The 72,089-nt window shown below is 39.6% G+C and overlaps 2 protein-coding genes and 2 long non-coding RNA genes across 9 annotated transcripts; 3 read left to right on the top strand and 1 right to left on the bottom strand.

The window, feature by feature from the left end:
* The first annotated feature begins 20,374 nt into the window (after window positions 1-20,374).
* LOC118479482 lies at window positions 20,375-30,921 on the top strand. Of its 6 annotated transcripts, none has more exons than XM_035974025.1 (5): window positions 20,375-20,688; window positions 21,709-21,762; window positions 21,975-29,644; window positions 30,277-30,353; window positions 30,533-30,921. In XM_035974025.1, the coding sequence occupies exon 3, from the start codon at window positions 22,798-22,800 to the stop codon at window positions 24,547-24,549; it is 1,752 nt and encodes a 583-aa protein (XP_035829918.1). In that variant the 5' UTR covers window positions 20,375-20,688; window positions 21,709-21,762; window positions 21,975-22,797; the 3' UTR covers window positions 24,550-29,644; window positions 30,277-30,353; window positions 30,533-30,921. The 6 variants fall into 6 exon arrangements, 5 of the variants coding, with proteins under 5 accessions (XP_035829918.1, XP_035829919.1, XP_035829917.1 ...); XM_035974024.1 differs by having other exon boundaries at window positions 20,379-21,762; window positions 21,975-22,331; window positions 22,441-29,644; XM_035974022.1 differs by having other exon boundaries at window positions 20,380-20,688; window positions 20,809-21,762.
* Window positions 30,922-34,066: 3,145 nt separating this feature from the next.
* On the bottom strand, window positions 34,067-35,606 carry LOC110865939 (F-box protein At2g34280). Its single transcript, XM_022115287.2, has one exon. The coding sequence runs from the start codon at window positions 35,556-35,558 to the stop codon at window positions 34,467-34,469; it is 1,092 nt and encodes a 363-aa protein (XP_021970979.1). The 5' UTR covers window positions 35,559-35,606; the 3' UTR covers window positions 34,067-34,466.
* A 9,692-nt stretch (window positions 35,607-45,298) lies between these two features.
* On the top strand, window positions 45,299-46,558 carry LOC118479481. The gene is made up of 3 exons (XR_004859671.1): window positions 45,299-45,435; window positions 45,979-46,032; window positions 46,336-46,558. It is a non-coding gene; the product is annotated as an uncharacterized LOC118479481 (long non-coding RNA).
* Window positions 46,559-52,012: 5,454 nt separating this feature from the next.
* Window positions 52,013-53,272, top strand: LOC110864194. The gene is made up of 3 exons (XR_002549710.2): window positions 52,013-52,148; window positions 52,693-52,746; window positions 53,050-53,272. It is a non-coding gene; the product is annotated as an uncharacterized LOC110864194 (long non-coding RNA).
* Window positions 53,273-72,089: the final 18,817 nt, after the last annotated feature.

Genomic DNA, 72,089 nt, shown 5'->3' with positions numbered 1-72,089 from the left:
GATGCCGTTTGGGCTCACTAACGCACCAGCCGCGTTCATGGATCTCATGAATCGCGTCTGCAAACCCTATTTAGATAAGTTCGTTATCGTCTTTATTGATGACATTCTTATCTACTCGAAGAGCCAAGCTGAACATGAGAATCACCTTCGTTGTATTCTCAAACTTCTGTATCAAGAGAAGCTTTATGCCAAATTCTCGAAGTGTGAATTTTGGCTTCGAGAAGTCCAATTCCTTGGACATGTTGTAAGTGAGCGTGGTATCCAAGTAGATCCCGCTAAAGTAGAAGCAGTCATGAACTGGCAGGAGCTCCTACCGAAATTCGCAGTTTCCTCGGATTGGCAGGATATTATAGGAGATTCATCGAGAACTTCTCAAGGATTGCTGCGCCCCTAACCTCATTAACCCGTAAGAAGATTAAGTTTGATTGGGGCCCTAAGCAGCAGGAATCCTTTGACATTCTGAAGCAGAAGTTGAGCAATGCGCCAGTGTTGACATTGCCTGATGGAATAGAGGAATTTGTGGTGTACTGTGACGCATCACATACGGGCATGGGTTGCGTACTCATGCAGAAAGGCAGAGTCATTGCCTACGCTTCTCGCCAGCTAAAGGTGCATGAGAAGAACTACACCACCCACGATTTGGAATTGGGTGCGGTTGTATTCGCATTGAAGCTATGGAGACATTACTTGTATGGAACCAAGTGTATCATTTATTCGGATCACAAGAGTCTTCAGCATCTGTTCAATCAGAAGGAATTGAACATGCGTCAAAGGCGATGGATGGAAACTCTAAATGATTATGATTGCGAGATACGATACCATCCAGGCAAGGCAAATGTGGTTGCCGACGCCTTAAGTAGAAAGGAAAGGGTTAAACCAATCAGAATCAATGCCAAGCGCATTGAAATAAGAAATAACTTGAATGAAAGGGTGTTAGCTGCACAGAAGGAAGCTGTGCTGGAAGCTAACTATCCTGCAGAAAAGTTGGGAGTAACTGAGGAACAGTTATCCCACGACAAAGATGGAATGCTACGACTAAACGGACGAATATGGGTTCCAGTATATGGAGGACTTCGGGATGTTATCCTCCAGGAGGCCCACAGCTCTAAATATTCCGTTCATCCTGGAGCTGATAAGATGTACCAGGATTTGAAATCAAACTACTGGTGGATTGGTTTGAAAAAGTCCGTGGCCGAGTATGTGGCCAAATGTTTGACTTGTGCGCAAGTCAAGGCTGAGCATCAGAAGCCGTCAGGTTTGCTTCAACAACCTGAAATTCCCAAATGGAAGTGGGAGATGGTGACAATGGATTTTATCACCAAGTTGCCGAAAACGAAAAAGGGAAATGATACCATATGGGTCATAGTTGACAGACTGACTAAGTCAGCTCATTTTCTACCCATCAAAGAGACGTATAGCTCAGATATGTTAGCTCAATTATACGTCGATAAGATAGTAGCGCTACATGGTATACCTATATCTATTATTTCTGATAGAGATACTAGATATACGTCACATTTTTGGAAGAGTTTCCAACAGTCGTTGGGCACTCGTTTGAATTTTAGTACGGCTTATCATCCTCAGACCGATGGTCAGAGTGAGCGTACTATTCAAACTTTGGAAGACATGCTTCGAGCATGTGCGATCGACTTAGGTGGTAGTTGGGATAAGAACTTACCACTGATTGAATTCTCCTACAACAATAGCTACCATTCCAGCATAAAGGCTGCGCCTTTTGAGGCCCTATACGGTAGAAAGTGTAGATCGCCCATTTGTTGGGCAGAAGTTGGAGATGTCCAGTTGTCTGGACCAGATATCGTCTTTGAGACGACAGACAAGATCGTTCAGATCCGTGATCGTTTGAAAGCTGCCAGTGTGTTGTGTTTTATAGAGACTTGTTAGAGACACAAGAGATAAGGCAGACACTTTTGAGAGTGTTTGAGAGCATTCTGTCCAGAAACACACACACACACTTTGAGAGTTTGCAATACAGATTTGTAAACATTGAGCTTGTAACCGAACCTTCATACGTATTAATACATTGGTGTTAATCGGTGAATCCTTGTGTGTTGTGCTTTATACTTGTCTCATCCCGGTTTGCTTGCTAGCTTGGATTCCGCACTCGCTAGTGGGTTAGTATAACAAGGTTTGAGGTTCGTCATCCTCCGACAAGGGACCTACAAGTGGTATCAGAGCTAAGGCTCTTAACCTTGTTTAAAACCGGGTTTTGTTCAAGTTTGTGGTGTGTTTGGACACTTGGTTTAGCACCCGTTTTTGGTGGTTTTCTTGTACTTTTAAACTGAAAAACGGTTTCTAAACCTTTGGGAGTGTTCAAGGTTGGTTTGGGTAAGTTGAAAACCTGTTTTTAAGTGACTTTGTGTTTTCCGGTCAAATTCCGATCAAAAATTCCGGTGAATGGTTTGAGGATAAGGTTGTTCATTTTTGGCAATTTTTTCAAAGTTGGTAAGAAGGTACAGCCTGCACATCCCTTTCTGCCGAAAGTTGACTTACCTACCCATCACCTTTTCACCAACCTATCACATCAGCGTCAGTGTGTCAGAATCTCTCGAAAGATATCTTTCGACATCGAAAGACCATCCTTCGATCAAGGAAGGCTCGAAAGATTGTCATCCTTCGACCCATCCTTCGAAGTCTGAAACATATCTTTCGATCAAGGAATCTATTCGAAAGACAGGTGTCCGAAAGATAAGGATTTAACTCGAAAGATAAGGATCTTTCAAAGTGTGAATCCTTCGAGTTCTTGAATCATTCGAAATCATTGTTCGAGATTCAACAGTGATCTTTCGAGCACTGTTGATCCTTCGAACAAGATTTGATCTTTCGATTGTGGTCTGTTTATTGTTAACAAGTTTCTGTGATTTCAGATCTTTCGAACAGGATCCTTCGGCTGTGTGTGATCTTTCGGAATATACACTTAGCATTTATTTTGCTTATCAATCATGAATCCGAATTGGTGGAATCCTGCCCCAGACAGTGGTAAATATACAAGTTCAGGTGTCACTCCCTCATGGTGGGGTACACCGGCGCCAGACAGTGGAAAATACACGTCTACAAGTATATCGCCTTCATGGGCTGTGTAACACCTCGAAAAATTTCGTCCAATAATGTCTTGACACGTGTCATAAGGTTCCGTTATGTGAAAACATACTTTAGAGGGACTAAAAGTGACAAACAGTGAAAACTATGGAACGTAAGGGTCCAAAGTGTCAACAATGGATAAATAGACTCTATGATAACCCCACATAATGTTTATAACCTTAAACGGATGGTTCATGGATCATACGACGCGGAAATTGCACAAAAGTGAAGTATTTCAAACTATAGGGGCCAAAAGTGTCAACATGTTTAATTTATACCTCTGAGTGAACTTTTGGCAGACCCGAAGCTTTGTATAGCTAAAATATACTCACTAGAATATGTGGTAAAAATTTCATGAAGTTTCGTCAACGTATGAGAAAGTTATGGCCAAAACCGTACTTAAGGGACTAAAAGCGTCAACGTCGAATTTCAGGGCTTTTCGGTTGAGCGCAAAGTTATCCAAGGACATTACCATGTTGGTAAAAGTCCTAAGGTTCTTAAAAACCAAGTTTGGGGGTTTACGGGTCGAGAAAAGTAGCCGAAACATCGCATACAAGCTCAGGGACCATTTCTGCCAAGTTTGGAAAGTTGTTGGCTGATCAGGAGGGTCAGGCGACCCGCCTGGGAAAGCCCAAGCGGGCCGCGTGGGTCTGCCAGCGAGCAGAAAATCGTTTTGGGTCGATTTGGGTCCGATTTCAAGTGTTATACAGCTCATTTGCACCTCCAATTGCACCAATAACAAGCCTTGCATGCCTACTACTACAGTGGCCTCGAATTTATGGGTTTAAATCAGGTTTTGATCTCATTTTGATCATTTACAATTGAAGAACAAGTGCTCTCAACATTCAAGAACTTCAAGCAAGCTTTCTGGAGGAAATCTGATCAACAAGGCCGACTCCTAGTGTTCATTAAACACCTATAGGACCTTTGTAAGCTTTCAATTCGTTCCTTAATCCATTCTTGTTGTGATTATTGATAAAAGTCAAACTGGGTGTTCATAACCTTTGACTTTCCGATTAAACGGATTTCTTTCAGTCATTTCTCGAATTGAAACTTGTTATAGATTGGTATTTATGTGGGAAACAAACCCTCTAAAGGGTACTAACTGATTCCCACTACATGCATGCTAAATGTCGAGTCAAACCTATTTCTAAAAAGTCAACAGAAACGATTTTTGTGAAAAATGACATGATTAATGATATAGATGACATGCAACCTGATTGATCATTAAAAATAACTTGTAATACATATAAGAATGTGTTTTAATCATCATCAACTCGACGATCTATAGTATAGCCACGGATCGGAACCGAAAGTCTTGTAAAACGATTATTTCGTAGACTATCGATTCGGATTCGTGCATGCATGTTTGAGATCTGTATTGGAAAGTATTTTTGACTATTTTTATTTTAGTTAAACTTTCTGGAATTTTCTTTGATTGAGTCTATGCTTAGCCTATTCGAATGCATGTTTCCGGTTTATGCATAAAGTTGACTATTTTGCCCTTTTTGATTTAAAACGGGATTTTTGGAAAAGTAAAAGAGTAGAGATCTTTATTTTTATTATATAAACTTGCACCGAAAATTTCGGATCAGTTGGTGGTCCAGATTGTGAGTTATGGCCATTAGCGTAAAACTATATTATAAATTTACATAAACGGTCCTTTTCGCGTAGAACCCGTTTCTGGCCACGTTTTGATACGAAACTTTTTACCAACTGATGTATTATAATATTCTGGGAATTTTGATGATTTTTAATTAATTTTTGGCTGAACGGATCCTAGATCGCCTAGTTATTTCGGGTTATGTCGGTTTTGACCGTTTAAGCCATAAAATGAGTTTTACACATCCTTTTGACTCGAAACCTTTTTCTACTGATTTTATATGATGAATAAATTATTCTAAGTATTCTGGAAATATAAAAATCTCAGATTTAATTTGAAAACCCGAAAACGCCCTTGAATCGCATATTTAGCGTTTTAAGCGCATAGTGAGCGTTATACTTGTTTTAAACATATAAGACCTATACCTACTGATGTGTTTAGCATATTTTCATATAAAAACAGTAAGTATAAGTATATAAACTCAGATTTCCAGTTTTGGCATTTTGAGCCCTTGTGAAATTACTAAATTGCCCCTACGGTGCATAGTTTGGTTTTAAATGATATATTTGATATATGAGTCATACCCTACTGATATAATATGTTAAATGGGGTATATTTACTGTATGAACCAGACCCGAAACTCAGATTTCTAATTTTACCCTTTTATTATCTTTTAAATGACCAAAATGCCCTCCTAAGGCATAAATTGAGTTTAAAATTATCCCGGGCAATATAGAACATAACTTACTGACATAATATCATATTTTAAGCATATTATCTCAGGGAACTTGCATTTGAATCATTTGGTCTACCCCTATCGCCCTTTTCGCGTTCGGTTCGGTTTACGTAACTAGTTTGCGTAAGTTGACCGAAACGGGTCAAACGATATCATTTTTATCTCAAAATCCAGAATGTATTTAGTATACCCATATTATACAAGTATTCTAACTTGTCGGGTCTAAATCACATTCTATCCGGTCTTTCGCTTAGTCGTGCGTAAACCGTATCATTCCTAAAACTAACCGGTCAAGCTTAAGCTTAAATAAAAGACCGTTAGGAATCTAATAGGTTAATTATAAACCTTTGTTCCAGATTAGGAGGCCCGGTAAAAGCTACCATCACTTAGCATTTGTGACTTATACTTGCTCAGGTAAATACATTTTGACTTATTTTCCCTATACGGGCTTGGGGTACGGTATTTAAAATACCGCTTGATCGGGCGCACAAGTCCTGCGCCTTATAGGTGTACAGTCTTGAATAGCTTGTGCGACTTCGTTTAAACAGTTTTGTCTTACTTAAAGGCTTTGGGGGGGGGGGGTTGTTGACCGTGTCCCGGATATCCTTGGCATTATCTTACGAGATGGCCACGACCAGAGCACGGGGTGTAGGCGTACACCCGACGTGTATAACTCTTTAATGTGGTGTGTCATTTAATCTCTAGCCCGGACAGTAGATCCCGGGCCACCAGAGATATAAGTGCATGTAATTCGTTCACAAGTTTATATTATATAATTATCCCAAGTTAATAAAAAAAATATTTATGCCTTGTGCATTTAAATAAATTTTAAATCATTTTCAAAATGAGTCGGTTGATTTGTATTTACCAGTGTAAACTGACGTATTTTCCCCAAAAGGTTAAGTGCAGGTACTATACGAAATAGGCTGGCTGTTTCCTAAAGAGCGTCCACAATAGTCTCGCAAACTCGGACGACAAATATCTGTTGAACTATTTTATCTTATTTTATTTGATCCGCCTGTGGATCCATTTCAACTACTGTGATAATTATTATTGCACTTTATTTAAAGTTGAAATGCTTCTATTCTGCTTCCGCTGTGCATTATTATATTGTGTTGATTGTCTATGACGATGCCAACTACGTCACTGTACCCCACACCGGGCCCACCGGTGACACGTGGAGATCGGGGTGTGACAGGCTGAGTCTCCGGTATCGACATCTTCTCAGGGCAATCAATGGGCATTGGTGTCGAATCAAACTCCGAGTATCCAAAGTATCTTACTGAGCGAAAGCGAAACAGGAAGTTTGAATCGACCTCCAAAGCTGATGCATTTAAACGAGTATCCGGGTTGGGCTGATAGATTCCGTACATATGTTCTGGGTCAAAATACAGAGCTGTGGATACGTTTCACCACAGACTTTGATCAAGCTATCGAGGTCGTTGCTTCAACAACTGCTAGTTTTGCTGATCTTCCAGAGGATCAGAAGAAAATATATGATCTGGAGAAGAAAGCATACGCCATTCTCACTCAGGCGTTAAGCAAAGACATTTATCTCCAGTTTGTCAGCTTCAAGACTACGAAGAAGCTGTGGGACGGTTTGAAAACCAGAGGAGTAGGGAATGAAGCAACACGTCAATTGCGTCATGATCTGCTCAAGAAAGAATTCGACTGTTTCACGTGCTTAGATAAGGAGTCTTTGGGAGACATGACAAGTCGGTTTTATCATTTGCTTACTGAGTTGAATAATTTTGGTGTGACAACGACTCAAGCGGAAGTGGTGAAAAAGTTTGCTGATGCTTTGCCTCCCCAATGGAGTAGTTTCTTGGAAATCCTGAAGTATAACGGAGTGTTGAAAACTACAAATATCAACGACTTCGTGCAGCTTTTGGAAAACAAGGATCAGGAGGAAACATTAAAGGCGAAGAGAGTTCCATTGCCACAAAATCCTGAAATGTATTGTGGAACTTCAAATACTTCGTCTGCAAGAACAGGTCCACATGCTCCTTGCAAACGGCGTTTGTCACTAGCACGGATATGTATGGCAATCCGGTGCAAGTTCCTGTAAAGCCACCTCCTACTACAGACATGTATGGAAATCCAATACAGCCACCTCCTCCTCCTCCTCCTCCTCCTCCTGCTCAAACACAACGTGCATGTTATGGAGGAACATCATCTGCTGGTCAACAATCAAAGCCAGGTACCGTACAGCTCGACACGTCAAGCTTCTCTAAAATCAGTGTAGAAGTAGCTAAGGAACACATGGAGCTGCTTAACACTGTGGTGAGCGCGTACTGTGGGTTGATAGAAGGTCAGATTGGCAACATTAATCTGACACAAGAAGATTATAGGCAGATTGATAAAGAAGAGATGGACTTGATGGATATCAAGTGGGCCTTTGCGAGTGCTGTGAGAAGAGCAAAGGATTGGATGGAAAGTACTGGAAGAACCAGCTTGGAAAGTAAGAGAGACACCAAGTATGGGTTCGATAAACAAGCTGTTAAGTGCTTCAACTGTGGTGAACGGGGTCACTTTAAAAGGGAGTGCACAAAGCCAGCTCAACACGGGAACCAAAACCCCTTCAGAAATCAAGGCAATCAGCAGAACAGAAACAATGAGCGTACATTGGTGCCTGTCAACAACCAAACCAACCGGGCTCTTGCAGTTCAGGTGGATGAAGGCTGTGACTGGTCAATCCAGTTGGGTGGTGATGCTCCCGATGGAACAGCATGTTTTGCTCAGATTGTGAAGGAGTTAGTTCACACCAGTGGTGGAGAATCTTCTGCCAGTGGTGGTGAATCGTCTGAAGATGAAGCCTCTTCTGGATACAGCAGAAGTGTTGATGAAGAATCATCCAATTCTGGTGATGATCATGTGGGTGAGACATCTAATGTTTCGGATGATGCTGACTTTGATGGGCTTTTGGAGGAAGCGGCAGCTGAAACTCAAAGAAGATCTATTTTGGTGGATCAAGCTGCTTATACTTCGTCTTCTCTCCATTCAGCCTTTATGGCTAATGTCGACGGTTCATCAAGTCAGGTATGTGTCGATGAACCCACTGCTGTTAATTGTGATGAATGTGCTAGGTTGCATGCTAGGTATGCTGACTTAGAAGGAAACATGTCTGAGTTGCAAGCCAAACATGATGCTTTACAAGCTAGTTTGTTTGACTTGCAAGACAAACATAGTTCCTTGAGTGCTGAGTGGTGTGACTTGCAAAGCAAGCATGAGGCTTTGCAAGAGAAATATGATGTGACATTCATCCACAATCAGAAGTTGACTGTGGATCTCTCAAAATGCACAGAAGCCAACATGTTTTATGAAAACCATGAAAAAGAATTTAAGTCAGTAATTGAGACCTTAAAGAAAGATAAAACTGAACTGACAAAAATGGTTTCAAGAAAACAAACTGATATTAATTTGTATATATCTCGCCTGGAGATTATGCAAAAAGAGATGGCTTGTGTGAAAACAGAAAGCGATGCGATCCAGCATAAGCTAGACAGTTATTTGAGCTCTAGCTATGTGTTGGACCACATCATTGATGTTCAGAAGGAAAAGAGGGATGTCACATGCATTGGCTACAAGAAATGTCCACCACCAGTTAGACACAATTATGATGCCATGCCTGATGAAGAGGACAGGGTATTCTTTGAACCATCTGTGCCTCTAGATGTGAAAGAGTTTGCTGCAGGACTCGGATACCAAAAGGAAGTATCCTCAGATTCAGATGTGTCAGCAGATACATTTGTAAGTGCTGAACAGAATCAAGATCCTCCAGTTGTGATTGAGGATGCTGATTCTTCTGATGATGAATCTGATGATACTGTCCCAGCAAAGTCTGATGCGGTAGCCAAGAATGAGGACATACCTCTCGAGAATCACATTCTATGTGATCCCCCTGTGAAGCCCGCTAAGACTGTTGCAACTGAGTCCTCATCTGCAGAAGAGCCGGAGAGTGTAAATTTGCTGTACACTCTAGTTGGTGATGATAAAATTTACTCAGACAAAGATTTTCCCATTAAGAATGTTAATCAATCCTTAATCTGTAAAGTCTTTGAAAATTCGACAAGTAAGTTTTTGGGAAAGGCAGGACCACGTGTTACAGTTACACAGTGTCCTCCTATTCCAAAGGCTGAAATTCGAAAACAATTTGGAAACAAGAAATTACCAACAGTGCCAAAACAGCAAAATCACACCAAGCCCAAAGGAAAATCACCGGCTCAAGCCCAAAAGAAGCCGAATCAAAAGAAGAAGAAAAACGTTAACTTTGTGAAATCGACGGGAACGGACAAAATTGAAACGTTTGAAAATAAATCCAACTTAGATTTTGTCAAAAAGGCTATTATTGAGAAAAGAAATGAACCAAGCAGTTCACAGCCTAGTACCTCGGGTTCACAAAGTTCAACATCATCGGTCAAACGATCACATGATTCTTCGGGGTTTGTAGAACGAAGATCATGTTTTGAGTGTGGAACCATTGGACATATTATTCGTAATTGTCCATATCTTCATAAGCAAAAACAAAAGGTTGATGATCTCCGTGGCAAGAATGACCGTAAGCGATCTGTTTCTGTAAAACAAGATCCCCGCCTTGCAAAAGAAAGGGAAAAGAAACAGAAACGCCAACAGGTCAAGAAGATTGAGAAAGCAATTAAAATCGATGTGGTTCAAAAACAATCTGTTGCTGTAAAACCAGAAAATTCCAAAACTTCAAACAATCAAGAAGTTAAAATTTTAAAGAAAGACACTGGTAAAACAAAACAGGCCTGGAAACCAAAATCGGTTACTGAATCAGGGGGACCATCACAATTCACCAACCATCAAAGACAAGAAGTTATTGTCATTGATGAAAATGGAAGACCCAAGACCACAATGGCTTGGGTCCCCATCTCCAACTAATTCATTTGAGTTCATGTGCAGGGTGTTCCAGGAGGAACTGTCAATAGTCATTGGATTGTTGATAGTGGGGCATCCAGGCACATGACAGGCGACATGAAGCTTCTCTACGACGTCAAATCTATTAGAGGAGGCTATGTTGCTTTTGCTGGAGATAAAGGTGGATATATAACGGGTGAAGGAATGATATCCAACGGGATTGTCAGCTTTGACAAGATCAACTTTGTGCAACAACTTGATCACAATCTTCTTAGTGTTTCTCAAATCTGTGACAAGCAGTTCTCAGTACACTTTGATGCTAATGGATGTTATGTGCTGAAGCCCGGCTTCAAAATTCCAAAAGAATGGATTCTCTTGTCGGCTCCAAGGATAAATGACTTGTACGTCCTTGACATGAGCCAAGCTATTACTACGTCTGCACAAGCAACTTGTTTCGTTTCCAAAGCCACAGAAAAAGACACTATCTCTTGGCACAGACGAATGGGTCACATTCACTTACGCAAAATGAATCATTTGGTTTCAAATGAATTGGTGAATGGTGTTCCCCTCAAAAATTTCCATCTTCAAGACGTCTGTGTTTCGTGCCAGAAAGGAAAGCAAACAAAGAAGAAGCACCCTACAAAGAAGATCAACACGGTGGCAGTTCCTCTTGAACGTTTGCACATGGATTTGTTCGGTCCTGTCAAGCACAAGAGTATTCGGGGTGATCAATACTGTCTCGTGATAACTGACGATTATTCAAGATTTTCTTGGGTAGCGTTCATGGCACACAAGAGTGAAACCTTTGGCATTATCAAAAACTTGATCATTCAGATTGAGAATTTGTATAAGTTGAAGGTTAGACGGATACGTAGCGACAATGGTACTGAATTTAAAAATCATTCCATGGCGGAGTTCTGCACTTCAAAGGGTATTCTACATGAGTTTAGTGCAGCTTATACTCCTCAACAGAATGGTGTCGCTGAACGTAAGAACCGCACATTGATCGAGACTGCTAGGACAATGTTGGTAGAGTCGCAGCTACCATTCCATTCTGGACTGAAGCTGTGGCCTCTGCATGTTATACATTGAACAGAGTCCTTACAGTCAAAAGGCACAACAAGACCTGCTTTGAGCTTCTTCAAAAACGGAAACCAGATTTGTCTTATCTAGAACCGTTTGGAGCTCCATGCACAATCATCGATCCTAATGGAAAGTTTGGGGCAAAAGCAATTGATGGATACTTTCTTGGGTATGCCACCCCTAACTTACGAGTCTGGAATCTAGAGACTAAAAGGGTCGAGGAATGGTCTGAGGTCAGAGTACAAAGACACACCTTGCCAGTCAAAAATCCGGGTCAACCTTGGATGTTTGAGTACGATGACTTCTTCAATTCGATCAATGTTGAAGCCGTTGAAGAAAATGCTGCGGCTAGGATGTTTTTCGAGAGTGACAATGCAACAGTTTCACCAGTGGTTCGTCCAATTCTTGTTAATCAAGAACCATCTTCTTCGGTGAACAATAATACTCTCAACAATGAGGATTTTCATGATGCAAACGAATTGAACGAATCTTCAGAGGATGATGAATTTCTAGATGCAGATCAGGAAGCTCCTACAACAGCAGTTCATGGTACTTCTGAGGGTACTCCTCCAGTGGATGCCCATAGAACAGCTGAGGCTACTGCATCATCCTCTTCGTCAATTCCGGGCCTTGATTTGGTTGTTGATCTTAATCTCAACAACCTGGGTATAAATGTTCCAGTTCCAGATAATCCAGAAACAAGGATTCATAATACCCATCCTCAACAAAACATCATTGGAAATGTGCAAAGTGGCGTTCAAACAAGAAACATGTTGCGAAATAACAACAATGCAGGCTTGTATGCGGCTATTCGAGAATCCGGGCAACAAAACGATTGGTCTTTCGCGTGTTATGTCTCACAGGAAGAACCAAGAACGTGGAAAGAAGCCTTGAAAGATAATGCTTGGGTTGAAGCAATGCAGGAAGAACTGCAACAATTCCAGAAGCTGGGTGTCTGGAAACTCGTAGAGAAAACTGCTGGATACAAGAAGATTGGTACCCGTTGGGTGTTTAAATGCAAAAAGGATGACCGCGGAGTTGTTATCCGAAACAAAGCACGTTTAGTCGTTCAAGGTTTTCGTCAGATTGAAGGGATCGACTACAACGAAGTCTATGCACCAGTGGCACGTCTCGAAGCAATTCGAATCTTTCTAGCCTATGCATCCTTCAAAGGATTCAAGGTTTATCAGATGGACGTGAAAAGTGCATTCTTACATGGTGTGGTTGAAGAAGAGGTATACGTCGAACAGCCTCCAGGTTTTGAAGATCCTATCCATCCCGATCGGGTTTGGTTGCTCAACAAAGCTCTTTATGGTCTTCATCAAGCACCGCGAGCTTGGTATGCAACCTTATCTCACTATCTGCTGGAGAACGGTTTTCGAAGAGGTCTTATCGACTGTACTCTTTTCATCAAAGAACAAGATGGAGATCTTCTTCTGGTACAGGTATACGTTGATGATATTATTTTTGGTTCTACTAATGATGTCTTGTGTAGGGAATTCGAGCGCATCATGCAGGATAAATTCGAGATGAGTGCTATGGGGGAAATGACCTTCTTCTTGGGCCTACAAGTACAACAAACTGAGTCTGGGATATTCATCCATCAGACTAAATATGTTGGTGACATCTTGAGCCGGTTCCAGATGTCTGATTCAACGCCCATTGGTACCCCATTGCCAACTAATCACGGAATTACTCCTGACTTGAAGGGAGAAGCTGTTAGCCCCTCAAACTATCGCGCAATGATCGGATCTCTTATGTACCTCACAGCATCAAGGCCAGACATAATGTACCCAACGTGCCTGCTTGCCAGATATCAAGTTAATCCGAAGGCCTCACATCTTGCAGCTGTTAAAAGGATTTTTCGTTATTTGAAGGCGTACCCTGACACCGGTCTGTGGTACCCTAGGGATAATAACTTTGAATTGGTAGTTTTCAGTGATTCTGATTTTGGCGGATGCAAAATCGACGGTAAATCCACAACGGCTGGATGTCAGTTCTTAGGAAATCGCCTAGTCACATGGCAGTGCAAGAAGCAGACGTGTGTCGCTACATCAACATGCGAAGCTGAATACATTGCTGCCTCAAGTTGTTGCTCCCAAGTTCTTTGGATCCAACAACAAATGCGGGACTACGGTTTTGAATTCCTAACTACTCCTATTTACGTTGATAATTCTGCTGCTTTAGATATCACTAGAAATCCTGTGCAGCACTCAAAGACCAAACACATCGAAATCAAATATCACTTCATACGTGATTGCTTTGAGAAAAGGCTAATCGATGTTGTTAAGGTCCACACCGATGACCAACGTGCCGACTTATTTACCAAAGCATTTGACAAATCAAGATTTGACTTTTTATTATTGGTAAATGGCATTAAGGTCAAGCAAGAGTAAAACCAACATCGGAAAATCATTTTTGTAAATACCTTTGTGTTTTTAAATTTGTCTTAGTTTATTGATTTTAGGGGGAGTAAATCCAAAAATCTGAAAATCCAAAAACATCGAAAAATTTCAAGAACACAAAAACAATAGAAAAACAAAAATGAGTTTCCTGGCGAGCAAAAGAGAAAATGATAGTACATCAGTGGTCTATCCAAACCTCTTAAAACCTTAAATGAAAAACGATAAGCAGCTCTATATAAGATGTATCGGTAGGCTCACAATCATTTTAAAGTGTGCAGGGGATATAAATCTTAAATCGACTGAAGACCAGGTGGGAACCATTCATTGGCATATGGTCTTAGTACCGAAATTTCGTTTGATAGATTGCCGAGGTTCTGAGATATTCGGTCTTTATGCTGCTTATCATCTGGGTATCATGGTTGTATCTTTTACCGAAAAATAACGGGGACGCAAGTCTAGATCTTCCATGATACTATACAAACGTGTACATATTACATACTGCATTCGACCTCAATAAGTGATAAACAATCACATGTCCAAATCAAATAAGTGATAAAACATCACATTATCCGGGTGTCAAGTTCGTCTCTCTGCTGTACGGAAGTACTGACCTGTTCACGGACTTGCACCTGTGCCCTCATGCATATGAATATCAAGTTCCTCATCAATAAGTGATTATATCACATAGGACTTGTTTTCAAATCAAAATAAGTGAGTATCTCACAATTTATACGGTCAAACAGATGATAATCGGTATACTCACTGGTAAGATGAACTCTCGTGCATACCTTGATACGGGAATGTGTCGTGATGTGGATGAACACCGGTCGGTAAGTATAAATCATACATTAACGTATCCTCTTGTCATGATTACATCTGATAAGTTGAGCTTAAGTGGACAACAATACCGATAGTTGTTATAGGATGCTTATCTTAATGTTAACTAACTGAACAACAAGAGTGTTTTGGCATGACCGTACTCTGATATGATTCTCTTACCCTCGAAACTCGCAAAAAGAATGTCTGTATATATTTATTTATTTACTGCTTAACTTTTATTGTTTTCTTTTAAACAGTTTCGTCGTTTGGTGCATATCAGCACGACATTAGCGGTGATGTCGTTTGATAACACTCAAAGGATTTTAAATTGTTGTCTTTTAATTTCAAAAATACCAAAAAGATTTTATGTGTGTTTTAATATAAACTTTGTAAAAGCCAAAAAGATTTTAGTTCTACTTTATTTTCGATCGTACGATGTTGGAGCTCAAGTCTTCGTTACCTGAAACCTGACTGAAAACCGAATTGACTAAATCTTCATAAACGGTCGAAATTTGCAAGTTTTGAAAGTTGAAAACTAAAATTGACAAATTTATTAAACTTTCAAACTGTCGGACGGTGTTTGATTATGACATGGTCATTCGTGTGTCATTTGGTTATACTAACTATTCTAAGCAGTTGTTCTCATTACGCGTTTAGATTTCTTGCATGTGCAGATTCTAAAGGCTAGGAGAACATGGTCGATGACAAGCTTTGGAATGAAGACACGACGAGAAGGCGCTCAAAAGATGAAGATGATCGAGTTGCCGCTGGCCATCATCAACACCACAAGGGTCTCACTTCATAAAGATCAAGTCATTCACGAGCATAACTCAAGGGGGAGCTTATGCCAAGGGGGAGTTTGTCAACACACTTCCTACATGATACGGGTAGTTTGTTGATACACTCTCTGCTTTCAATACGTGAAGACTTTGAAGATCCTCCGACATTGAAGACTTGAAAGGACATCAGAGTTTTTAAGAACTCGAAGACCAAAGACCATCGAAGTTCGAGACGAGTCTACAACTATAGAAGATAAAGACAAAGCTACAGCCAAGGGGAAGTTTGTTGGTGCACTTGTGTCTGTACTTTGTCTGTATTCGGTCACGATGTAAACGATGTCCTGATTAGTGTTGTAAGTTGACCAAGTCAACCATCCTCCGGTTTGACTTGGACAACAGTTTGTAAAATGTTGAAAGATGTTCTGTGTCGAAGGATAAGAGATCGAAGGATAATGTGGATCCTTCGATCTCATCGAAAGATATGTTTCGAATGATAGATCTCGAAAGGTGATCTTTCGAGATCCCTGCTGATCCTTCGAATGCTTTGTCATCGATAGATGATCCTTCGGACCATCTATCGGATCCTTCGGACCAGACATCATGGGCTGGGTATAAATACCCATGCAGTGTGTTGTGTTTTATAGAGACTTGTTAGAGACACAAGAGATAAGGCAGACACTTTTGAGAGTGTTTGAGAGCATTCTGTCCAGAAACACACACACACACTTTGAGAGTTTGCAATACAGATTTGTAAACATTGAGCTTGTAACCGAACCTTCATACGTATTAATACATTGGTGTTAATCGGTGAATCCTTGTGTGTTGTGCTTTATACTTGTCTCATCCCGGTTTGCTTGCTAGCTTGGATTCCGCACTCGCTAGTGGGTTAGTATAACAAGGTTTGAGGTTCGTCATCCTCCGACAAGGGACCTACACAATATCATAAACTTTATCATTCTTTCTATTGTTGATGGGCGCCTTTATTTCTTTGTTGGTTTTCTAATGCCAAGTATATTCTTTCATCAACCGTCGTCGTCGTCGTCGTCGTCGTTACAATTCCAGTTTAACGACATGTAAAAGAAAGTATAAACCCTACTAGACGATTGAGATCCGTTAAGAATAATTGAAAGTGTCAAGATTTGTGAAACAAATACATTATTCGGCATGAGTCAAATTAAAGCCCAGATGGCATGTTTGTTTACTAGAGAAAATATTAGTGCCCATGCTCAAACTTGCTAACACTAACCCTATGTGTGACTGTGTGAGCGCCTTAACAGCCATGCTAGGCTTTCTTCTTGTTCTGGTAAGTGCGTGTGATCAGTACCTCCACACTCTCCATTCCACTCCATCGTTTGAGGAGCGCATTCGTACCCTTGAGACTCACTCTGTTGCCGCCACTAGGCACATTTTCGGTCTCAAGGAGGAGGTTACGTACCTTCGCGGTCTATTTCTATGGCTTCATGTTGCGCGACCGCTTCAGCGATTTTTGGGTGCCCAATTTTGACGGATGTTACAGCCAGCAATGGAAGAAGGTTGTTGTGGAGAAAGGTGATCGAGGATTTGATATGCACGACAATTAATTACACATGTTATGTTTTGATAAAAATATACATAATAATGAGTGAATATGACACATGTTATGTTTACTTAAAATGTTATCTTTTTCTAAGTGAGGAAACATGCCCTCAGGTGTGTACTTTAAAAGCTGTTTTCTAATATCACATGCTTGTATTCTATTTGTTTTGTTTAGTTGTGACTTTCTAATTAATGGTTGAACCGTTTTATGTCATATAATAATGTAGCCATCAAAATCATTTTGTAATATAATCATGCACTACAATAAATATGTAAAGGCACATGTTAATTTAGGGGTCGTTTGGTTCGTGGATTTTTCTTTTTGAAATGAATTGAAATCTTGAAAGGAATTGAAATTTGGTGGAATTGGAATTAATTCCACTCAAATTTTGTATTGTGTTTGGTTGGTTACTTTGTAAATGAAAGTAGATGAATTAGATGAAAAATGTGGTATTTTTGGTAATTAACTAACATTCCATTGAAAAGTTGAAATTCCATTATGGATGTGAAGGATTCTTAAATTTTAATGAATGGTGGAATATATTCAAATTTCAATTCCATCATGTGCCAACCAAACATTAAATTTCAAGGGAATTAATTCCAATTCCGTCACAATTCCAAAGGATTATGCGAACCAAATAGACCCTTAGTCTTTTATCCCCACAATTAGAGTGTATGAAAAGAAAAGCATTTGTTAAGGGACCATCATTTTTTTTAGGATTCGCCATGATAAAATTCGACATGAGAGTTTGATTTACTTTGCTGAGTGCATCTTCAGTTTTATGAAGTTTTAGGGAAATTGGTGTTTTACTGATACTAGTGGAAGTTCACAAATCGTACTTTTAAACAGCCTGCATCCACAATTAGCCATTTTTCTTGTATTTAATCACACAGGTGTGTATGTGGCGAATTACTCACTGAATTGTAGTACCGGTATCATTTTTGTTGTGCATAGGTAAATAGCCAGGGGTGCAGCTTAGTGTGAAGTGGCAGTGCACCCGCCCCCCAATGTTTCGGTTAGAAGTGTAAAATTTTTCTATTTCCGTCCGAAAATTTTAAAATTGGCGAATTAATCACACAGGTGTGTATGTGGCGAATTACTCACTGAATTGTAGTCTTGGTATCATTTTTGTTGTGCATAGGTAAATAGCGCCAGAGGCGTAGCTTAGTGTGAAGCAGGGGGTGCACCCGCCCCTCCATGTTTCGATTAGAAGTGTAAAATTTTCTATTTTCGTCCGAAAATTTTAAAATTGTATAGAATCGTCCCCCCCCCCCCCCTAATTATTTGCCTGAATATTTATACAATATATAAATCGGGTCACATGACTTTCTGCCCTCTCAGAACTTTTGGTCAAGATCTGCCACTGAATAACGCCAAAAATCTTAGATTATGATCTTTAGGCTATTATTTTGCATAAAATCCAGGACTAGCCAGATTGATCTCTGTAAAATTCAAATGACCATTGTTGACTACCTCATATATTTTAGTGTTGACTTTATGACCTGGGTCAACTTTGACTTTGTTGACCCAGTTGCTTCCCTGAATTCTGCGAGTAGTCCACTCCATTATTCTATTCCCTTTTTTTGAGCCTACCAGTTTCATCCAAGCTGGTAGAATCGAATCAAAGTCCACTGATGGAGCCAAGTTGCACACCAGCGAAATACAACCCATACAGACCACTGACTTGTCCAAACACACTAGAACTCGGATAACTGACATGGCAGGCCCACTTGCTGCTATGATCTCCCAACCAACATCGGTATTCGAACAACTCATATATAGTTAATTTTTTATCATCACAAACCCAATATATAGCCAATGACCTCTAGCTCAAGTGGTAGGAGGACTTGAGTTCTTCTTTGAAGACTCAAGTTCAATTCTTATTTGTTGCAAGAAAAGAGTAAGGCACTGGTGGGCAGTAGGAGACACAGGGAAACATGGGTTCGATCCTAAAGCCAAACGCGTTTTACCGGTAATTCTATCGTCGTGCCTATGGGCGGGTGTGTTACCGAGTTTTCCCCGGAATTGGTGGTGGGCGACTCGGGTTACTCTCGGAGTACTCCGTTTGTCCAGTGGGTGCCCCGAGAGTGCTCGGGATTGATTTGTTGGCCGTTCAAAAAAAAAAAAAAAACAAACCCAATATATACGGACTAAAAACATCGGTATTCGAACGAGTAATATATAGTTGACCTTTTTATCATCAACAGTGGCGGACTCAGGATTTTTTTCCAATGGGGTCCATTTTTTCGGTGTTCAAAATTTTCATAACAAAACCTTAAAATTTTCGGTTTGGTCCTTGTTCAGGTCAGAGCGATGTTTGAATTAGAATAAAAAAAATAGAAAAAATGGGATATACAAGGATTAAACCCATGACCTTTTGTTGTTAAACAAAGGGATTTCCCACTACACCAGCTTTCCTTTTCTTTCTATGATGTCAACCTAATTGTATTTATGGGGTCCTTGTGAAATTTAGTATACCGGATCTACTAATTTTTAAAAGCAAATTGGATTTAAATAATCCCAACTTGCTCAATTTGGCCAATAATAATCCCAACTCAGTTATTGGCCGATAATAATCCGAACTGGTCCACTTTTGGCCCATAATAGTCCACCGTTAAAAATAGCTTAACGGAGTTAAGCTTTTTTCCGAATTACAAACCGAGGTTTTATGGATTTTGATCAGAACGAGGATACGATTCGATTTATGTAAAACTTACATCGAAACGGTGCTTCAAACGACTTGATTTTTGTTAATTGGAAGTTTAAACATACGAACTGAAGCACCGTTTTCGTCGTTTGGGGTTCGAGGTAAATTTTATATCAATCAACTCGTATCCTCGTTTTGATCAAAATCCATAAAACATCGGTTTGTAATTCGGAAAAAAGCTTAACTTCGTTAAGCTATTTTTAACGACGGACTATTATCGGCCAAAAGTAGACCAGTTCTGATTATTATCGGCCAATAACTGAGTTGGGATTATTATCGGCCAAATTGAGCAAATTGGGATTATTTAAATCCCATTTGCCATTTTTAAAAAAACATTAGGGTCTGGGGACCCCGACCCACTCTATGTGGGTCCGCCCTGATCACAAACCGAACATATACCGACCAAGCAACAATTGGTAACGGTACCGTATTTGTTTGTATAGAATTCTCAATGTGACTGTATAAAATTCATTGAACACAAAGTAATATTCGCAATAAAGTATCTTTTGGTATCATAAGCTATTTCCAGTGTTTGTACGATACCAGTATCGTAACTGACCGATACCGACCAAATAACACTGGCACGGGTACAGGTATTCGTTTTTATGGGTATCATACTGTTATTGTAATGAAACAGACTGATAATGATCAAAGGCGCGCAGCGAATCGCACCGAATCGCACTGGTAAGAGATTATTTTATACAACCCTGGGGAGTGGGGAGCAGTATTACATCGTTACACCTCCACCAAGTCTACTACCAAATTCATCTCACGTTGCAACCCTGGAAATTCATACCCTGATCAAAACCCTAGAAATTCATTCCGTAATCAAAATCAAGATGTCCAACAACATACCATTCGAAATCCAAGCCGAAATCTTCAAAAGGCTTCCGGTCATATCCTTGATCCAAATTCGATCGGTCTGCAAAGCATGGAAGTTTCTCATCGACAGCGACGATTTTATCAAGAATTACAGCGGCCAGATGCAATATCTACTTGCAAGGTATAAAGATAATGTAGATTTCCAAGAAAAATATGTTTTAATTGATGATAATCATACTTTCCCACAAAACAGAGTCTCCCTGAATACTCACCATTTGGTTAACATGCTTAAATATTCTAGGATAATCGGTTGTTCTCACGGATTGTTGTGTTTGTACGGTGGTTATCAAGAGGGCCATGATGGTCCCCTCTCTGGAACGTGCAGAGCTGTTCTTTGGAATCCTTCCATTAGAAAAGCTGTTGCTGTTGCTGTGCCGAATGTGGCGGATATGACGATTTACGAAACCGGCTTTGGTTTTGGGGTTTGTCGTGAGACTAATGACCCTAAGATAGTCAAGATTACACATATTAATATGAGGGGCCACAGGGAAAGTGTAACTTGCATTCCTTGGCAAGTTGAAGTTTTTCCGTTAAGCACAGGGGCTTGGAGAAGTCCATATACGAGCAATCTCCCTCGTAATTCAATTGAATTTGATTACGATAACACGGTGGTTATATATGGAATGCTTTATTGGCTTGCTACTGATAGGATTACTGCTGATGGTGGATTTCAGTCTTATAATAATCTGATTATTTCATTTGATATGACAAGTGAAGAATTCCGAGAAGTAAACCTTCCGGACAGTTTAGCACACCAGTCGATTGATGGTCTGTCAATTTTATAAGCTGAGAGAGTCTCTTGTTGTGCTTGAACGCGATGTAGAGGCCAATAACCTAGTTTTTCGTGTATGGACGATGACGGATGTTGTTCCAAAATTGTTTACAAAGTTATTCACTATTGATATACCAGATAATGTATCAGAAGTTTATGTAACGGGATTTAGGAAGACAGGCGAACCTATAATTGATAGTTTACCACGCCATCCTGAGTGGACTGGATCACTTGCTGTTTATGAACCATGCTCAAACTCTATCAATAGCCTTGGGATTGATGGAAGAGATTTTTCACATTATGTGTATTCCTACATCGAATCACTACTTCTGCTTTGATCAGTCTGTTTTTTTTACATTTATGAAAAAGGTAACGGCCAACTGAAGAGCTAAGGACAAAAGGATTTTGAAGCATACAAGCAAGGTATAGACACTCTCTTATTTCTGTTTGTTTATTAATAACATTCGCAAATTGAAAAGTTTGTATTTTTATTCTTCAAGTGGGTGAAAAGTTGGAGTTCAGTTATAGTTATACATCTGAGTGGATTCTGTCTATACTTTGCAGACCCCTGTATCATTTTTATGTTTTTTATTTTTATTTTTTTTATAATAACCAGCTTTCTATTTGTAATGTAGCCACTGAAGACCCCTGTATCATTTTTATTTATTTTTGTCAAGTGAGTTACTACTACAGTTGCAAAATATTTAAAACTGAGACTACCATTACCTGTTCTGCGATTTCCAAAGATCCAAGGAGCAGAGTTATTTAAAAGAGATCTCAAGCAAACATGGTGGATACAGAACACTGGATGGTCTTGAAGTTCTAAATCAAACAAGTCTCCAAAGGACCAAAACAAATATAATGCATGGGTCAATGGCAGACACTGATTTCTTTATTAGGACATTAACACAAGAGGGCTTGTCATGTTGGATTCTCTGTATTCTTTCATTTCATACATTAAAAGGACTTAAAATGTGCAAACATGTCCTCAGGTGTGTACTTTTCTATTATCACATGCTTGTATTCTATTTGTTTTGTTTAGTTGTGACTTTCTAATTAGTGGTTGATTGATACGATCCCGCTAAAAACATATTCACGAAGAGGAAAGAAGCGGGCCGTAGCAGATATGGCGGGGCAGTTCAATTCGGTATTTGGGCTGATACTGGACCCTCTCGGGTCTGGGCCACAAATGAGCTGGAAAATGAAGGAGTGGGGAGCAGTTTACAAGTTGAATTCCAGGAGCAGTTATTGAGCAGTTACTAGTTTTATTTTTCCAGTATTTTAGCAGGCTTATGTTAGACTTTGTTTTTTTTCTTGTTTTTGTTAATTCTCAAGTACGTTGTACTTTGTATCGGAGATTTGCCCATCTCGAATCGGGCCGTTTCCCTTTCAATTCAATCAAATTGCCTGCTCAATTTCGAGTTTCTATCATTTTTGGTTCCATTGCCGGGAAACGAAATGGTTCAGACCCGAGGCAGTACTAATGATGGTCCCGGTAACCCACCCGACCAAATTTCAACACAACTGGCTGCAATTGTTGCCAAACTCAAGTCGATGGAATCCTGGAAGGAGGACATCGAAACCCTGAAACTCCAGGAGGCCAAGCGGGAAAAAAATCATGGTGGTGGAATGAGATTTGATGATGGGGAACCTGGTTACTCGAATTCTAACCGGCGACCCTACCATAAAATTGACTTCCCTACTTTTAGCGGTGGAGACCCAAGAGGTTGGGTGGTGAAGGCAGAAAAATACTTCCGGTTCTATGATACTTCTGATGATGACAAAGTTGATGTAGCAGCCATGCATCTCGAAGGAGACGCCTTAGATCTCTACTCGTGGGTGTCGGCTGAGCAAGAAATCACATATTGGGAGGAACTGGTTAGTACTTTGCAGAAACACTTTGGCCCTCCGGAGTTTCAAAACCCGGATGAATATTTATGTAGTATCAAACAGACCGGTTCCGTGAATGAATATCGACAGGAATTTGCCCGTAGATCATCTCGTGTATCCCAGTGGCCTGACCATTGTTTACTTGGAGTCTTCCTCAACGAGTTAAAAGACGAGTTAAAATCAGATGTACGTATTCACAAACCGCGATCCGTTTACAAAGCCGTTAGCCTAGCCCTCGAATATGAATCCAAACTTAACCACTCTAAAACCGACAGGAGATCAACCTGGTCATCTCAGGTGAAATCTGAATCCAAACCCACAATTACCACTACTGTTCCAGCAACCACTAAATCAAAACCGCCTATTCGAATTTCAGAAACAGAAAAACAAACCAGGTTTCTTAAGGGCGAGTGCTTCAGATGTGGCGACAAGTACGGGCCGGGCCACCGCTGTAAAGCGGGCACGCTGAAGTTATTAGAGGCCGAGGAGGATCCCGATGATCAAGGCAATGCAGAAACGAACTCAGAGGAGAATCAAGGGGATGCAGCTGAGATCAGTCTTCATGCCATTTTTGGCAGACCGCATCCGACCACTATGAAGGTCCATGGTAAGCTAAATTCAACTGAAGTCTTAATATTGGTTGATGGGGGATCAACACACAATTTTATTTCTGATGTGCTTGTAAATGAGCTCAAAATGGCTACACAGCCGGTGGCGCCTTTCGGTGTCCAAATAGGGAATGGGGATGTGATACGGTGCGGCCAAATATGCAAAAATCTTTCTGTGCAGGTGAATGACCTCCAGATTGTTCAAGATTTTTACCCTTTTTCTATTGGAGGCGCCGATTTAGTTCTGGGGATTCAATGGCTTGCTACCCTCAACACGGTACAAGCAAATTGGAAGGAATTATTTATGGTGTTCACAATAGATGGGAAGCGCTATAAACTCCAAGGAATTTCATCAGGCCCACAGAAATCATCATCTTTCCAACATCTTGCCATCGAACCCGATACCGAAATCCCAATTCCTCCACCATTACAGCCTTTAATTAACCAGTACCAAACTGTTTTTGATGAACCCAAACACTTGCCACCCAACCGAACCCAAGTCCACTCCATACCCTTACTCCCAAATTCCGTTCCACCTAATATTCGCCCCTACAGATACCCCCACTCACAAAAAACTGAGATAGAAAAACAAGTTGACCAACTATTAGCTGTTGGGTTTATCCAGCCTAGTAACAGCCCTTTTTCGAGCCCGGTTTTATTGGTCAAAAAGAAAGACAGCTCGTGGCGGATGTGTGTAGATTACGGGCCCTAAACAAGCTTACCATAGCTGACAAATACCCTATACCCAATGTTGATGAATTGTTAGATGAGTTATACGGCGCCACGGTGTTTTCCAAGTTAGACCTTCGTTCGGGGTATTATCAGATTCGGGTAGCTACACAAGACATACCCAAAACAGCTTTTCGAACTCATTCGGGCCATTATGAGTTCAAGGTTATGCCGTTTGGGCTAACCAATGCACCATCCACCTTTCAAGCCATCATGAATGACCTATTTCGCCCTTACTTACGCCGTTTTATACTTGTTTTTTTCGATGACATTTTGGTTTACAGCCAAAGTATGGAGCAGCACAAATTGCACTTGGAACAGGCTTTAAAGCTACTGTATGACAATCTGTTCTTTGCCAAATCAACTAAATGTTGCTTTGGTCAAACGAAGGTGGTGTTTTCGGGCCATGTGGTAAATTCGGAAGGGGTCAAAGTGGAAGAGGAGAAGATTTCAGCTGTGCAATCTTGGCCAATCCCATCGAATGTCAAGGAAGTTCGGGGTTTTCTCGGGCTTACTGGGTATTACAGGAGGTTTGTTCGAAATTATGGTCTAATTGCACGACCCCTCACTGCTCTAACCAAGAAAGACGGGTTTATTTGGTCTGATGAAGCCCTCTTAGCTTTCAACCGTTTGAAGCAGGCTCTACTTTCCGCACCGGTATTGAGATTACCCGACTTCTCAAAACCGTTTGTAATCGAGTGTGATGCATCTTCAGATGGAGTAGGGGCTATTCTCTCTCAAGAAAATCATCCCCCGGCCTATTTTAGCAAAGGATTTTCACCTTCCAACCGCTTTAAATCCGCATATGACAGGGAGCTGCTTGCTTTAGTATTAGCGGTCCAAAAATGGAGTCATTATCTTCTAGGGCAGCACTTCTTGATCCGCACAGACCATTATACACTGAAGTATTTGCTGGAACAGCGGGTTACCACGCCAGAACAGCAGCGGCTTTTACTAAAGCTGATGCCATACAATTTTTCTATCATACATAAATAAAGCTGGAAAAGAGAACAGAGGTGCAGACGCGTTGTCTCGCAGACCTCAGACTGGTGAGTTGTTGACAATTGTCGTTCCGTATTGTGTTGAAATTGCTGATCTAAAAGCCGGACTTCAAACTGATCCAGCGACCAGTGCAATTATTCAGAAATTACAGAATGACCCCTCATCTGTTGCTGATTACTCATTGTCAGATCAATTTCTGTTTTTTAAAAGGCGAATTGTTGTTCCAGACGTGCCTTCTCTTAAATTAAAGCTGTTACAGGAAGCCCACGACACTCCCACAGGTGGTCATGGGGGATTTCTTAAAACTTTTAAGCGTCTCTCTGACAAGTATTATTGGCCAAAAATGAAACAGGAGATACGGGTTTTTGTGCAGAATTGTGTGGTGTGTCAGCAAAATAAATATCAGACGTTGTCCCCTGCAGGTCTCTTACAACCGTTACCCATCCCTCAGCAAATTTGGGAAGATATATCTATGGATTTCATTGTGGGCTTACCCCGTTCTGGTTCTGCGGATACTATTCTGGTTGTGGTCGATCGTTTGAGCAAGTATGCCCATTTTCTATGCCTATCACACCCTTTTACTGCTAAGGGAGTGGCCGCTATTTTCTGTAAAGAAGTGGTTCGTTTACATGGTTTTCCCCGCTCTATTGTGTCAGATAGAGATGTGGTGTTTCTTAGTCACTTTTGGCAGGAATTGTTTCGGTTGAGTAACACTAAATTGCAGCTAAGTACAAGTTACTATCCTCAAACGGATGGACAAACCGAAGTGCTTAACCGATGTCTTGAAGCCTACCTCCGTTGTTTCGCAAATGAACAACCTAAAAAGTGGAGTTCCTTCTTATCATGGGCAGAATACTCTTACAATACAGGTTTCCACACTTCTACGGGTACAACACCCTTCTCGGTTGTTTATGGTCGTGATCCTCCCTCGTTGCTTCCCTATGTTGTCGGGGAGACTAAAAATGCAGACTTAGAAGAGCAACTGGTTGATCGGGATGCAATGTTAAGGCTTTTGCGCAGCAATCTTCAGAAGGCTCAAGATCGGATGCGGAACCAAGCAAATTTGAAGAGACGGGAACTGACTTTTCAGCCGGGAGACTATGTGTTTCTAAAGATTCAGCCATATCGTCAAAGGAGCCTGGCCAAGCACAAATATGAAAAATTATCGCCCCGGTTCTTTGGACCCTACCGTATCAAACGAGCGATCGGGCCAGTCGCTTATGAATTGGAGCTCCCACCTGAAGCTAGAGTTCACCCGGTATTCCATGTGTCCATGCCCAAACCTGCCCGAGGCTCTTTTTCGACTGATCACGCTACCCCATTACCTATCACTAAGGATTGGGTATTGGACGTACAACCAGGTTCTATTCTTGCCCATCGCTGGATTTTCGAAGCTGGTACACCAGTCTTGGAATTACTGGTTTCTTGGCTGAGTCGCCCTGTCGAGGAAGCCACCTGGGAGTCTTATGATTTGCTAGCTGAGCAATTTCCTTCTTTCCGCCTTGAGGACAAGGCGTTTTACCGGGAGGGTAGTAATGATACGATCCCGCTAAAAACATATTCACGAAGAGGAAAGAAGCGGGCCGTAGCAGATATGGCGGGGCAGTTCAATTCGGTATTTGGGTTGATACTGGACCTTCTCGGGTCTGGGCCACAAATGAGCTGGAAAATGAAGGAGTGGGGAGCAGTTTACAAGTTGAATTCCAGGAGCAGTTATTGAGCAGTTACTAGTTTTATTTTTCCAGTATTTTAGCAGGCTTATGTTAGACTTTGTTTTTTTTCTTGTTTTTGTTAATTCTCAAGTACGTTGTACTTTGTATCGGAGATTTGCCCATCTCGAATCGGGCCGTTTCCCTTTCAATTCAATCAAATTGCCTGCTCAATTTCGAGTTTCTATCATTGATCCTTTTATCTCGTATGATAATGTAGACATCAAAATCATTGTTTAATATAATCATGCACTGCGATAAATATGTAAATGCGGACATTAATTTAGTTTTTATCCCCACCATTAAGAATTACTCACTGAATTATTATGTTGAATTCTCAGTCCCCGTGTCATTAGTGTTCTGTATAGGTAGTTTGCGTCAAAAATGCATTTTCTTAAACAAATAGATTCATGATTTTTATGCTACTAATTTGCATAGCTCCTGGATTAGCAGCCTTAATCTCTCTAAAACCTAACTGACCATTGTTGACTACCTGATCAACGTCAATGTTGACCGTTTGACGTGGGTCAACATTGACTTCGTTGACACAGTTGCTTCCCTTTACTTCTGCATGTAGACAGTCTGTCAATACCCTCCATTATTCTGTTCCCTTTTTGAGCCGACGAATTTCATCCAAATACAACCGATACGGTCTGTATGGATCTCCGACTTGGCCAAACGTAGAAGAAAAATTCAGAGGTATCCTAATTTATTTTTTGGACTAAGGGGCATCCTAATATTTGTTAACGGGTACACGATACATAAAATGGAGAAGAAAAAGAAGTTTTGCACTTCGCTGACAAAGTTGAGGGGTAGCTCCGCCCCTAGGTGTAGGTGTCGATCTCTGGAGTACGGGTTTCATTTTGACTGGATTATTGGCCAAGGGGCAGATCCTGGCTGGCCTGGTTTAAAATAAGATGACCCAAAGCAGTTGGCTGTTTTATAATTCCTGTAACCATTTACTGTTTGCATTCCAATGGCTCATTAACAACCATAATCCACATGCTGATCTCATGGCAGAGTATAATCCCAACTTCTGACAGCAAATAATACAAATCTGCAGATTAAAAACCATCAAACTCTCATTTGTATCCTGTTGACTACAGCAAGCAATTGACTTTTTTTTCATCTTCTAACTTTTGACTATCATTCTCCTTTGACTTCCTTCGAGTATTGCTTGCATTTATCTGCTTCCAGCTGTTGACTCTTTGAAATTGGACTTCTGTATAATGTGTCCGACTGTTGACTCCCAATATTAGTTGACTTTATCCAGCTTCTGACTTTTGAAATCTTTCGACTTCAGCCATTTGTTGACTATATGTTGCAGTTGACTTTTGACTATTACATTATTGAAATTCGTGTCTATCAATCTTCTTATATCCATTCCATAACAAATATCACTTATTCTAACCCATGTCTATGCATTCACAGTTTGACCATCATTAACTTCTAAATGCATCTGACTTTTGATTGTAAATGACTATATGCTACTGTTGACTTTTTCCTTTCTTTGACCACGTTCCGATTACTAACAACCCCATTCCCATACCAATTACAACTGCCCTTTATTATCCATATACCATACTGGTTACGTTTTAAATTACAAACCATGCTGCCCTTTATTTCCTTTCTGCGTGTGCTTCTCTTTCATTAGATAGCCATTATCAGCTCAATCCAAGTATCGGCCGACATCTATTTTATAACATAACGAGCTGACTTATTAAGCAATACCAGCCAGTAGTAGTTACACTAGATCATTCTCCGAAACAACACGTGTCCAAAATCTATTATAAATCAGCATAATCATGTATTCAGTGGAACAATCATAATCTGCTACTCAACACCAAATGCCAATTTTACAAATAACCTGGCAATAACCCCCACCCCGTACACCTTCCAACCAACCCCCAAATCCATTTTCCTATAAATACTGACTTGATATAAAGCTTTAAAGGCGTAGTTCACTCCTTTTCTTTTCTGCACAATCCTGTATAAAATGATGACAAATGTCAATATATTTTGAACTCTTTCCTTTCTAACTTCCCTAATTCTCTTTCACTTGTTACACCTACCCCTTACTCTCCGCCACCACGTTCTTCTTCTTCGACATCTAATCTCATCAATGATTCCTGTTTCAGATTTTTATAATCTTGATTTACCAAATCTTTTCTTCATCGATTAAAGTCTTTCTTCATTGTTAAAGCTCCAATAAACCAAACAAATGTTATGTACCCAAATCCTATGCCGATTTTCACTTCATTGCCGCCGTTCTCGCCGCTTAACATCGTTCTTCCACCGCCTATCGCATCACCAACAACGTTTCCGGCATCCGCTAATGGTTAAGACAAGATGCTATGTCGTTTCTAGGTAAATTCGACAACGGTTTCCTGGTTTGATTGTATATTTTATTTAAATTTCATTTGTTTCATTCAGTCCCCAATTTAGGGTTGTTTGGGATTAAAAAGTTGATCTAAGCATCTGAAATAACCCATTCTTATTATGGATTTGATTATTTCATTTCATTCACAAAAAAACGAACTACCCTATATACATTAAGTTTTCTTTTGTTTTGATTTCTTAAGTTAGGGTTTTGGATGAGGTTTTTATTTTTTTATTTTGCATGTAATGTTTTTTTTTTTTTTTTTTTTTTTTTTTTTTTTTGTCTTGATTGTAAAGAAAGAGTTATCTTTTTCTTTTGGTTTTAAAGATCTTTGTTTATGATTGTTAAAAGATTCAATTAGGTTAACGGTTAATGTTGAAGGGGTTTTTGATTTTGAGAATTGGGTTTTTTTTTCCCATTGATAGGGTTTATTAATTAAGTGAAGAGAGATCTTACTTTTGTTTTTGTTTGTGTTGAGTTTGTGTATTTTTTTCAGCTGCATACCCATATATGCAAAACATTTTTTGTAGATCATGGTGTAATTAGTTTTACACTTTGGCTTTTGTTTGGTGTGTTATAAATTTATAATTAACCTTGAAATTATTCATTATCTTAACAGGTTATTTGATGTCAATGACAATCAACTCCTGTCATCGCATCCTGCTTTTCGGTCTATAATATTGTTTGTGATTGATGGTAAGTTCTTAATATGAACATCTTTCTTGGTAAATGGACTATAAATTACTCTGGTTGGAACTAGAAGTGCAATGAAGTATGAATTGAATTGTTGTTTGTTCATTATAATCATGTATACTTTGAAAACACTTGTAATTTCCATTGGGTAAAGTTGAAGGTTCACTATGTAATTGTTGCAGGCTACAAACGAGAATCTTCCTCCAAATGTAATCAAGCAACTTGCTAGGGAATTGAAATTTTTTTATGAAACACCACCAGAAGGAATTGAAGTAGGAGTGAACTATGATATGAATTTTCAACAATATTTGCTATATAGAAGGCCCATGTACTTATTAGCTTATATATTGTCATGTGTATGTGTGACTGTGTGTGTATATATTGTAACATGGTTAATTCCTAAATTTTCCGACTGAGTATCTCCGGTGTGCAGCTGGCACTTCGTATGAAAATGGTGTATTTCACATGAAACTGATCCTGTCCCATGAGTTTCCCCAGTCACTTCCTAAAGGTTAAGGTTTGTGAAAAAATGTTAGATATGAAATCCATATTCTTACTCTTTCTGTTGTTATTCATCTTCTTAGTATGTCTGTAACAGGCTATTTTTTGACCATGATCTTCCACCTAAACATAGCTTCAAATGGTGAAATAAGGTTATCAAGTCAAATCGGTATCGAACGGAAATTGAAATCGGAAAATAATGTATTTAGCTAACACCCAAACGTTAATTAATATTCAAGAAACTGACTCAAAACTTGATACAATCACTAATACCCAAAGCATGGTATTTATAATCTAAACACTTCTATTAGATAACAACTAGGATTGCTAATAAACCTATTATATTGGACATAATTATCTCTAAATAATTAAACCTAAACACGTTTAAATATTCTAATAATTATCCACTCTATGGTTCCTTGCCTTGCACGCAAAGGAATCTCTTTTAATTCAAAATTTCCAACAGTCACCCCTGGAATTTCGAACTCGTATATGATAAGTCAACTCCATGCTTTTCAGTCATCTCCTTGAACTTGAATTTGATCTTCCAAAGAGCCTTCGTTAAAATATCAGCCTTTTGATCAATGCCACTAACATGCTCGACCATGATACCTTCACAATAACAAATTCCCGAATGTAGTGAAACCAGGATTTAATGTGTTTGCTTCTTCCATGGAAAACCAGGTTCTTCACGAGAGCTATCGCCGACACGTAACACCCCCGCTTGAATTTTCTTGTCAAAGAATTCACCAATCAATTCTTATAATGAATAAATTGATTAACTTAAATGTTATTAAACAGAACAATAAAATAAAGTGAAGTATTCGTATCAAGTTTAATGAATATTGAACGATGAAATAAATTAGCGTTACAATTCGTGTTAAGTTTAATAGTCTCATAAATTGAATAATGAAATTGATATTTGTTATAGTCATGGTTGCAAAAGTCGCTAGGCGCTCCTTAGTCGGTCGACCGGGGAGTTGAGAGTACTCGGTCTAGGCGGAGAGTACTCGGACATGTTAAATTATAAAGAAATTACTTTTTGGAAATTAAATATATGACAAATAACATAAATTTACTAATATTTATAACAAAATATGTGAAAATGATATTCATTCCTTAATATGATAGGCATAGAAATTATGTTTTATTATTATTAAATTCAAACTAGGCCTAAGTTGACCTACTAGATCCAATTCTGGCCAAGGTTGACCGCGTTTGACCGACTCCAAGTAATTAGTCGGAATCGAAGAAAGTCGCCTCGGCAGCCTACCTTGTAGCGACTACTCGGGGAGTACTCGGCCTTGGAAACCTTGTTTTACAACCATGGTTATAGTTAGTGATTAGATAAATAACTGTTTATTTTTTTATTTTTTTATTTTTTTTATTACAGACTGGACAAAAAAAGTATTTTCACACTGAATTCAAGTGTTTAGGTAACGTTTGGTTAGCAAAATTACTAGAAATGCAAACTATTTTCTTGTACTTTTGTAAACATTAGCTTAAGATATATGGGATGTATAATAGTAATATGGACATTTAATCTCTAGACATTAACCTTAAACAAACCCAAATCTAGCGACTGGTTTTTTCCCATCACTATAGATAAAATATGAAAACCGTTTGTTAAACCAAATACGTATCCAAAACATTAACAAGAAATGACTTATAGATCAAATGGCTTGAGACCACTTCCCCCCTCATTTTCGATACAAGTATATATGAAGGACTGAATGTTATACATTATATGAGTTCTAATAAATATATTAGTTTTAAGATGTGATAACTTCTATAAACTTACAATTTGCGTGGAGGCAAAAGTATAAATAAAAAAAACTAACTTAATTAGAGCTGAGCAAATCTAAGACCTACCCGAAAAAAAAAACTGAAACCAAACCTGAGTTATGATAGAAACCGGGCCGGAACTTCATTAATCGTGGTATTCCATTCCCATTCCTCTTTCAGTCCATCTTGGTTTCTGTTGTGGACCGAAAAACCTGAATAACCTAATTATACAAGCAATGTGTTTCTAGGTGTTCATCGTTCGCTACTATGGATGCTTATCATCAACTATTCATATTCTTCTGATTAAGTGTTTGGTAAGCTCATTCCCTATTGACTGTATTGGAAATCACAGCCTTAATTGGATCGAATAACCCAGCAACAAAGATGGAAACAATTGATCAAAACTTCATGATCGACTCTTTTGATTAATTGCAATCCAGAAAATTACAGTACATCAAAGAACTCATATACAAACCTAAATAGACGTAGACAATACGTGAACGTGAATAAGAAAACATGGGCGACATAAAACATGACTCCTTTGATTAATTGATGCCAACTAGTCCTTCTACAAATAAGAAAACTTAATTCTGACATGTATCCATGACCCAAAACAAACCCGAAATCTATTTGACCCGTGTGACCCATAAACAACCAATTAAACCAAAAAGACTGATCATGCAGAGACCCATTAAAGATGTTCACAGTGGCCACTCAGTGCTATTCTATCCTCTTTTTGATCTCCGTAACATTCACTGATTCAACGCATGATCAAGAAAGATACAAAAGGCTAAAAGATATTCACCAATTTGAGAATAAGTTCTAACATAATGAATTCTTTAAGCCTACCGCATGTCAACGTATTATTGGGCTAGGTTGGAGATATAAGGCCATAAGGGTAGGATGAATCAATTCCTTGTTCCTTGTTAAAACGGCAATGTGCAGGGAATGGTAGGTCAAATGCCATTTTATATGCAGAATATAAAAAGTCAAAATCAAAGGCATTAACAGGTCAAAGGATAGCGTAAATCAAGTGCAGATCTTAATCAACTGATGGAGAGTGCGTCTTGATGCAAAAAGTCAACAACGTTTCACCATCACAAAATGGATCAAATATAAAGATATGGAAATAATTAAATAGCTTTACAAAAAATGGATTGTCACTAACGTTTAAATTTCAATGGAAAACACGAAGATCACCAATATTCAGATTACAAAGAATATTTGTACACAAACGGTTCCAAATAAGACCTATGTTTATAATCAAGGAAGCAAGTGAATAAGTTATCAATAAGTTATCAAGCAGTGGCGAAGCTTGAGATTTTCGACCGGGGGTTCGAAAACGTATATACCATAAATTTCTATAAAACCGGAGGGGTCAAAAACGTATATACCCAAAAATTTCTATATGAAAACTACATACCCTCCACTACTGAGCGAAATGTTTGGGGGGTCGGCCACCCCCTCCCGCCCCCACAAAGCTACGCCCTTGTTATCAAGCCACTGCAACATTGACAAAATGTCGATGTAGATGAGTGGTGTTGGTTGCAATTTGTGGATTCAGGGATTTGCAAATTCATGCAGCATAGAAGATGAATCATAAATGCATGACAAGTACTAGCAATTAACAAACATATGTTGATTTCCTTCCAAAAAATCATGGAAACATTCTTTTACGGAATATAGACATTCTAGTCATAAGCAAAAGACTGACCATTAAATAAAAATAGTTGAAGTTCAGTATGAAACATGAGGCGATCAAAGAACATACCCAAAACGAAGTGAGGTACCTTATGAAACCAAATCATCTTGAATTTTGACCGTTATCATTCAATTAAAAACCCTAAGATTTGGTTGATCAAGCAAAATTAGTGTTTCCATATAGGAATGCACAAAAAAATCATAATATTTTCCATCAATCCCAAAATTTTTGATGTGTTTAGAGTAGGGCTCGTAAACAAAAAGTTGTCGACGACCTTCGATAATAGCTTCACCAGTCTTCCTAAATCCCAATACAAAATATAATGCATCTGGTGTGTTATAATTAATAGTGAATGGCTTTGTAAATGTTTTTGAAACACCATCTTCCATCATCCATACAACAAAAACCATCTCATCGTCATCACGGTCAAGCACAACAAGTGACTCCCTTAGCTTAGACATGGACAGCGTATAATCAGACTTGTGCGCTAAACCATCTGGGAGATTAATTTCGCTGAATTCTTCACGTGTCATATCAAAAGAAAAAATGAGATTACAAGATATATCATTAGCTAACCAATAATGAACCCCATCTATAACTACTTGATCATAATTTTCAAAGCGAAAGTAAATTGATTTACTAGGGAAATTGGTGCTAAATGGAGTTCTCCAAGCCCCTGTGCTTAATGGAAAAACCTCAACTTGCCAAGGGACGTAACTTAAACCATTAATGTCACACCAAGTTACTGATGTAATCCTGATAATCTTAGGGTCATTAGTCTCACGACAGACCCCAAAACCTAGATAGTCCCAAGAACCTGCATCATGTTCCACGTTATACAGAACAACAGCAACAACTTTTCTTATACAAAGGTTCCATATAACAACCATATCATCACTGTAACTGTACAAACATAACAAGCCATGAGAGGTGCCGATTAATCTAGGATTATTAAGCGACATGGGATTAGTCAGTGGAACTTTCTTTTGCGGGAAAGTATCATCATCAGCAATTGAAACATATTTTCGCCCAAAGCTATATGAATGTTCATAATAACTTACAAGTAGATGTTGCATCTGGCCCCTATAATGCTTAACAAAATCAGCGCTATCGACGAGAGACTTCCATGCTTTGCAGATGGATCGGAATTGAATCAATGATTTAACAGGAAGTTTTTTCAAGATGTCCACTTGGATGTCGTAAGGTATGTTGTCTGACATTTTGATTTTGATAATGGAAGACGAGTAGGGTTTACCAGAGATGATGAGTATAATTATATTAGGTAGAGAGTGTTGTTACTTTTAGGGCCAGTCCAACGTATATGTAGGGAGGGGCCTGTTTATTTCGAAAAGCCCAAGTTTATGATTCAGAATTTGAGGATTTTTATTTGTTGAAACCCGTTCATATACTAGGATTTTGACCTGCCGCGCGTTGACGTCAAAAGTTAAAGTAACTCGTTCATTGCAGTGTAAAGTTGTAATAATATTTTAGAAAACCGGGTAAAATCGTAAAAGTAATTTAGCCATTAATATGGTTAGACATAGATTAAAAAAAGTATATTAATGCGTGACCCTATATCTAAAGTCGTAAAAGCAATTCAAATAAAATGAGACGTTAAGTTATTAAGTAGAAAAAGTTGGCATATCAAAGTTGTCAATTATTAAAAGTTAAAAGTGAATGCTTAAGTTACCTAGTTTGAGAGTGTGAAGTGAAAGAAGTAAAAGTATAGGTGTTAAAAAGTAAACGTATAGGGATTAAAATTGTAATATATGAAAATTGAATTATTATATTTAGAGCAAAGTATACAACAGTTACAAAAAACAGAGTCATATTTAAACAGAACTTTAACCACATATAAATCCATCTAAAATCTTGCTCTAATATACTTAGGTAAAAGTATTCATATCAGCTTGTTTAGACGATAATAAACACTAACACACATAAAACATAAAGGCCATAACATCAAAACCAGCTCAATGAGCTAAAGTCTACAGTCACAGAACAATTTAAACTATAGCATGCAAAGATATTACTGATAAGTTAGGTCAAAAATCACAAACTCACTTGATAATCTTCCTGACATGCTCCGGCGTCATATCTTCCTTTTGCGTCTCAATAAATCCAAACTTACGTTTATCACCATACCGCTTCGAATCACTGCATCCACTTCCTCGCCTTCTCCTCTAACCTCGCCTCCGCTTCAGCCGGAGACGGCAACACAATGTACGACAGTTGAGCAGCCGGAGGTGGCGGAATCGAGCCACTAACACCTCCAGTCCCCGGCGGTGCTAGTGGTTGTTGTTCCACATCTCTGGTCCGGAGTTGTTCCACATCGTTCACTCTGTTCCTAAACCCTAACCATAAAACCCTAGGTCTGGAACAATTTGGAACAGCTTACACCGGTGTGATTGATCGTTTGTGTGATGGTTGTGATTGATGAGATGCTTGTTTGAAGTGAAATTGGTTAAGATATGAGATATTTTGAGTGGTTCAACGGCGGTTTGTGCTAGGGTTTTGGATCTCAGTCGAGTGGAAACTAAGGGGGAAATAGAAGTGAGGAGAAATAAGGGGTGTGTATATAATGAAGGATGAGGCGGGACTTAAAGACAAATGTCATCTACCGACCTTTGTCTTTAATATTATATAAATTTGTTACAACGATTAGTCAAAACACTTTTGACAAGTGTGTATGTGTGTGTGTAGATATATATATATATATATATATATATATTAAGCAACAGAAGCATAGGTAACAATACATAAATAATATGAACACTTTTATACCAAGGAGTATCCGTAATGGAACAAGGTCACCGCCAGGCAAACACGAAATAAAAATATAAACCGTAGGGGGGTTTAATACCTTCGGTTAGTAATCAACCGGTTGAGACACCGAGGTTCAACGAACACGTGCTAGTGAAGAACGCGGGTATAGCTCCGAGTAGCGGCGGTGGCCGGCGGCGGCAGAGCGGGGGCGACGGTATCGGCGGCGCGGCGGGGGCGCTGACCGGTTATGAGTATCTTTTGGAGTTTTTCTTGTGCAAAACTTCTAACCATTAAAAGCTAGTCCATACATTCCTTTATATATAGTATGGAGATGCCTGTATGCTTGCTAAGTGGCGGACATGCATGCCCAAGTTGGACAAGTGGTGAGAAGTTCATGCACGTGCGATAAGTGGCGAAGAGATATGCATCAGCGACAAGTGGCGATGCAAGAGTGCATGCGAGACAAGTGGCATAGCATGGGTGCATGTGCGACAAATGGCGATATGAGTATACTCGTCTCACCCGCTCCATGTACCCGTCTCTCAGTTAATACCCGCAACAAGTTTATTTTTTAAGATAAACAATTATATTATTAATAACGGTTATTAATAATATAAACGCGCTCATGATCAAAAATATAAATGTGATCCGTTTCGTATATCGTTCATAATTACCAGTTAAACCAGTTAAGTGGAATTTAGTTCGTTGCCCACGGTGTAACTCTTACGGGTCAAGACCCGGTCGGTAGCATTGACTTATCGAACCAGACATAAATATCCAATAGCTCCCAATTGGACGGTCTCCGAAAAGATCTCAATGCAGACAGTGAGCGGTGCTCTAGCTACACATAGATGCCCCCAGCAGGTCATGACACTTTAAAGTCACTAACCAAGGTATTTTCCCTTTAGCAACGGCTTGCTACTTGAAGACAGTAGACTTATGGCAATCGTGTCATCTTTACTTTCTACAAAATAAATCAATTTGAAACTATGAGACATGGATCAATTCATTCTCATATTGTGTTTTAGTTATTCTTGTTCTCAATCCAGATTCATAGTGGTCCAATCAAACACACAGTCATTTTGGGTAAGGCTTTACACTTCCCAAGTATGAATCAACGAGGACGCTTTGATGCCTAGCTGTTACATTTTAATGTAAGAGTACAGAATTCCATATTGATTACATACAACTCCCACTGAACTTAAGATCCATTCCCAACTAAAACCTTTATGACTGGCAGTTATATGACAGCGGTTGGCAGTAATCAAAGAACGGTCCTTTGTAAACGGAAGTTCTAATATGCATCTCGGGTCAAAGGATACCACATGAGTATGCCTTTGTCAAAACATCTTATGACTGAATCCATGAAGATGATTTGACGCGAGTTACATCCAGCGTCATTCACAACGAGGCCTGTGAATTTGGAAGTCAACCACTTAAGTCCAAATTCAGAAAAGTCTTAATTCAGAATCGTTCCCACGAGTCTGATCGACTTCGGGCAATTTAGAATACATGATTTATGGATTAAACGTATCAAATTCGAACACAGTTGTAGGATTCAAGAATTGCATTTAACTAGTAAATCAAAAATGAATGCAAGAGTACAACTCTGTTTGATGTTCGTACATCCAAATACAAAATCAAAACATATCACTAGCTAATCTAAGCCCAATAGCGTCCATGTGACGGTCATGTTTTTCTTGAGTCATTGGCTTAGTAAACGGGTTAGCTAGGTTTTGATCTGTGTCAATTTTGCATATAACAATGTCTCCACGTTCCATAATCTCACGTATGTAGTGAAACTTTCTCAAAATGTGCTTGGCTTTGTGATGAGATCTAGGCTCCTTGGCTTGAGCAATAGCACATGTGTTATCACAAAATATCTGGATGGGTTTCATGATACTTGGAACCCCATTGAGATCGGTTATGAACTTCTTCATCCAAGCAGCTTCCTTTGCGGCATCCAATGTGGCAATGTACTCAGATTTCGTGGTGGAATCAGCCACAACACTCTACTTAGAGCTTTTCCATGAGATAGCTCATCCGTTAAGAGTGAACACGGAACCTGTTTGTGAGCGAGAGGTATCTCGGTGAGTTTAAAAACTAGCATCAGTGTAACATTTACAGTGAGCTCTTCATTGACTGCTCCTGATGTGTGGTCGAAAACCGGTGTTCTTTTATGTTTAAGAGAATGTTTTTACATAAATTTCATTTTTGAATAGCCTACTTTTGATTGAAATTTGGTTTTGCAAGTCTAACAGAGTTTAAGGAGCTAATCGGGAGCTATACAGAGCACCAGGACGGAAAACGGATCAACCAGGGGCGAGAAATGGAAAAAATTGAAATCAAGAAAGGCAAGCATTGTCGCCGACGCCCATATGGGTCGTCAGCGACGCCTTATACATAACCCAGTCAGCCAGAAAGTATTGTAACCAGTGGATTAAAGCGTCGAAGGAGGTTGGAACAACCAAGCACCGTCGTCGACGGCCCTACAGGGTGTCGGCGACGCATTCGTCTGCTACAAAATGCAAAATTATGATTTTCCAACTTTTGGGGATGGGTTATATTGATTGTTTTGACCATTCTTGAGGGAGTTACATATTTTTGGAGTTTCAAACACCATCTTGTAGCCAAGAACACCCCAACCTTCATACTCAATCATTCCCAATCTTCCATTCATGATCCTTTCGATCATAACCCTAATCCACTACCATTATCATCATCATCATTCCATCTTCAATCCATTCATCACAACCACCAACCACAAACCCTAATCATCGTACATCTCCATCATCAGGCTTCAAGATGTTCAAGTTCAAGATTCCATCAATCGTTGATCACGTTCCGTTCACCATGAGCGGCTAATTCTCGTGGGATTCACCCCGGTGTAGGTTTTTCTATGTTTCTAGGGTTAAACATTGTTTGAGATTTGATTCATGAGAATTTGTATTTTGATTTTGAAACCTTTAATAATTGTGGTGTATCTGAATTGAATTTGTGAATTGTCGAATGATTATAATATTTAACTTTGCGAAATGAATTTGTGCACTTATGCCCTATCAAGGTTAGGATTTACATGTTCTTGGTAACGAAGTGCATTGCGGTCTGTCGTCTACGGCGTTGATTGCTCTTGGCACCTATGCCACCCGATACTAATTTCGTTAATCACTTTTGCAATTGAATTGAATCTAAAGCGTGTAGAAACCCTAGGTCTTCAATTCCGAACCGGGTGTGAACCTTGTTCCAAATTATTGTTTTAATCAAAAATCAAGTTTACATGTAACCAAAAGCATTCAAGTTTTATTAGTAATTGTTTTAGTACCAAACTCGTCGGTTTGATTCGACATCTCTTTTCAACCAAACAAATTAATCAATTTCATAGCAAGCTTCATAATAACTGTGACATTCTTTAAAATCAATCTCATCCATACACAAACCACAAACTCTTCGTGGTTCGACCCCGTACTACCACTAACTCATTGTTAAGGGCAAATCGGGTATATAAATATTATCTTTGACCGCGACACGACACTCCGATCAAATTTTGGCGCGGTTGCCGGGGAGTTCGTGCGCTTTGTGTTTGGATATTGTTGATTTTGTGATTATATGTTTAATTGCTTGTTTCTTTGTATTGTTTCTTCTTTTTTGTTACGCGAGTGTGTTACTTGTGCAGATTACAGGTAGTGCATACATACACACAATTCCGGGAAGACTTCTCCATTAGTGTTAGAGACAACTCTGAACCACTCACAACCAACTCACCATCTACATAATCCGTTAGACCTAATTCAATAGATCCTCAAAATCCCAACCAACCTAACAACCAAAACCAACCTCAATTTCAATATCATGCTCAATTCCGCTCAACCCAAAACGTTCAAAATAATCAAACCCGTGGCTCGAATCACAACAATAACCAACGTACATCCACACCTCCACCTCAAAACCCAAACCCACAAAACCCATTACCACCCAACCTCTACGACCGAAACGTTAACGCCAACCGTGGAGTTAACCAAAAATCATGGCAATCTTGCGAACGAAGCTCAGTTTCTCAATCTTGATGATTTGAGAAACAATATTCCCGATGACGAACCGTTTAGTGTTCCCGGTTATCAATAGTCGGAACGTGTGAGTATTCACTCGAAATACTCGGATGATGGAGGGAATTACAATGAGAGAGTTGAAGATGATGTGTGGGGTGATGACAATGTGGGGAATTTCTACAATGCTCTAGGATTTGAGTATGAAGACATGGGCTATCAAAACGCCAACTTTGAGGGGAATAAGAAGGTTTTGACTACTACCATGGTCGGAATGACGGGTACGGCGATAACCATCAACTATGAAACAACAATCAACAGAACCAAGATGAAAAAATTACAACAACAACAACAATGTCAACCGTAACCGTATTCTTCAATTCGTGGGAGGTGGTAATCAAGGCGGTGATAGGGGTGGTGATCAAAGGGGGAAATCAAGAAGTCAACGATCCTTACCGTCAACAATCGAATCAAGGAGCTCCCCGGGGTGTGACGGTCTTATCGTTAACACACCTCGAGGAGTGAGATCATTCGAATGCAAGCCTAATTACATCAACATTCTACCTCATTTCAATGGCAGGACGCATGACGAGCCATACACTCATTTGGCGGAATTTTCCGCTATATGTGGCACGATTGGGGGTCACAATTTCGAGATAGAGGAAGTGAAGTTAAGGTTATTCCAGTTTTCATTGAAAGACAAAGCTAGATAGTGGTTCCTAACACTTCCGGCAAATAGTATTTGCACTTGGGCAGAAATGCAATAAGTGTTCCTTAATGAATACTATTCGATAGCTAAGACCGATGATGCACGAGATGAGAATTGTTATACGAGGCCTTTACTTGTTTCAAGGAGTTGGTTCGGAAATGCCCTCACCATCAAATTCGTAGATGAGAATTGTTGAAGTGTTTCTTTCAGGGTTAGATTCGGAAGATCATAGGTACCTATTATCTGCGAGCAACGGTACTTTGTTGGACAATCATGAAGAAGACGATTGGGCAATTTTGGAAAGAATGAGCAAAAACTCCAAGGCGGTTGCTATGGCAGACAGAGCCAGAAAGCATCCTTTCTCCCGTTCATTTCCTGATCTTGATTCGAGTGCAAAGGATAGAATTGCCACTTTAGAGAGGGTGTTGGCTTGCATGAAAACAAAGGATGTGGGGGCGGTTCAGTTTGCGGTTTGTGAGGAGTATGGCGACATAGGTCACCGGACTTAAGAGTGCCAAGTGAATATGGCACAAGCCACCGAAGAAGTGAATCAAGTCTATGGAGACAGAAAGCAATACGACAAGAACTCCAACACTTATCACCTGGGTTTGAGGAACCATCCGAACTTTAGGTATGGTAACGCCTCGAATCAAATGAACCCGAATTTTCAATGGGAAAATCAAGGCGGTAATCAAGGTGGTTCATCGTATCAAAACCGATAAGGCGGTAACCAAGGGAGTTACCTACGCAATAATTACAACCAAGGGTACCAAAACTGGGATAATTATCAAAGGGGTTACAACCAAGGGGATAATAGTAGCGGGTGGGTGAATAATCAAGACGGTGGTGACGATTTGGGTGCCAAGATAGATGCGCTATTGAATGTGGTGAAGGAGTCTAGTAGCGACATCAAGGAAATTGATGGGGTATGGTATTAGACCCGACCCGAGCGGTCGGATATTCCCGTTACTTATTGCTTATATTATAATATTTATTATTATTTCGTACTAACCCGCGAAGCCTAGCGCGTTGTAGTTTACACTACACTAGGTTGTGGGCTTGTAGAGATAACCCCTAACTGGGCCTGGCCCATTGAGGTTAGGGGAGCCTCATATCCCCTATATAAAGAGGTGTTCACCTCATTATTAGGGTAGAGGATATGGAACCGCCACACTTTTGTTACTGGAAACACGGGATTCTTTCCCCTACCGGTCATCTCTACAACTCCACTTTCTTCTCTTCTCTATTGCGGATCTAGGTTCAAGAGGAAGAACAAGGTGTGATTCTTCACCCTCTCAGAGAAAGCGGTCCAATCATCCCGGCGGTGATTCTGTGTTTCAACATTGGCACCCACCGAGTATATGCTATACATTTGTTGATCACATCTTGTTTTATCCTCAGATCTTTAGATCTGTATTCTTAGAGTCACACTCTCGATGTTCGAATGGAGAAACCCTAAAAATCTGTGTTACTTTTCCCAAAACTTCTAGATCTATGAGCCCATTCGTCATATATACTTTACTGGGTTTCAAACTTCCATATCAACACAAAGAGAAAGTCATTGATAAACATCCCTCAGATTTATTCTATTTGAGCACAGGATGGAATTTATGGGTAAACATTTCCTGGATATGGGTCCCTTCATGATTGATGTATGAGTCCGGGGCAACAACTTTCACAACGAGTTCAACCCGGTTTTGTGCACCACCCGAAGATCCAGAACTTCCCAAATCCGGTACGTGATCTTCTTCACCGAAACCACCCAAAAATTATAACGGATCTGGTAAATTTATGAGCAAAACTTTATAATAATCCAAAAACCTCTTGAAGTTCACAATAGAGATTAAAGATTAGGATTGATATAATTATTAAATTATAAATAAAAAGTCTGTGACTTTATTTCAAACATAGACATAATTTTGTCATTTAGCCTGAAAGCATGACAGGTCATGTGTGTGGCCGACAAATTTTGTCATTTTGCCTGAAACATGGCTTACACTCTGCGAGGTAGCCCGCATATATTAATTATATTACAATAGTTTATTTGTTCATTTTGAAGATCTCATGGAATCTTCATGTTCTGGGGTTTTCATTTCTGCCATAAGATATCATTTAATTCAATTAGGTATGAAGCTTCAAATCTATTATTCTTTCACGGATATATTACCAGCGGTCCTTATTCCGAACAAAACACCATCGCGCAACCAACTTCGGTAGACGTCGTTTATCCACATGTGCCTGCCGTACATTTTGATAAGCCGGCACCAGTGCATGCCGGACAAGCATTCCGGCATCCGCACATGTTGAGCAGTCACTCCGCGATCGCGCAGTGCGGACACCCACTCCACCCTGCGCATGACGAGCTCTGCCACTCGCGGGTGGTAGTAAAGCTCCGGCTTTCACGGTGGGCGGACAAGCTCAGACGCGTGATCCCGTTTACTCCGGGCACACTCCGCCATCCGTGACCCCTGGACATGCTCCACCACTGCGCACGCCAGACATGCTCTGCACCTTGTGCGCGGTGAACAAGCTCCACCACCACTGTGCACACCGGACATGCTCTGCACCTCGTGCGCGGTGAACAAGCTCCACCACCACTATGCGCGCCGGACATGCTCTGCACCTCGTGCGTGGTGAACAAGCTCCACCAACATTGCACGCCAGGCATGCTCTACCGGAGGATGACCTCCGCAAAGCACGCCATTGACGTCTGGAGCATGATTATGGTCCATCGAAGATGGCGTGGTAGGGATGGTTATTCCGCCAGATGTGGGTGGCGTATGAAAGTTGTGGTTTTTTAATTTTCATACCAGAAACAACAGGGTAAATAGTTGCTTTAATCTTCCAGGTTAAAGCTTGTGTGCTTCCCACAATACCTTTTTTTCCTTCTTACAAGATGAAATTTTGAAGAAAAACAAAAAATAAAATGTATAAGTATGAACCAATGAATAGAGGGAGTTGCTTTATTCTGCCATACTACAGTAACAAATAAGTCGAATATACACCAACTAAAATGGGGTTTTGACTTTACAAGCATGCTTGTCATCATAATGTCATAAAACAGACAATTTAATAATAATGTTAAATGCTATACATTATTTATGAGCATACGCATGTTAATATTCTATAGTCGATAGCTATCAATATTTATTTAGCAACAATAAATTTAGGCTAGTATGGTGTAACAACATTTCGAAAATGCGGTCAGCGATCCTGTAACACCCCAAAATATGCAATTTATTTATGTTATTTGAAATGTCTAGACATGTTATATTTAACCTAGTTAAATAATTATACTAGTAAATGTTTAGAAGGAAGGTCAAGTGATAAATGAGCAAATTAAATAAATAGGGGGACTAAACTTGTTAAAAGATGGAAGTTATAAGTTTACTAGTAAATAAGAATTAACAAAAAAAAAAAACAAAAACACACATACGTGTGTTCTCTGGGGATCGACCAAGAAGGGAAAGCAAGGGGGGAACCCTAAATTCTGCAATTTAGCTAAATTGAAAGGGAATTCAAGGCCAAATCATATGCATGAACTCGAAACCTTAACCATCTAAGCTTGTTCAACACAAGGTAAGTTGAAAATTCTGAATTGATGATTTGTAGAAAGTGGGTTTTAACCCAATCATGAAATCATGTGGAAATCTTGTGTAATTATGAGTTAGGAATTCGTAATAGACTGAGGATTTTGTATAATTTTGATTGTTTGGATGATTAGGGTTCATACCCACTTGTTGTAGGAAAAAGATGAACATGATGAATTATGATGATATGTTTATGGAGGTGAATTGATACATAATCTGAATGTGATAGAGAAATTAGATTAGTTAGGATGGTGTAGGATGAAAGAAAGTCATGAACTTGGTTGATTCTTGTTAGATTAGAAGGTGAATAAGTAGGGTTATGCAATAAATACTTGTACTTTGTGCTTTGTTGATAATGTGCACATCAAGTGTTTGACAAAATGCCTCAATGAAAATGCTAGTCTTATAAGCCATAAACTTTGTGTGAATTGAACATGTTTGTGAAGCATGAGTAAATTGTATGATGATTTATCGATTGATATGTGTAAATGAGCATGAATCATGGATTAAAAGAATGAATGGTTATATGTAGGCGTTAAGGAAGAAAGTTCGAGTCAAGTGAAGCATCAAGGAGATCAAGGCCGAGGTACGTTACTTGTACAATTTTAGCTTTTACTATAGACATGTGTTGATCAAATAATGTATTAATTCGAATCATGTAGTGAGAAAATGTATGTTTGGACCCTTCTTTTGAATGGGTCGAATAATGCTATTGTAAAGCTAGAAGGAATGGTAAGATGTTCCGTTGGAATACTTTACCGTGCAAGAATGAAAGAATGAAGTAAAGTGTATGTTGTAAATGTCACATTGATACAAGTCCGTAAGTTATATTCTTGGATTAAAGAAGGAAATTTTGTTCTAATGAGTTTTTGATGTTGTGGTCATGTAGGTAAATCTCATGTCTAGCTATCAAGCTTCGCCCGGTTCGAACACGCCTCAAGCCCGTCAAGCGTTCCGCATTTTGTAAAAGTCAATGTTTAATACTTTGTCACTTATGTTTTCGTCTAGTAGTTAAACCTAGTTTTATTATGTTTGTCTTTTAAAAGACTTGTCGTAAGTACGTACATATACTTAATGGTTTGCAAATAAAATATGGTAAGTTTTGACGTGTATGTTGGGTCTTTCGAATGATTTTGGATTATGTAAAACAGGGGACCGCTCGTTTTTCAAACGGGTCATGCCCAATTTTCGTTAGAAAAGTACGTTGTTATTTAATAAATTAAAAAGAAAAATTATGGACGTTACAAGTTGGTATCAGAGCGTAGGTTTGAGGGATTCAAGCATTAAATGCTTGAACTCAAACCGGAAGCTCATGTAAAGCGTGTGTTCGATCCGCGGCGCGAAGCAAGTAAGTACCTTTAAAGTTGATTTCGCATTATGAATGAGTTAGCTAGGGAATGTTAGGAAAATCATCACGGGATGATGTGTAAAAGTTTGGGATGAGACGGACTGGTACGGGTTAAAACGGGTTGAACAGATGGCTGCAAAATAAGAAATTCATCATAGCATGCTGGGCGTCACCGTAAGTTACGGTGACACCGTAACTTACGGTAGACACTGGGATGAAATTCTTCTGCCGTAAGGCAGTAACTTTACACCGTAAAAGAAATAATGCCACTGTAAATTACGGTGACACCGTAATTTACGGTGGAGACTGTTTTCAGCTCTTTCAATTGCGATGTTCTGCTTAATTATTTCTATCATACGTGAAGTATTGCAAACGCTATAATAAGATTCTAAAGAATGATAATTATGCATGAATGTTAACTTTCAAGGAATTTATGTACTAATAGAATGATTATATGATGGAAAGGATGATTGAATGCTTGGAATAAAGAATGATGTTTATGTGTAGATGACGGATACGAATGAGGATGAAGCGACACAACAAGAACAACTGAAAACTATGATCTCGGAAGAGATTGGAAGGGCAATGCAAGCAAGTATTCCTCATTTAGCCCAAGAAGTAGAAAGTCATGTGCTAGAAGTGGTAGAATCAATGATGGCGAGTAAGATAGACGAGTTAAAGGGAATGATTAATGCAATGCAAGAAAGGAAAGGAACTCGCAAGTGCACATACAAAGAATTTATGGCGTGCAACCCGTTACCATTCAAAGGAGAAATTGATCCTATAGTATGTCAAAGGTGGATTGCAAGTACGGAAGCGGTGTTCATAAGGAGTCATTGTGAAAAGGAGGATCAAGTGATGTTCACCACCGGTTTGCTACAACTCCGAGCTAAGGATTGGTGGGATGTTTATAGTAAAGAGCTTGGGGAAGAAAAAGTTCAAGTCTTGACATGGCAAGAGTTCAAGGAACCTTTTCTGAAGCACCACTGTCCACAATCTGCCATCGACAAGATCCAAGAAGATTTCTTACATCTTCGTCAGAAAGATGAAACCATTGATGAAATCACCAACGTTTTCCTTGACAAGCTGAAGTTCTGTAAAGATATAGCAGGAACGGAAAGAATGAAGATAAACCGTTATTACGGTATGTTGAAGGCTGAATATCGGGAGTTCATAATTCCCGCTAAATGTGAAACTTTGAATGAACTCATCGACTTGGCCCGAGATAGGGAGATTGAAATAAGAAGACAGGCAGAAAGAGGTGAAAAGAGAATATCTGAGAATGTTCCCAGCTCAAGCCCTTCAAAGAAACCAAAATTTCAAGATCAAAGCAAGAAGGATAAGGCGAAGGGTAGTATTCCGAAATGCAAAACGTGCGGGAAGTTGCACACGGGGGAGTGTTTGAAGGGGAAGAAGGGCTGTTACAATTGTGGTCAAGAGGGACACCCATACTATAGGTGTCCAAATCCTTCCAGAACGTGTTACAACTGTTTCCAACCGGGTCATATTAAAGCTGAGTGTCCCAAGCTTCAACAGAAAACCGATAAGGAAGCCAGAAAGGAGGAAGCCCCAAGAGCTAAAGGGAGGATGTTTCAGATCACAACCGAAGAAGCGAAGGACCACCCGAATGTTGTATCAGGTATATTCTCATTGAACTCGATGCCTACGTACGTGTTATTTGATACTGGTGCCAGTAGATCGTTCGTATCCAGTGAACTAGTGTCACACCCTTCTTTTAAAATCGAAAGAATGCATGTACCATTAGAAGTAGAGATAGCCGATAGTAAGAGTTACTTGTTGCACGAAGTTTGTAGAAATTGTGAAATAATCATTGAAGATGAGAAGTTTGCCATTGACCTTATTCCCATGATATTAGGGGAATTTAAGGTTATACTTGGCATGGATTGGCTAGCTAAACATCAGGCCGAAATTCAATGTGAGAAGAAGGTGATTCATGTGATAACATCGGGAGGAAAACGAGTAAGCATACAAGGGGAAAGGAATATCAATTTGAAGCTTTGTTCTATAGTCCAAGTATACAAGTACGTACAAAATGGAAGCAAGGCATTTCTAACTTATGTGGTGGATACTAAGCAGAATACCCCTAAGATAGAAGAGGTTGAAGTCGTGAATGAATTTCTTGATGTTTTTCCGGAAGATTTACCGGGGCTTCCACCAGAACGCGAAGTGGATTTCAAGATTGAATTGTACCCTGATGCCAAACCCGTAGCCAAGGCCCCTTATAGGTTGGCCCCAACTGAAATGCGGGAGTTAATGGTACAAATACAAGAATTGCTCGACAAGGGATTTATACGCCCGAGTGTGTCGCCATGGGGAGCGCCTGTACTTTTTGTCAAAAAGAAAGATGGTTCGATGCGCATGTGCATCGATTACCGCAAGTTGAACAAGCTGACTGTGAAAAACCGATACCCATTGCCCCGAATCGATGATCTCTTCGATCAATTACAAGGGGCAAGTTGGTTTTCAAAAATAGATTTGCGGTCCGGGTACCATCAGTTAAGAGTGCGAGATGAGGATGTGGCGAAAACGGCTTTTAGAACGCGATACGGGCATTACGAGTTCTTAGTAATGTCCTTTGGATTAACCAACGCGCCTGCCGCGTTCATGGATCTTATGAATCGAGTTTGTCGGCCCATGTTAGACAAATTCGTTATAGTTTTTATCGATGACATCCTGGTTTATTCCCGAAGTAAAGCCGATCATGCATGCCATTTACGTGAGGTTCTTGAAGTACTTCACAAGGAGAAATTGTACGCGAAATTCTCCAAGTGTGCTTTTTGGCTTAGAGAGGTACAATTTCTCGGTCATGTTATTAATGCAGAGGGTATCTTAGTAGACCCGTCAAAGGTGGAAGCCGTTATGAAATGGGTACCTCCCAAGAACCCAAGTGAAGTAAGAAGCTTTTTGGGTTTAGCAGGCTATTATAGGAGGTTTATCCAAGACTTTTCTAAATTGGCCTTGCCATTGACCAAGTTAACCAAGAAGGATGAGAAGTTTTCATGGGGTGGAGATCAAGAAAGGGCGTTTCAAACCTTGAAAGAAAAGCTGTCGAGTTCCCCGGTACTAACCTTACCTGATGGAACAGAAGACTTGGTGGTGTTTACGGATGCGTCACACCAAGGGTTGGGATGTGTCTTGATGCAAAAGGGTAGAGTCATTGCCTATGCTTCTAGGCAATTGAAGACTCACAAAAGTAATTATCCAACCCATGATTTGGAGTTAGCTGCAGTAGTATTTGCTTTGAAGATATGGAGGCACTATCTTTACGGTACGAAAAGCGTTATTTATTCTGACCACAAAAGCCTCAAATACTTTTTCGAGCAAAGGGAATTAAATGTGAGGCAACGAAGGTGGTTAGAACTTCTTAAAGATTATGATTGTGAGATCCTTTATCATCCGGGTAAAGCTAACGTAGTAGCCGATGCCCTGAGCCGAAAGGATTACCCGCCTCCAATTCAAGTTAAGTCCATGAAGATGGTAATTACACCTCGATTTCTCGAAATGGTTAAAGAAGCCCAAATCAAGTCACTAAGCGGAATGGATTCTAAAAAGGAAAGAACAAAGGGGTTTGTGGATAAATTCGAAGAAAGAACCGATGGGATTAAAACCATGTATGGTCGCATTCGGATACCCCGGTTTAGCGAAGCAAAGGGTGCATTACTCGAAGAAGCTCACAAATCCCGATTTACGGTTCATCCTGGAGCTACAAAAATGTATCTAGACTTGAAGAAAGGTTATTAGTGGCCCGGTATGAAGCGTGATATCGTCAAGTATGTTGCAAAATGTTTGACATGTCTGCAGGTAAAGGCAGAACATCAGAAGCCATATGGGAAGTTGCAACCGTTAGAGATTCCGGTATGGAAATGGGAAGAATTGACGATGGACCTAGTGACTAAGCTTCCTAAGACAAGGAAGGTCACGATGCTATATGGGTGATCGTAGACCGCCTCAGCAAGAGCGCGCACTTCTTACCCATTCGGGAAGCTTTCTCTTCCGAAAAGATGGCGGAGATCTATGTTAACGAGATAATATCACGACACGGAGTTCCTGTATCTATTGTGTCGGATCGAGATACCCGATTCACATCTCGATATTGGCAAGGTTTTCATGAAAGTATGGGTACAAAATTACATTTCAGTACCGCCTACCATCCCCAAACGGATGGTCAGTCCGAGCGGACTATTCAAACACTTATCGACATGCTGCGAGCATGTGTGATAGACTTCGGGGAAAGCTGGGATGACCACTTGCCGTTGGTGGAATTTTCATACAACAATAGCTACCACAACGACATTCGAATGGCACCGTATGAATTGTTGTATGGAAGAAAGTGTAGAACTCCAATTTGTTGGGGAGAGGTGGGACAGAGAGAAATTGCACCCAACGAGGTGGTGGCTAAAACTAACGAGAAGATCGATCTTGTGCGAGCCCGTTTAAAAGCGGCTCAAGATCGACAAAAGGCCTATGCAGATCAAAGGAGGCGACCCATCGAATTTCAAATAGGTGATTATGTGTTATTAAAGGTTTCCCCATGGAAAGGTATAATCCGTTTCCGTAAGCGAGGAAAGCTAGGTCCCCGCTACATAGGACCTTTCAAGATTGTAGCCCGGGTTGGGGAGGTAGCTTATCGGTTGGAATTACTGCCATCTTTGGATGGAATACATGACACATTCCATGTGTCACAATTGAGAAAGTGTTTAGCGGATGAGACGGCTTATGTGCCCCTTGACGATATTCAGCTGGATGAAAAATTGAATTATATTGAGAGGCCGATAGCTATCAAGGATTCCAAGGTAACGCACCTTCGGAACAAAACTATAAAGCAAGTCTTGGTGCAATGGCAACATCGGAAAGGATCAGACCTTACATGGGAGCTAGAAGATGAAATGAGGAAGCTCTATCCGACATTATTTGGTACGTATTAAGGTTTCGGGGACGAAACCTCTTTTAAGGGGGGTAGACTTGTAACACCCCAAAATATGCAATTTATTTATGTTATTTGAAATGTCTAGACATGTTATATTTAACCTAGTTAAATAGTTATACTAGTAAATGTTTAGAAGGAAGGTCAAGTGAAAAATGAGCAAATTAAATAAATAGGGGGACTAAACTTGTTAAAAGATGGAAGTTATAAGTTTACTAGTAAATAAGAATTAACAAAAAAAAAAACAAAAACAAAAACACACATACGTGTGTTCTCTGGGGATCGACCAAGAAGGGAAAGCAAGGGGGGAACCCTAAATTCTGCAATTTAGCTAAATTGAAAGGGAATTCAAGGCCAAATCATATGCATGAACTCGAAACCTTAACCATCTAAGCTTGTTCAACACAAGGTAAGTTGAAAATTCTGAACTGATGATTTGTAGAAAGTGGGTTTTAACCCAATCATGAAATCATGTGGAAATCTTGTGTAATTATGAGTTAGGAATTCGTAATAGACTGAGGATTTTGTATAATTTTGATTGTTTGGATGATTAGGGTTCATACCCACTTGTTGTAGGAAAAATATGAACATGATGAATTATGATGATATGTTTATGGAGGTGAATTGATACATAATCTGAATGTGATAGAGAAATTAGATTAGTTAGGATGGTGTAGGATGAAAGAAAGTCATGAACTTGGTTGATTCTTGTTAGATTAGAAGGTGAATAAGTAGGGTTATGCAATAAATACTTGTACTTTGTGCTTTGTTGATAATGTGCACATCAAGTGTTTGACAAAATGCCTCAATGAAAATGCTAGTCTTATAAGCCATAAACTTTGTGTGAATTGAACATGTTTGTGAAGCATGAGTAAATTGTATGATGATTTATCTGATTGATATGTGTAAATGAGCATGAATCATGGATTAAAAGAATGAATGGTTATATGTAGGCGTTAAGGAAGAAAGTTCGAGTCAAGTGAAGCATCAAGGAGATCAAGGCCGAGGTACGTTACTTGTACAATTTTAGCTTTTACTATAGACATGTGTTGATCAAATAATGTATTAATTCGAATCATGTAGTGAGAAAATGTATGTTTGGACCCTTCTTTTGAATGGGTCGAATAATGCTATTGTAAAGCTAGAAGGAATGGTAAGATGTTCCGTTGGAATACTTTACCGTGCAAGAATGAAAGAATGAAGTAAAGTGTATGTTGTAAATGTCACATTGATACAAGTCCGTAAGTTATATTCTTGGATTAAAGAAGGAAATTTTGTTCTAATGAGTTTTTGATGTTGTGGTCATGTAGGTAAATCTCATGTCTAGCTATCAAGCTTCGCCCGGTTCGAACACGCCTCAAGCCCGTCAAGCGTTCCGCATTTTGTAAAAGTCAATGTTTAATACTTTGTCACTTATGTTTTCGTCTAGTAGTTAAACCTAGTTTTATTATGTTTGTCTTTTAAAAGACTTGTCGTAAGTACGTACATATACTTAATGGTTTGCAAATAAAATATGGTAAGTTTTGACGTGTATGTTGGGTCTTTCGAATGATTTTGGATTATGTAAAACAGGGGACCGCTCGTTTTTCAAACGGGTCATGCCCAATTTTCGTTAGAAAAGTACGTTGTTATTTAATAAATTAAAAAGAAAAATTATGGACGTTACAGATCCTCACGCACACCAATAAAAGCCTAAATAGTTGCATTACATACGAGCACGTAAGTCTACATACGCGCATGCTCCGTTACTTACGAGCACGTAGGTCAACACGCACACAGGCTCCTTTACATACGAGCACGCAGGTCTCCATACGAGTCTGCTGCTCTTCATACGAGCATCTCAACCTCCATGCGAGCCTGCTGCTCTATATACGAGCACGTAAGTCGCCATACGCGCATGCTCCGTTACGTATGAGCACGTAAGTCGCCATACACGCATGCTCCTTTACATACGAGCACGCTAGTCTCCGTGCGAGACTGCTGCTCTACATATGAGCACGCCAGTCTCCGTGCGAGACTGCTACTCTACATATGAGCACGCCAGTCTCCGTGCGAGACTTCTGCTCTACATGTGAGCACGTAAGTCGCCATACGCTCATGCTCCATTACATATGAGCACGCCAGTCTCCGTGCGAGACTGCTGCTCTACATGTGAGCACGTAAGTTGCCATACGCGCATGCTCCTTTACATATGAGCACGCCAGTCTCCGTGCGAAGCTGACGCTCTACATGTGAGCACGTAAGTCACCATACGCACATGCTCCTTTACATATGAGCACGCCAGTCTTCGTCTGAGACTGCTGCTCTACATGTGAGCACGTAAGTCGCCAAACGGGCATGCTCCTTTACATACGAGCACGCTGGTCTCCAAACGAGTCTGCTGCTCTACATACGAGCATCTCAACCTCCATGCGAGCCTGCTGCTCCATATAAAAGCACGTAATTCGCCATACGCGCATGCTCCATTAATTCTGAGCACGTAAGTCGCCATACGCGCATGCTCCTTTACATATGAGCACGCGAGTCTCCGTGCGAGACTGCTGCTCTACATATGAGCACGCCAGTCTCCGTGCGAGACTGCTGCTCTACATATGAGCACGCCAGTCTCCGTGCGAGACTGCTGCTCTACATGTGAGCACGTAAGTTGCCATACACGCATGCTCCTTTACATATGAGCATGCCAGTCTCCGTGCGAGACTGCTACTCTACATGTGAGCACGTTTGTCGCCATACGCGCATGCTCCTTTACATACGAGCACGCCGGTCTCCATACGAGTCTGCTGCTCTACATACGAGCATCTCAGCCTCCATGCGAGCCTGCTGCTCCATATACGAGCACGTAAGTCGCCATACGCGCATGCTCCCTTACTTATGAGCACGTAAGTCGCCATACGTGCATGCTCCTTTAAATAGGAGCACGCTATTCTCCGTGCGAGACTACTGCTCTACATATGAGCACGTAAGTCGCCATCCGCGCATGCTCCTCTACATACGAGCACGTAAGTCGCCATACATGCATGCTCTTTTACATACGAGAACATAAGTCGCCACGCGCGCATGCTCCTTTACTTACGAGCGAGCACACATGCGCTAGCTGTCAAATGCTCCTCTACATATGAGCAAGTAAGTAGCCATGCGCACATACTCTTTTACATGTGTAAAATGTATATGTCCAAATTGAATAATTTAAATAAAGCTATGATATGTAATATCATACAAGCATTTATATATAGGAAGTACAAGCGGCGTATCCACCATGCTTGTATCATATTATACATGCCTCATTACTCAAATCACTTACCAAACAAACCACCAATGTAACTTGCCCATGTATAAATCATTTGTCAAATGTCATTTTGTAAACTATGTCAAAATGTTTATGTCAAAATGTAAATCATGTAGTGTATAACTAATGTCAAAATGTCATGTGTCAAATGTAAATCATGTGATGTGTAACAAAAATGTCATGTATGGCAAGTGAAATATATCAACTAAACCATAGGTAAAAATGCACAAAACAAGGTATTGAAGTAAAATTTAGTTTAAATCAAAGTTATGTTTTGTGGTAATGCATGCTATACTGATACAAACATCTATGCAGTATTGTGAAAATGCATACATTCAAGCCTTGTGACTGTGGTGATAAACCCTTAAACAAATTAAAGGTTTATCCGAGTTATGTTTATCGAATTCGGTCATTCCTTCCATCCAAACATACATAGGATGTCAGGAACGGGAGTTATGCTACTTTAACGTGTCGTTCGTGTAAAACGCGTTCGGACCGCCTAACTAGTCATATGACAACATAAAACCCAACACTCGTTTTAGCACAGATGTGAATATTCGGGTCCAGATCTGAGTTTTTCTCATTTTCACCATTTTTACATCTTGAACAAAAACGCACAAAAATCATAGATCTAGAGCACATGTGACTTAGTAAACGGTTAGTTTTACTAAATCGGGCACCATGGCTCTGATACCAATTGTAGGTCCGGGTTTCGGGATCAAAACCGTGATTCTTGTGATTATGTTCAAAGATGGAAGAGATAAGAGATGATAAACAAACAACTTTGCATTAATCCGGTAGTAAAACATTACAAGTCGGCCCGATTACATGATAACCGAACTAATACCAAAGAAGTATACATCCAGGGAGAAATCAAGTGGTGATTTCTCCCGGTGAGGTCTCAAACCTCCTCTCACTCTCATGTGTTGCAAATGACCAAGTGTTGGTATTTATACCCAACACAGGTTGTATGGTCGAAGGATCTAACTGACTGATCGATAGATCATCTGTCGATCATTCAGCTTTCGAAAGATACACATATACCTCGAAGGATGACATATCCTTCGAGGTCCATCTTCATCCTTCGATGGATATCTTTCGAGCTCATCGAAGGATATACACAATCCTTCGATGCCCTATCCTTCGACACCAAACATTATACAACCATAATTTGTCTAGCAAACACACACGGTCAACCGAATAACCTTCTCGTTTGACCACTTCAAACGAGCGGGTCTATACACGTTCGATAGACCGTGTCACTAACTATTACAAATTCAGCGTAAAGTAAAACTAATCTATTCGACAAGCATCGGACACAAAATCTGCATCAACAAATTCCCCCTTGTCCGTTGCTGTCGAATGCTGAAAATGCAACTGCAATCGATCTTCAGTCAAGTATTCAGCTTCTCTGTGTTAACAAATTCCCCCTTGACCGATGATCCAGGTAAGTAGTATCTTGATGCTCCTTGTATAATATTTCCCCCTCAAAGTACGCATATCCATGTTGGGTGTTGTGCAATTTCCTCAAAAGGCTCAATTGACCGATCTTCCGCTGATCTTCCAATACGCCAACCGACATTTGATAAGGGTTCCATTCTTTAAAAACTGCATCAAGTCTTGATCTTCAAGCATACTACATTGATAGAGATTTCTGGTGAACTGTCTTCTGTAAACCGTCTTTGTGGAATCGACCAAGTAATGCACTTTAATCTTCAGCATCAACACTCAGGAAAGTCAGCTAGACCAAGTGTATCCCTTGCAAGTTCAACCAAACGGCACGCTTAGTTTCACTACATCCAGATCTCATTGTCTCGCCTTTGTGAAGTTGACCACGTAATGCACTACGGATCTTCAGCATCAGTACCCAGGAAGTCAGCTTGACCAAGTACATCGTTTGCAAACTCAACGAATTGAGTTACCCCCAGATCCCTGTAAAATCCCAAAGAAACATCAAACCCAAAACCGAATCCTGCAGGTCTTCAGCCTTGAATTATCAACTTCCATAAAGATTCCCCAGGTCTTCAGTAAACAGCGCTTTGAAACAACTGTCGACTTTAGATACCTGTATGTTTCCGTGCAAAACCCTTCACGCTGGCTGGAGAATTAATTAAAATCCTCAAATATGTGTCTGTGCAAAACATTCCACGCAGAACCGTTTGTATCACCAGAAAATCACAAACTCTACCACCTGTGATTGCGTTTAGAAATTTACCGAAGAAATTCAACATATGAAAATTTTTATCCCCCCATTTCTTTGGTAAAATCTCTAAACCTTAACAGATTCTTTCCACTTCAAAGAAACTGTCGTCAATTTCACATAGCAAATTCTCTCCACTGAGCAGAACTGTCATCAATCTTCATTGAATGTTCTCGGTTCCGAAAATTCACGAACATGACTTTCTTCTTTGCATAATCTAGTTGAATAAGAACGTCCCCTGGTACCCCGTAGGATCCGACTTGTATCCCTCCAAAGACTTTGTGAACTCGTTAGGACCGGTATAGACGTTCCAGGTTCATACATTCGTTTTCAAATGCGAGAATATGACAATAAACAAAGTGCTTTCGAACATTTCCGAATAACCGGTAACAATCATAAATATTGACGTGCGGAAGCGAACATACCGTGTTGTTTTTGGCCCATAATAGTCGCGTCACCATTTTTGCCATTTGCATCGGTAACCGTGACTACCCCACATTTTTCAAAAATATCATCATCTTTTGTTTTCATCATTCCGAATCATCCCGCGTGCTCCCAAAACCCATACGAATTTTGACCTTGATATTAGGAGCGCGATTCAGATCAACTCCGCAAATACCCGACCCCACTTTGCAACTCAAGAATAGAGACGGGTCCATAACTCTATGTCTCAGCTAAACATTTGATCCATAAACCCAATGCCAACCCATGATTTTAAATTCAATAAAGTTGAATTCTAAAATCGATAAATAGATCAAAAAATTTGAGAATTCTAATTAAGTTTCCCATGATACCACTGTTGAGTGGATGCCAAATTGGTGAGTGCCACGAAGAATGGATCCAACTTTTAGTCTTTGTTTAAATTTCAATTGAACAAAAGTTAGTGGATCTTCAAGTTGGGCTTGAGAATTCGTCCAGTAACTCTCTTCGTTGAGCCCACCTAGCATCCCACAAACTTACATTTGTTTTTTTTTTTTAAAAGACATAAGGTTAAAAGGCTGATATTATGTACAGCCTCCACCCAAAAGTCAACACCCTAATTTTTAATACATCACCAGCCGACATATCATCTTCACTTTGTCTTCCTTTTCTTCTCTTTCTTCGATAAAGAACACGCAGCCACCAACAGTTTTCCATTCTCTCTCTCACTACAACAACAATACCAACCATCCACTCCCGATGTCACCTTCCATTCTCCTTCATCTTCCTCCTCTGCGATACACAACAAAAGAACAAGAGCAGACAACTTGATGTTGATCCTTCGAGGCTGTTAGATGATCATTCGAGTAGATTGATGATCCTTCGAAGGACAGATGATCTATCGAAACAACTGTTTGATCATTCGAAATCGTTAACAGGTGATGGCATCCTTCGAAGTCAGTTGATCTTTCAAAATCTTGACCTTTCGATTCTGTTGATCTTTCGATGGAATGGTCACCACTTGATCCTTCGAAATTGTTGTTGATTGATCCTTCGAAATTGTTGATGAAGATGATCTTTCGAAGTTAATTGAATCTGACCCTTCGAGTACCTGTCTTGACCCTTCGAGATTGTGAGATGATCCTTCGAGAAAAAGAATGATCTTTCGAAGGTTGTGAGTTGACCTTTCGGGCACATGTCAGATCTGGATCTCACAAACATCAGTTGCTATCATATCAGAACTGATCTTTCGAAGTAGTTGATGACCCTTCGAAATATGAAGATATCAAGAACTTCAAGAACACAGGAGACTGTAAATATGCAGATTCGATGAAAACACTTTGTAAACGATTTTTGATGATGATAACTTGAATTTTTAGGAGAAAAACATAAAACCCAACACTCGTTTTAGCACAGATGTGAATATTCGGGTCCAGATCTGAGTTTTTCTCATTTTCACCATTTTTACATCTTGAACAAAAACGCACAAAAATCATAGATCTAGAGCACATGTGACTTAGTAAACGGTTAGTTTTACTAAATCGGGCACCATGGCTCTGATACCAATTGTAGGTCCGGGTTTCGGGATCAAAACCGTGATTCTTGTGATTATGTTCAAAGATGGAAGAGATAAGAGATGATAAACAAACAACTTTGCATTAATCCGGTAGTAAAACATTACAAGTCGGCCCGATTACATGATAACCGAACTAATACCAAAGAAGTATACATCCAGGGAGAAATCAAGTGGTGATTTCTCCCGGTGAGGTCTCAAACCTCCTCTCACTCTCATGTGTTGCAAATGACCAAGTGTTGGTATTTATACCCAACACAGGTTGTATGGTCGAAGGATCTAACTGACTGATCGATAGATCATCTGTCGATCATTCAGCTTTCGAAAGATACACATATACCTCGAAGGATGACATATCCTTCGAGGTCCATCTTCATCCTTCGATGGATATCTTTCGAGCTCATCGAAGGATATACACAATCCTTCGATGCCCTATCCTTCGACACCAAACATTATACAACCATAATTTGTCTAGCAAACACACACGGTCAACCGAATAACCTTCTCGTTTGACCACTTCAAACGAGCGGGTCTATACACGTTCGATAGACCGTGTCACTAACTATTACAAATTCAGCGTAAAGTAAAACTAATCTATTCGACAAGCATCGGACACAAAATCTGCATCAACAATACCCAAAAGTAGTTTGGTTACAAAATACGCAAGAATACACATTTTGGCCGAAACTACGACTCGTCACTAAGCCTAGATAACATGGTAATCAGTAGAAGTTCAAACGAACTTCATGTTGACCATTGACTTGGTCAAAGCAGAAAGTCAAACAAAGTTTGACTTTCATGATAAAAAGGCGTAAAAGAACGAAAGAGGACTTACAAAAGGTCCAAGAAGGTGTGATTTCCAAGTATTCTCAGGTATGAAGTGATAAACACCTCAACTTAGAGAAATCTCAGAATCAAATGTGGGTTTTGAAGCAAGGGGGTGGGGTTTATATAGTTTTCATAGGACCGTTAAGATCGTTCATCGAAAACCGTGCTTCGATCTCAACCATACACATGTAGTCATGGTTTTGCAAAACCATGGGCACCTTAGAAATGGCCCATAGTAAGTTAAAAACCATTTACAAGGCCCCTAAACAGCTGGAAAGAGCTGCAAAAATGATTTTGTGCAGATCTAGGGCTTGTACGCGGCCCGCGTAGGACACAGGCAAGGGCTACGCGGCCCGCCTGGACTTCACAGTTCAGCAAACAACTTTCATTTTAATAGTTTCAGTCCCTGTAGTGTTTTAAGCTCAATTCCAACACATCTAAGGCCTGTTAAGCCAACTTTAAGGGCCTACAATGATGCCGAAGCATAGTGGACATGAAACATGCTCAAAAATATGTCGGATGTCGGTTCGTTTGATCGCACAGACGCGTTATTTGCTTAATTACGACGAAATACGCACGAACGCGAAAAACGATCCAAATTGCGCGACGAATGGATTTTTCTCATGCCAATCACTAAAATAAAATATTTTAATGATTACATAGATTTTTAGATGTCCGGATGTATTCAGAACGTAAGATATGCGCGAAAACGCAAACTTATGCACCTTTTGACGCTTTTAGTCCCTGAATGACCAAAAAGATTATTTTAGCATACCGAACCCCTCAAAGCCTATTTCTAAGCTATGTAAAGGATATTTAGGGTATGTTTAACTTATGGTCATGTTCCGGAATGTTCGTTACAGTTCAAATCGGCATACTTTTGCTGTTTGTCGAATTTAGTCCCTGTAAGCGAATAAACTTGATTTTGCCATACCAAAGCCTTCAAAACTTATTTCTAAGTTATGTAAAGGTTATTTAAGGTATGTTAAGCATATGTTGATGTTCTGGAGTGTTTTTCGCGTTAAACTGATTACGTTTACGCACCAATTTGCGTATAACTTTCAAGAAAGCGATATAGAGTTTGAAATTGAATAAAAATCAAAACATGAAAACGTCAAACATAATTAAGCAAACATTGGGGTCAAATAACATTGTTTTATTGATAACTGAATTGTTTACAATGTTTACAGACACAGGTGTCACAGTCTCCCCTACTTGTGGAAATTTCGTCCCAAAATTTGTGTAGAGGAAACTCGTGAGAAAAGATATGGATACTTCACCTTCATTTGATCTTCACGTTCCAAGTAAATTCTGGTCCACGTTTAGATTCCCAGCGAACTTTGACAAGTGGAATGCACTTGCGTTTAAGCCACTTGACATCACGATCCATGATTTCCATAGGTTTCTCAACGAAATGTAACGTGTTATCAACACGAATTTCGTCAAGTGGTATATGGAGGTTCTCATAAGCTAAACACTTTTTGAGATTGGACACGTGAAAGGTTGGGTGAACGTTTCCAAGTTCAGGAGGTAACTCAAGTCTGTAGGCTACCTTACCGATTCTTTCGACGATCTTGAATGGTCCAACGTATCTAGGTCCAAGTTTTCCTGCCTTTCCAAATCTGATCACACCTTTCCAAGGTGAGACCTTAAGTAATACTCGATCACCGACTTGAAATTCCAAGGGCTAGCGTTGTCGGTCTGCGTAACTCTTTTGACGGCTTCGAGCTGTCTGAAGGTTATCGCGAACTTTCTTAACCTTATCTGTTATCTCTAGAATGAGGTCAGGTCCAGTAAGCTGAGCCTCACCGATCTCATTCCAACAGACTGCGGAACGACATTTTCGACCATAGAGAGCCACGAAAGGAGCCATGTTGATGCTGGAGTGATAACTGTTGTTGTAGGAGAATTCAATCAATGGAAGATGTGAATCCCAACTACCACCAAAATCGATCACACAAGCTCTAAGCATATCCTCCAAAGTCTGGATTGTTCTTTCAGTTTGGCCATCTGATTGTGGATGATAAGCTGTGCCCAAATTAAGTTGGGTCCCCATAGCAGATTGCATGGTTCTCCAAAAACGAGACGAGAATCGAGCATCTCTGTCAGAAATAATGTTCAAGGGAACACCATGTCGAGATACAATTTCATCCACATAGATTTTAGCAAGCTTATCAGCAGATAGAACCTCACGGATCGGTAAGAAATGTGTTGACTTTGTAAGACGATCAACAACTACCCAGATGGCATCATGACCTCTCTTTGTGCGCGAAAGTTTGGTAATAAGATCCATAGCGATGTTTTCCCATTTCCAAACTAGAATCTCTGGTTGCTCCAAAAGACCAGAGGGATGTTGATGTTCAACCTTAACCTTAAGACAAGTAAGGCATTTTGAAACGTATAAGGCAATATCTTTCTTCATACCAGACCACCAATACTGAGTACGAAGATCCTTGTACATCTTGTGTGCACCAGGATGAGTAGAATAATGAGACTTATGGGCTTCATCCATAAGCAAGGTGCGAAGATTATCTTGACTTGGGACCTACAAATAGTCCATGAAATAATACGATCCATTGTCCTTTAGTTCAAGATCAGGCTTAATGTGGCAGGGTAATTCCTTACTCATCAAGTCTTATGAAACACAAGCATGTTGAGCCTGAGAAATGCGGGCTTGGATATCAGATCGAGCTTGAACATCAGATTAAACACAAACACAATGAAGCTTGACACGTTCCATACGACTCAATGCGTCAGCCACGACATTCTCCTTATTAGGATGGTAGCGAATTTTCAATCATAGTCGTTTAGAAGTTCAACCCAACGTTGTTGCCTCATGTTGAGTTCCTTCTTATTAAAGATATGCTGAAGACTTTTGTGGTCAGTGAAAACCACACGTTTTGTACCATACAAATAGTGTCTCCAGATTTTGAGAGCGAACACAACTGCACCTAACTCAAGATCATGAGTGGTGTAGTTCTTCTCGTGAATCTTCAACTGCCTTGATGCATCTGCTATGACTTTGTTCCTTTGCATCAGAACAGAGTCAAGACCCAAATTTGATGCATCACAATACACGACAAAATCATCATTACTCTCAGGCAAAGATAGAATAGGCGCGTCACAAGGCTTCTGCTTCAAGGTCTGAAATGCTTCCTCTTGTTTGGTTCCCCATACAAAGGGTTTGTTCTTCTGAGTTAGAGCAGTTAGGGGAACTGCAATCTTCGAGAAATTTTCGATGAAGCGGCAGTAATATCCCGCGAGACTAAGAAAAGAACGAACCTCAGTTGGAGTAGTAGGTGTATCCCAATCCTTAATCGCACTGATCTTGGAGGGATCTACAGGAATACCTTGTTCGTCGACAATATGTCCCAAAAATTGAACTTGCTTAAGCCAAAATTCGCACTTGGAGAATTTGGCAAAAAGTTGTTCTTTCTTTAGGAGATCCAGAGTAAGACGAAGATGTTGCTCGTGATCAGCTTGCGTCTAAGAATAAATCAAAATGTCGACAATGAAAACGACGATGAACTTGTCTAAATAAGGCTTACAAACCATATTCATCAAGTCCATGAAAACAACAGGAGCATTAGTTAAACCGAATGGCATAACGGTGAACTCATAATGCCCATATCGAGTGCGGAAAGCTTCCTGGGAATATCTTCTTCATGAACACGAAGCTGATGATACCCAGAACCAAGATCAATCTTCGAAAAACAAGTAGCGCCCTGTAATTGTTCAAAGAGATCATCAATGCGAGGTAGGGGATATCGATTCTTGATGGTAAGCTTGTTAAGCTCACGATAATCGATACACATTCTGAAGGATCCATCCTTCTTCTTGACAAAAAGAAGGGGAGCACCCCAAGGTGAAAAACTAGGATGAATAAAACCTTTGTCAGAAAGCTCCTGAAGCTGCTTAGATAACTCTTGTATCTCAGACTATGCAAGACGATATGGAGATCTGGCAATAGGATTTGCACCAGGTACAAGATCAATACGGAACTCGACTTAGCGTACTGGGGGTAAACCAGGTAACTCTTCAGGAAATAGTTCAGGATAATCCCGAACAACAGGGATATCTTGAATAGACTTACCCTTGCCTTTATCTACTATGACATGTGCCAAGAAGGCCACATAGTTCTTTCGCAGATACTTCCGAGCTTGAAAACAAGACATGAGCTTGAGGGTACCAGCAGGTTTCTCACCACGAACCTGTAGGATCTCACCTGACGAAAGCGGAATACGAACAATCTTCTCAAAACAAACTACCTCTGCGTGATGCTTGGCTAACCAATCGATACCCACTATAACGTCGAAACTCCCAAGTTGCATTGGCGTGAGGTCGATGGAAAAAAGATGGTTGTTAAGGTTCAACTGGCAGTTACGAAGAACAGAATCAAGAACAACGGGCTCACCACTAGCAACTTCTACTGTCAAAGGCTTTCCTAGTTTCGTTCTAGACACGCGAAGCAATGGCTCAAAAGATAATGACACAAAACTCTTATCGGCACCTGAATCAAAAAGAACAGAAGCAGATCGATTGTTAACAAAGAACGTGCCATTCACCACCTCGTTGTCTGCTTGTGCCTCAACAACATTCATGTTAAAAACTCGACCTCGAGCCGGAGCCTGATTCTGATTTGCATTAACGCGCCTTGGACACTGGTTTCGATAATGGGCCAGGTCTCCACAATTATAGCACGAACCAGGAGGAAAATGAGGTCGTGCAGCTTGTCCTTGCTGTTGAGCAGGCAGTTGGGCAACCTGCTGAGCTGGATTACGGCCTGATTCTGAGCAGAACGACAAACCTCAACAAGATGACCTGACTTTCCACAGTTGGTACAGAAACAACACGGAAGTTGCGGTTGATGGTGACTATTGCATCTATTGCACAAAGGTGCATTTCCTGCATACCGTTTCTTCGCTGGAGGCTGTGCCGGCTGATTGGGAGCTGCCTGGTTTGGTTGGGCAGTGATAGCAAAATTCTGGGAAGCTTTACGCTTCCTTGACCCCTTTAAGGAACGAGAATCCTTACCCTTCTTGTTTTTACCTTTCTTGCTCTCACCTTTGTCAGATGACTGTTTCTTACCTTTGCCCCCCTCTTGGTGTAGTTTACCCTTTCGAACTTGCGACTCAGTCAATGTCGCCGCTAAATCAATTGCCTGACGAACTATGGTAGGGTTACTACCAGTAACGATGTCTTATACGGAGTCAGGCAAGCCATCAATATACCTCTCGATAGCCTTCTCGAGTGCGGTAACCATGGTAGGGCATAGTAAACTCAACTCCTCATACCTGTCAGTGTATGCCCGGTGCTCACCGCTATCCTGTTTTAAATCATCAAACTCCCTTTCTAAAGCCCTTAATTCATGACGAGGACAAAACTCCCTCATTATAAGAGCCCTAAGTTCAGTCCATGTCTATGCTAACGCAACCTCAGCACCACGGTCTCTCATAACCCCGTTCCACCGTGTAAGAGCCCTCTTCTGAAACACACTTGAAGCAAACTCGACTTTCCGATTTTCTGGACACTGGACGTGACGAAACGTACTCTCAATGCTCTCGAACCATTGAAGGAGCCCAGTTGCCCCTTCAGAACCACTAAACTAGAGTGGTTTAGCCGAATTAAAACTTTTGAAATTGCATGGAGCATTTTGGTTGTTGTTGGCTTGGTTCACCTAAGCAATAATGTTTGGGAGTACAGCAGCCATATGCTGTGCCATAATATCTGCCATTTCGGCATTAGATAGCGGATTTTCGGGTCGAGGAGGCATTCTAAAAGAGGAAACATGAGAGGAAACGAGTGAGATGATTAGATGAAAAGAATGAGATGAAACAAAAATAGACAAAAGCAAAGATGGTGGTCATTCGTCCGTTTCGAAAAGCAAACAAACGACACACAATGACTAATCAAAGTAAATGGGTAAAAAGTAATGTATCGCGAAGACATGCTCGCCTATAAGTGAACACTCACCCCAAGAGTTCCCAGGTAAGAGTGATTGTTCTAATTATGTGGATATGTACGAACACTCTAGCCTTAGACAGAAAACCCAGGGTACATGCATTCACTCTTCCAGTTTGCACGTGTTCACACTATTTAGAACCCAAAACTTTGACGAGATTTTGAAAACTTGGAAGGCACAAGGCCAAAAAAAGAATCAAACTGGAAGGGTTCAAAACCTTATAATAATTCATTTAAAAACAGATGATTGATTTTCAAAAATTGTTTCGAAAAATTGGGTTCTTGTTTTGGCAATCACCTAAGGATAGGTGAAGTGCATGTTTTAAGATCTAAACAAAAGATAACTTGTGTTGGGGTCCTAGAAATGTTATAGTCTAGGTCAAAGCATCACTAATAACCTAATTCCCTATAACCATTGGCTCTGATACCAACTCTTCTGTCACACCCCGACCACGTAAAACATCAAATCGTGGAGGAATCGTCGGGGAGTGCGGTAACAGAATTATTGTTTCACAACCATGGCATTTAAAATTATGCTTTATTTATCAAACAAGAGTATTACAATGTTTCAACAAGGAAAACAAGAGTACATAACAAAATTTAACTAGTTCTAGCTTCATTTTTAAGTCACTAAGGCACAGGTCCGCCCTAGTGTGTCACGAACATCCTATGCAACAGCTCCTAAAACACATGTGAAAATAGGTACGTCAGCATAAAAATGCCTGTGAGATACATAGATTTTGTGAAAATAGGATTCATGACTTAGGTTTTAAAGAAATGTTTAATAAAAATTGGTCATGAAGCTTGTTAAGTATTTTCTTTTATAAATCATATGAAAATGCGATAAGAAAATCAGATTATAAGAAAGGTGTATGGTTAATTAAATACCCAAGTAAATTGAATTGTATAAAACAAGCTGTTTTGTAAAACAATGTCTTGTGAAAAATATGTTATCTTGTGTAAAATGTATATGTCCAAATTGAATGATTTAAATAACGCTATGATATGTAATATCATACAAGCACTTATATATAGGAAGTACCAGCGGCGTATCCACCATGCTTGTATCATATTACACATGCCTCGTTACTCAAACAACTTACCAAACAAACCACCAATGTAACTTGCCCATGTATAAATCATTTGTCAAATGTCGTTTTGTAAACTATGTCAAAATGTTTATGTCAAAATGTAAATCATGTAGTGTATAACCAATGTCAAAATGTCATGTGTCAAATGTAAATCAGGTGATGTGTAACAAAAATGTCATGTATGGCAAGTGAAATATATCAACTAAACCATAGGTAAAAATGCACAAAACAAGGTATTGAAGTAAAATTTAGTTTAAATCAAAGTTATGTTTTGTGGTAATGCATGCTATACCGATACAAACATCTATGCGGTATTGTGAAAATGCATACATTCAAGCCTTGTGATTGTGGCGATAAACCCTTAAACAAATTAAAGGTTTATCCGAGTTATGTTTATCGAATTTGGTCATTCCTTCCATTCAAACATACCTAGGATGTCAGGAACGAGAGTTGTCAATTCCTATGGTACCACTACCTACTAACGAACGGCGTAGCTAATGTTAATGAATGTATTTTGGTCCCATTTAAACAAACCAAATGTCATACCAAAATGTAAGCATGTGATGAAAAACAAATGTACTAAGTACGCAATAATGGACATACATAGCATGTGATGTGATGTAAAACAATGCACTAAGTAGGCACTAAATGGACATACATAGTATAAAATGTAATGTAAAATAATGTACTAAGTATGCACTAAATGGACATACATAGCATAAAATGTAATGTAAAATAATGTACTAAGTATGCACTAAATGGACATACATAGCAAAATCATAATGAAATCATGTACTATAAGTGTACTAATGAACATAGCAAGTATATGATATGAAAAACATGGAAAGCATGGAAGTAACAAGTAGTCACATGTGTTTCAGCCCAAAACGTTTGAAAAACAGTAAAAGAGCGGACTATGTACTCACTTAAGATTGCCTAGAAGTCCTTGAATAATAACCAAGCAATGCTAGAGATCACGGAATCAAACGACACCTAATATAGGTATCTATGTTAATAAATGGACCTAATCGGGGGATCGGGTAGAATGAGGTTTCGTAAACCAAATGAGTGTAAGAACTCATGTGATATGGTTTAACAAAGCCTACATTATAGAATGGAACTTATCCTAAGTGCTTTCGACCCATTACGACCCGTTTAGGTAGCTTATGCTACTTTAACGTGTAGTTCGCATAAAACGCGTTCGAACCGCCTAACTAGTCCTATGATAAGTAAAATATGCCTTAACATGTCTAATATTGTTGCCTAATTAGTTTAGATATAAAAAATTATGTTACATATGTTTAAAATGAACTTTGGCGTAAAAAGGGTATTTTGGTCATTTACCTAAGGCATATAAACTACCTATCATACAACTACTTAAACAAAATGACCATAAGGTATAACCTCGGAAGGTTATTCCCTATGCAACTATGGTCACCTAATGTGTTTGTTTGGATCCTAATGATCGACCAAATGGGTCGGGTTCGAAAGTATAAGCGATTGATTAGATCGCTTACCTTACGACCCTACATAAGCACAAATCTAAAAGTGACGAGTTAAACATGTTAAAACATGTTTAACGAGATTTAAAAACAAGTTTGATATCAAGACAAAGGGTCTTGATACCCAAAAGTAGTTTGGTTACAAAATACGCAAGAATACGCATTTTGGCCGAAACTACGACTCGTCACTAAGCCTAGATAACATGGTAATCAGTAGGTATAGCCACAAAGGGCTATGACCATCGTGATTACGCTCACGTTATGAAGTTCAAACGAACTTCGTGTTGACCATTGACTTGGTCAATGCAGAAAGTCAAACAAAGTTTGACTTTCATGATAAAAATGCATAAAAGAACGAAAGAGGACTTACAAAAGCTCCAAGAAGGTTTGATTTCCAAGTATTCTCAGGTATGAAGTGATAAACACCTCAACTTAGAGAAATCTTAGAATCAAATGTGGGTTTTGAAGCAAGGGGGTGGGGTTTATATAGTTTTCCTAGGACCGTTAAGATCATTCATCGAAAACCGTGCTTCGATCTCAACCGTACACATGTAGCCATGGTTTTGCAAAACCATGGGCACCTTAGAAATGGCCCACAGTAAGTTAAAAACCATTTGCAAGGCCCCTAAACAGCTGGAACAGCTGGAAACAGCTGCAAAAATGATTTTCTGCAGATCTGGGGCTTTTACGCGGCCCGCGTAGGACACAGGCAAGGGCTACGCGGCCCGCCTAGACTTCACAGTTCAACAAACAACTTTCATTTTAACAGTTTCAGTCCCTGCAGTGTTTTAAGCTCAATTTCGACACATCTAAGGCCCGTTATGTCACACCCCGACCACATAAAACATCAAAACATGGCGGAAATGTCGGGGAGTGTTGTAACAGAATCATTGTTTCATAACACATGGAAAATTGAAATGTTGTTTTATTGATTAAAAGAGTTACAATGTTTTATCAAACAAAAAAGTATAACAAAATTAACTCGTCTTGCATCTTTTATTGTCACTAAGGCCCAAGTCCGCCTAAGTGTATCTTGATCAATCCTATGCATCATCTCCTGAAACACATGTGAAAATAGGTACGTCAGCATAAAAATGCTGGCGAGTACATAGGTTTTATGAAAAATAGGATTCATGACTTAGGTTTAAGAAAATGTTTAACAAAAACTTGTCATGAATCCAGTTTAAGTGTTTGCTTTTATAAAACGTTTGAAAAGCGATGATAGATATGTATAGTTAAAAAAATGATGTAAGGTTAAATGAATAACCAAGTAAAAATGAATTTGTATAAAACAAACTGTTTTGTAAAACAATGTCTTGTGAAAAATATGTTATTTGTGTAAAAATGTATAAATCCAAATTGAATGATTTTAATAACGCTACGACATGTAATATAATACAAGCACTTATATATAGGAAGTACCAGCGGCGTATCCACCATGCTTGTATCACATTACACACGTCTCGTTACTTAAATCACTTACCCAAACCAACCACCAATGTCAAATGTCTATGTTTAAACCAATTGCCAAATGTATTATATAATATGTCAAATGTTTATGTCAAAATGTACATCATGTAATGTATAACCAATGTCAAAAATGTTTATGTGTAAAATGTAAATCATGTATTGTGTAAACAAAAGGATATGTATGGCTAGTGAAATGCATCAACTAAACCATAGGTAAAAATGCACAAACAATATACTAAGTATGCGACAAATGGGCATACATAGCATGTGATGTAAAATGTACTAAGTATGATGAACATACAAAACTTAAAATGTCATGTAAAACGATGTACTAAGTATGCACACAATGGTCATACATAGCATGTGATGTAAAATGTACTAAGTATGATGAACATACAAAGCATAAAATGTCATGTAAAACGACGTACTAAGTATGCACACAATGGGCATACATAGCATGTGATGTAAAATGTACTAAGTATGATGAACATACAAAGCATAAAATGTCATGTAAAACGATGTACTAAGTATGCACACAATGGGCATACATAGCAAAAACATAATAAAATCATGTACTAATAGTGTACTAATGAATATAGCAAGTATATGATATGAAAACATGAAAAGCATGAAAGTAACAAGTAGGCACATGTGTTTCACCCCAAAACGTTTGAAAAACAGTAAAAGAGGGGACTATGTACTCACTTGAGGGTGCTTAGAAGTCTTGAACAACAACCAAGCAAAGCAAGAGGGATCACGGAATCAAACGGCACCCTGTATAGATAACTACATAAATAAGCGGACCTAAATCGGGGGATTGGATAGTATGAGGTTTCGTAAACCAAATGAGTATTGGAACTCATATGATATGGGTTAACAAAGCCCACATACTAAAATGAAACCTAACCTAAGTGCTTACGACCCATTACGACCCGTTTAGGTAGCTAATGCTACTTTAACGCGTCGTTTACGTAAAACGCGTTTGGAAAGCCTAAGTAGTCCTATGACAAGTATTATATGCCTTAACATGTCTAATATTGTTGCTAAATCAGTTTAGATGTCAAAAATTAAGTTACATATGCTTAAAATGAATTTATGCGTAAAAAGGGCATTTTGGTAATTTACCTAAGGCATATAAACTACCTATCATACAACTAACTAAACGACGTGGCCATAAGGTATAACCTCGGAAGGTTATTCCTTATACAATATGGTCACCTAATGTGTTTGATCGAATCCTAAAGATTGACCAATTGGGTCGGGTTCGAAAGCATAAGCGATTGTTTAGATCGCTTACCCTTACGACCCTAGACAAGCACAAAACTAAAAGCGACGAGCTAAACATGCTGGAACATGTTTAGTAAAGTTAGAAAACAGGTTTGGTATTAAAACAAACGGTTTTAATACCCTAGAGTAGTTTGGTCACAAAATACGCGAGAAAACGCATTTTGGCCGAAACTACGACTCGTCACTGAGCCTAGATAATGTGGTAATCAGTAGGTATAGTCACTAGGGACTATATCCATCGTGATTACGCTCACGCTATGAAGTTCAAACGAACATCGCATTGACCATAAACTGGTCAATGCAGAAAGTCAAACAAAGTTTGACTTTAATGCTAAAACGTAAAAGAACGAAAGAATACTTACAACGGGTCCAAGCCTTGAACATTTGAACCCAAAATTTCTCAGGTATGAAGTTCCACAAGGGGATCTTCAACTTAGAGAAGATGTTGAGAGCAAATGTGTGAAGAAGAAGTGAAGAGGAGGTGGGTATTTATAGTTTTTGTACAACCATTAGGATCGTTCCTCGATTATTGGGCTTTTATCTGGACCGTACACATAGGGCACATGGTTTTGGAATACTAGGGGTGCCCCAAAACCAGCAAACGGTATTGAAAATGTTACAAAATAGCCCCTAAACTTCAAGAGAAGTGCTGAAAATGGACCTGCAAGTGCAAAAATGGTGTTTCTGCCCAGATGAGGTGCTCGCGTAGTGCTACGGGATAGGCAAAAGGTG

The sequence above is a fragment of the Helianthus annuus genome, chromosome 6, assembly GCF_002127325.2.
Source record: "Helianthus annuus cultivar XRQ/B chromosome 6, HanXRQr2.0-SUNRISE, whole genome shotgun sequence".
Taxonomy (NCBI): domain Eukaryota; kingdom Viridiplantae; phylum Streptophyta; class Magnoliopsida; order Asterales; family Asteraceae; genus Helianthus; species Helianthus annuus.
Note: the sequence above shows the minus strand (reverse complement) of the source record. Positions and strands in the feature narration are given on the sequence as shown.

What these genes read in the sequence shown, in the direction of transcription:
- LOC118479482 (XM_035974025.1), top strand. Translation starts at nt 22,798, where the DNA reads ATGGTTCAGACCCGAGGCAGTACTAATGATGGTCCCGGTAACCCACCC.
- LOC110865939 (XM_022115287.2), bottom strand. Translation starts at nt 35,558, where the DNA reads ATGTCAGACAACATACCTTACGACATCCAAGTGGACATCTTGAAAAAA.